This window comes from Scardinius erythrophthalmus, assembly GCF_964197995.2.
Source record: "Scardinius erythrophthalmus genome assembly, chromosome: 1".
Lineage (NCBI taxonomy): Eukaryota > Metazoa > Chordata > Actinopteri > Cypriniformes > Leuciscidae > Scardinius > Scardinius erythrophthalmus.
The window spans coordinates 66,713,459-66,785,547 of record NC_138221.1 but is presented as its reverse complement, the minus strand read 5'-3'; the positions used below and the strand labels follow the sequence as shown (position 1 = coordinate 66,785,547).

At 39.7% G+C, this 72,089-nt stretch overlaps 3 protein-coding genes across 4 annotated transcripts in view; all 3 read left to right on the top strand.

The window, feature by feature from the left end:
• Positions 1-7,721, top strand: part of LOC308688115 (NACHT, LRR and PYD domains-containing protein 3-like) — a 105,463-nt gene extending 97,742 nt beyond the window's left edge. For both annotated transcript variants that reach the window (XM_081361005.1, XM_081361006.1), the window contains exons 6-7: positions 6,863-6,909; positions 6,985-7,721. In XM_081361005.1, the coding sequence (XP_081217131.1) occupies positions 6,863-6,909; positions 6,985-7,562 (625 nt within the window). In that variant the 3' untranslated portion in view covers positions 7,563-7,721. The remainder of the gene's footprint in view (positions 1-6,862; positions 6,910-6,984) is intronic.
• A 13,783-nt stretch (positions 7,722-21,504) lies between these two features.
• LOC308687913 (uncharacterized protein) lies at positions 21,505-57,773 on the top strand. Its single transcript, XM_081360736.1, has 8 exons — positions 21,505-21,580; positions 28,911-31,168; positions 35,443-35,553; positions 36,810-38,744; positions 40,670-40,843; positions 52,880-53,053; positions 55,511-55,566; positions 55,642-57,773. Exons 2-8 carry the CDS (start codon positions 28,992-28,994, stop codon positions 56,196-56,198), a joined length of 5,184 nt encoding a protein of 1,727 aa, XP_081216862.1. The 5' UTR covers positions 21,505-21,580; positions 28,911-28,991; the 3' UTR covers positions 56,199-57,773.
• Positions 57,774-68,223: 10,450 nt separating this feature from the next.
• LOC308696463 (SCAN domain-containing protein 3-like) lies at positions 68,224-69,567 on the top strand (the record flags this gene model as incomplete). The annotated part of the gene is made up of 1 exon (XM_081375210.1): positions 68,224-69,567. One exon carries the CDS (start codon positions 68,224-68,226, stop codon positions 69,565-69,567), a length of 1,344 nt encoding a protein of 447 aa, XP_081231336.1.
• Between the last annotated feature and the right edge of the window lie 2,522 nt (positions 69,568-72,089).

Below are 72,089 nucleotides of genomic sequence, written 5' to 3'. Positions count from 1 at the left end.
AAAAACACTACATAGATGTTTTATTAAAATAAATATTTAAGAGTTGTTTTTCAAAGTTGCTTTGCAAAGTGTAAGGAAAACAGACACACACACACACACACACACACACACACACACACACACACACACAAAACTGTGCAATCACACGGTTAACAGTTTCTAAAACAGTTTGTTTCAGTAAAAGTACAAACAAAATCAAAGTAGCATGAAAATACAATAAAATGAAATCCCCCAAATGTCTCCAAACTGTTACATGCTACAATGAAACTTTGAAACAATGGAACTTTGGAACAATGAAACACACTACACTGAAAATGTTGTGCCTTGTGAGAACACTGTTAAACATGCAGGACAATAACTGTTCCAATTCAACTCTGATGTGACTGAGCTTGTTTCACATATAAAATGATCACAGTAATAAACAGTTCACATGCATTTGCTAGCTAACTATTGAAATTTACAATATGCTAAAACATTTTGGTATTCTGCTGTTGAGAACAAAAACTGCATGTTTTCATTAAAAAGGAGAACAAAATGTTGAGACATAAAACACAAGTTCTGTTTTCTGGATCAAACCTAGAAGACAGATGCCTAAAACACTGGTGTCAAAGTACTGGTGTGGACAGAATATATATAAAAAAAAAAATAAAAAAAAAAATAAAAAAAAAAAGGCATGACCTAACCTTTCACTTAAAATTACTACTTATCAACTGTAGTTCATTTACTTAACAGTTGTTTAGAGACATAGACAAAAGAACTGTGTATCTATGACTGTGCAGTGAAATGCAGAGTTTTAAGTGTAATAGTTCTAAAAGTTTGAAGTGTAATGGTTGAATAGGTAACAGAAAAAGGGCATAACTCTTCATGTTGGGTCGTTGTGTCTTGCGATCCCACAACGTAGATAGACCAGAAAGATGTACTAAAAGAAATGTCATTTGTTTAGTCTCAACCAGTGTCATGTAGAAGGACTGACATTTAATTCTCTAAATGCGGTATTTGTTCATGTTTTCATTATTCCTATGAACATGTTTGACCACGCTCAGAGAGTAGTCTTTGCAAACTGTACGAAACAAAGAAACTAAATGTAAAGTGGGTCATCGTTTAGTGGAAAAATATCCTTTTACACACTGTATCGACATAAACTTTCACAATAGACCAGGAGAGAGGAATTCTGTATTCTTTATGGCTAATTGTCTCTTTTCCTATATGCCTTACACACTTTCGTAATAAATTGACCTTGAATTTACTTTTGTACAAACATAATTCCTGTATAACAATTATGTTTGAATGTTATCTATAGTCTTTACAAGGACATGTAACGTTATAGTTCTTAATGTGTTTGCATTACAACAGTGTGGCATAGTTCCTCTAACAAATCTAACAGAAGAGCAAAAAAAAAAAAAAAAAAAAAAAAATACAAAGATTTAGATTAGCACATAGTAACTTTATTTGAGTCAAAGAAGATGGTGATAACAATTGAAAAACTATAATCTTTAATGTTAAGCGGGTTGTTGAAATAAACTATTCTGCAGACGTTAAACAACTTAATATAATATTAAGTATATAATATGAAATACTGGTTTGCCAAAAAGAGAAAGTTCAGTCATATATTTAAAAAGCCTCTTAAATGAAAGGCCTGCGTTCATCACACACGTTTTCCCATGTGTGGAATAGCATGAACTTACATCGTTTTGTCTTCACCTAAAACTGAACACAGACCAACAAACAAAGAAATGTGAACAGTGTCATCTCAACAAGATGACTAAATCTAGTGGAGTAATAAAAAGTAATTTGTGAAACCATATTTACAAACGTGTAACAAACTAACAAATTGTTCATCATTTGAGTTTTCTACATTCTGTATGCATCATATTTGTATGGCGTAACTTATTTTCTTAGTGATTTGGGGTCTTGAATTTACATGGTGAATTTCTACAAAGGTCATTTTTTTATTTTATCTGCGGGGTTTGCCAGCCCCAATCTTAAATGAATGTGCAGCTCTCAGTGCAATAGTCAGATGTGCTTCAGTTGTAACAGATTAAGTGTAAAACATCATAACTTACTTTTCGTGTTGATGCTTTGTGTAATCCGAAAGCATAGATAGCTGTAAAGTTGCACTAAAAGAAATATCAATTTAGTCAAACACTCTCAAGCAGAAAGACTTTCACTTAAATTCTTAATTTGCATTTATTCCTATAAACACTGAATGTTGACAGTTCACAAAGATGATTCCAACAAACACAATAGTGCGTCTGAATAAAGTGACTAACACTAGTGGAGTGATAAAAACATCACTTACAAAACAAAATTTACAGACTTTCACAATTGCTCTCAAATGGAATTTGTGTATTTATTATAAATGTTACTTTTCAATGTATGCTGAGTCCTCTTTTCTTACTGATTTGGTCTTTTGAATTTTACAGGTGTTTCGGACACACATACAGTAACTCCTGTATAAAGATTATGTTTGTAAGTTATTCACGAGTGTGAAACTTTGCATCACAGCGGTGTGACATACCCCTGACAAAATATGTTGCCGTGTAAAAATACACACAAAGAGTTTACTACTATTCACACACACATACACACACACACACACACACATACACACACACACACACACACAAATATCTAACTATATATTATGTTGCTTTAATAGAACCATAGAACCTTGATATCACCTGTTTTTGATGGTCATAGAAGATGGTAATAGTCAAAACATCCTAAGCTCATCTCTTTAATTTGTGCTGGATATTGAAGTGCTAGGGACTTCCATGATATTTTCTAGCATGAAGCTTTGTCTGGATCACTTAACACAAAGTTTTGTGTTCTGGCCACACAAAGATTTACCCTAAGATTAGATTTCTTGAGTATTGCATGTTTGCACTGTACACCGAAACATGGAATCAACATGTATCCCTTGTGGTTGTTACACACCTCAGGTATAATTTGAAATGTAGGTTTGTCAAAAGAAAAAAAAAAAGGTTCAGTCATACATTTAAAAAGTTTTCTTAGTGAAAATTGTGTTTTACTCATGTGAGGACACGGTTCGGCTACAGTTCTAATAAAAGATGCTGGTCACCAGTCTGTTTTAAAAACTAAAATAAAGTAAAAGTTTTTATTTAAAGACAAGAGACAACTTTCATTGCTTTTTGTGGCAAACAAATGTATAAATGTTTGAATGTTTAAAACCCCTATGCTTCTTATTTTACTCAGAATTTTGAAGTAAAAAATATGTAAGTTGTTTTGCAACACACACACACACACACACACACACACACACACACACACACACACACACACACACACTATGGGTTGGGTTAAAAACTAAAACATTTACTGTAAAAAAAAAAATACTACAATAACAAAAGTAACAAACAAATTTATATACACTAAAAATATGTTTTTGTGTGCGAGTCCAGAGAATCACCAGAAACCTTTTGATGAAGTGTCATTCTTTAAACATCTAGCCTAAGCAACTGTCGTAAAACCATTAACAAACCCATTTAGGATGCACTCTTCCCCCGCCAGTTCCACTCGTAAACACCTTCACTGTGAGTTAGATAAATGTTTTGATTCTTTGTCTTTTTAACACTGATCCTATTGGCGTCAGGAAATAGATACAGATGTTCTAGAAAAAACAACAACACCTTTTCTTATTGAGAAGAATATAGTATGGGGTGTGTGGGTATAGGACTCTTTGGCTTGATGAATGTGTCTGATTCTTTGTCTTAGGCATTAACATAAACCTATAGTTCAGGTACTACTGATCCTACTGAGGTGCTCACACACACACACACACACACACACACACACACACACACACACACACACACATAGTTGTTCTTAAAATATTGCCAGGCATATTATTTTAATGAATATAACCAGTGTGGTGTAGGTGTAATGATAATCCTGAATGTCTTGACTCAAATATTTCTGACTCAATTAACATATAGGCTACCCTATTGATCAACCAGCGAAGATTTTGACACTCAGGGTGTCAACATTGCGTAATACTTGCTTGGGTGAATTTCACCCCCAACAATCAAAGGAAAATACAATCAGCAACAGTTTACCCCCAACAGACTGGAAGGAGCCAGATACCCAGGATTCAACAAATGACCAGCCAGCTTGGCACTGTAAATCAGAGACCCTGTTTTTGACACACGGATTCCCTGTCAATCATGAGTGACAAGGGGTCATAAATCAATCAAATATTAACCCAAAAGTGACACATGGTATATGTTAATACTACTCCTGTCCAATGTAAAATCAACTGTACAATTCCAGTCACCTCCTACTATTAGAAAATCATCTACATTCACAGTACTCAAATAATCATTCAATCTTTTAAATAAAATTATTCTGTCTGCACTTCTATTTGGAGCATAAATATTAACAAATGTGAAATTATACTCATCAATTTTTGTTTTTACAACAAGAAGTCTACCTTTTTCTAATTCTGCTTTTGACAAAATATCAACATTGAGATAAGGTGAAAAAAGTATGGCTACCCCAGCACTTAAGTTTGTTCCATGGCTAAAAGAGTAACTGCCCTCCCAACACAAACCCCAATCTGCCTCATTGCTCTCATCACTATGAGTTTCTTGTAAAAATGTTACATGCGACTCTAAGTTTAAGAAACTCAGTTAATAAAGCTCGTTTTTCTCTATTCCTCACTCCATTAACGTTTAAAGAACTAACCTTTAAGATTTGCATGTTAGAGGAGAAAGAAAGAAACAAGAAAGACAGACAGAGAAAGAAAGAAAAAAAATAAGAGCAGCACCCATAACCATGTGAACCTATTTATTCTTTTTATTTCCTTTTAAACTTTTACGTACTACAGTAGCCAGTTTTTTCAACCGAAATCTTTTTTGTTTTGATATGACATCAGTACTTACACTTTTCTGAACATTCACAACTGACCTCAAAAATTTGCCAGCATCAGGAAAAAACTTCAGGACATCTACTTTCTGTCCTTTTGTATGATCCAGAAAGTCATTAATCTCGTCCACAGTATATAAATCCCCAGACGGTTGACTCTCAAACTCAGAAACGTCTGAACCACTATCACTATCACATCTTGACTCATCTACACACACGTCGTCAACATCATCATTCTCAACAACCTGTAAACCGCTTCCACTAGCCTTTTCAATTTCCATTTCATCATCACATGTACTACTCTGACCAGCTCGTTCTGAAACACTACACACTTTCGTAAAAGAAGAGTCACTCACCTCAGATCTTATCATTGGCTCCGCATCTGCCTCAGCCTGCACCTGTCCATCTGAAAGCTGCTGTATATCCTCAAGGGGAAGTGCGCGTCCACTGTTAGTTGAGCTTTTATCCTCGTTTTGTACTTTTTGTTTTTTATTTTGCGGTTGTGCGGAAGTCTCTTTTAACAGTGTGGGTCTTTTTTCAGTTTTGCTAGTTTTACTACGATCCGACTGAGTTCTATTTTCAACGTTTCCGGTCGCTTCATTTTCCTCCTCGGTTTGTTTTCTGTGAGGGCACAACAATTTCTTGTGACCTAAATCCCCACATTCAAAACAACGCATACTTTCTGTTGTTGCAAAAATCAGGTACGAGCTTTCACCGTGCTGTACGCGGAAAGAAATATCCAAAAACTTAGTCGGTGCTTGCAAAAACATAAAAACTTGCCTACGAAAAGACGTGACGTGCTTCAGTGCACTATTCTTACAGCCAAGCGGCACATCTCTAATTGCACTCGCAAACTTCCCAAAGCGACCAAGTTCTTTTAGAATCGCTTCATTTTTAATGAATGGAGGTGCGTTAGAAATGATGACGCGCGTCGCGGGTGAGCGTAAAGGTGTCACCTGCACAAATGTGTCCGACATTTCTATTCCACTCTCTACGAGCATATTCACGAATTTCTCATCTTTTAAAAACACAACTACGGCCTTATTCATTCTAGACGCCGACACAATTTTATCATGGCCAACAACTTTTCCCATAGCCATGAGTACATCCTCCACCCGGCAAATTTGATCAGGAAAACATTTGCATCCATTTCCAATAGATAAAACCGGCGTCCCCTCAGCAGAAGGTGAGGCCATGTTTACTGTCCACAAATGGACGCGAAACAAAAATAACAAACAAGTGTTTACAACTTCCCAATTATTTACTAACTAAGGTGAGAAAAAAATCCCCATAAAGAAAAAGAAAAAAGTATAAATTTAAAGTTCAATCAAACACTCCTCACAGCCCCCACTCCTCACTACACCAAACACGCACATGCGCACGAGAGAGAGAGAGAGTGTGAGAGGGAGAGAGAGTGTGTGTGAGAGAGGGAGAGAGAGTGGGGGAGAGAGAGTGTGTGTGTGTGAGAGAGAGGGAGAGTGTGTGTGTGTGAGAGAGGGAGAGAGAGTGTGTGTGTGTGTGTGTGTGTGTGTGTGTGTGTGTGTGTGCGTGTGAGTGAAAATAGATTGTCGGTTTTGAATAATATTTAGATTTGATTTAAAGTTGTTTTGGAGTTTTAGTTTATTTTCCTGAAGCCTTTGATCCTCCTTATAAAGAAGAAAATCTTTCATTATTAATATTAAACACGACTCATCGCTGTAATTAAACTTTAATTAGAGTTTTGTGGAATTATTATTTTTCAATCTCATGTTTTTGTTTTACTTCATCAATCAATTTATAATATCTAAACATTTTATTATTGAAATGTGTGTAAAAAGTTCAAAAAAGATTTACATGTGTCTTAATTATACTTATTATATATATATTATTAAAATATTGATATAGGAACTGTTGTTGTCAAGTAAGATTTGTGTGTGTGTGTGTGTGTGTGTGTGTGTGTGTGTGTGTGTGTGTGTGTGTGTGTGTGTGTGTGTTCTAGTGTGGATCACGGAGGAGAGTTCAGGATTACATCAGGACTACACAAATGTAAGTCCTCAAACACAGTTTTAGTGTGTGTTGTTGTAAATGTTGCTGTTGTAATGTGTGTGTTCTTGTGTTCAGATGCCGTTGATCTCACACTGGATCCAAACACAGCACACACTGATCTCGTTCTGTCTGAGGAGAACAGAAAGGTGACGTTAGTGGAAGAGAGTCAGTCGTATCCTGATCATCCAGAGAGATTTGATGTGTGTCTTCAAGTTCTGTGTGGAGAGAGTCTGACTGGACGCTGTTACTGGGAGGCTGAATGGAGTGGAGATTATGCTGATATATCAGTGTCATATAAAGGAATCCAGAGGAAAGGAGGGAGTGAAGACTGTAGGTTTGGATGGACTGAGAAGTCCTGGAGTCTTGAATGCTCTAATGAAGCACTCTTTGTTCTTCACAATAATAAGGACACTGATGTTTCTGATGATCCAGGATCCTGTAAGAGAGTAGGAGTGTTTGTGGACGAGTCGGCCGGCACTCTGTCCTTCTACAGCGTCTCTGACACACACACACTCACACACTTACACACACTCACACACACATTCACTGAACCCCTCTATGCTGGATTTACACTTTATGGTGTTAACTCTTCAGTGTCTCTGTGTCACATTAAACAACAAACACACACTGACCGACACACACACACACTGTAAAAAAAATTACAAAGATAGAGATAAGTGTAAATTGAACATTAATCTACTGTCACCTCCAGTATCACTGTTAATTCACATGTTTTATTACAGTTTAATCATGTTATTGTAGTTTATGGTCAATAAACGCTTGTTCCTGTTTCAGTCTGAACATGTTTCTTCAGTTGTTGATCTTTGACTGTTATTTTCATTCATGATAAACGTTTGTCACCCTGAGTTTCACTGTTTTTACACGTTTGCTTTTTAATGTCCACTTTTGACTGAATCACTTTATGAATCTTCATCAAAAGAGAGTTTGGATTGAATCTAATACAGAAGAACTGTTGAACAGGAAAGTAAATGAGTCTGGGACAAATAATCAAAGTCAAAGTAAAAAACACTTTATTTTAATGTGTAATTATATATTTAAGTACTGAGTAATATTAATTACATGTACGTACTATAGGGTTAGGGTTCATTTATAGTTATATAATATAGTATTGCATTAATTATAATTTGTTCCCTGTATTTATAAGCAGTCTACAGCAGCGGCGGAGTTATATTTGGTTACTTAGGAAACCGAGAGAGCCGGTCCACATAACAATCACGCAAGTGTATTTACCTGCCGCTGACAATGTGATGAAAGGGTAGTTTGATTTCTAACATTATTCTCTCAACAGACATTTACATCGATAGTCTGGCGTTATAATTTATTTGTTTTTGGTGTACTGTGGAGTGGGTAAAACTGTTTTAATGGCAGGCTAACGCGTGCACCGTTGACTCGCGCTAGCCTAGCACCGGCGAACTATCCAAAAGTAATAAGGACTGGATGATTTTTTTTTAAAACTGTCTCCACTGATGAATAACAACCAGGCTCACTTGAAAATGAGGTCCGATGTCAAAAATCCTGAACCACCCCTTTAACAGTGAAAACACAGAGTAAGTGTTTTAACTTATTTACAATACGTGTTTTATAATGTTATATTGTTTTATGATAATATTTGTGCCGTGCAAATATCATAAAGTAGCCTATGTATTTATCCTCAAACTATCTTTTACTCTCGTTTGCCAGCACACCTAACGTGGTATAACGTTAAAGGAGAACTCCGGTCAATTTTAACATTGAGCTCATTTTTTTGTACATTTGGAGTGCTGTCAATACAGAGAACAACGACAAAAATCTGTGTTGCCTACACCGAGTTATTCTATTTTTAAAGTTTGCACCCTGTTGACTTCAATGGGGCAAGTACTAAACCTGCTTTTAGCCTCTTAACATCCTTGATGTGTCATTACAAGTGCACAGAAAATGTGAGTGATTCCTTCTGAGTGAACACGAGTGAATCTGACTGCAGTAGATGTGAAAGATATGTATAAAAATGATGTTATTTAAGCCAGCGCACATACCTTTGTTTACATCCTGTTTTTCGGTTGAAGTCCAAAGTAGTCGATTGCCGAGTTCACGCGCGTGATCATAGGTATTAAAGCTCCAGTATGTGACTTTGGTATTTGACCACAAGAGGGCGCAGTTTCCAACAATAACAAAGGCGAAGCTTGATGACGCTATGAAGGAGGTGACGATGGGAGATGTCGTTTTTAATGCGTTTTCACCATCTAGCGATATATCTACATGGAATTAATGAATCATGATCACGGATGAGGTAATTTATTCGTTTTTGTATTACCTGTATGTCTGATCGTATTATTTTATGTCATCATAATTAATGAACTGCAAGGAACGTGAAATGTTATGCTATATTATCCCGTTACAACATACAGCTATTTGTCAAATGATTTGTTTGGTTAATGTTGTGCAGTTTTACGTTTTTATGGTTAATGCCGTGTTGTTTAACGTGTTCAAACCAATATCTAAAAGTAAATTTGAACGAACATTTGCAAGTAATGACTAAATATATTTTTTTAACATCATATCCGATTGTATTTAATTGTACTGCCATAATCTCGGTCACCACACGTGATAAAAAGCCTTACCAAAGTACAAAGAGCAATATAACTTTGTTTATAAGTGCTATTATTGACAGTTGCATGTCTTACCTGTCTACAATACACTCGCGAGAGAGTCTCTGTCAAGTCCAAGATTGTCGCGCAGCTCTCTCCATCTCGAAAACGCCTGGCCGATATTTATCCGGGTTTTATTCCTCCGTTTGTCACACAGTCCGTGACTCCGCGTGTATCCGAATATGGATGCTTTCGTTTTGTTGGCACTTCAATACTCGCCAAAGAGTTCATGATCCATAACAGCTAGTATAACCATACAGTCTATGGCTATAACGCTTTACCCACCACTTCCGCATTTGACCATGCGATATTCCGGTGTGGTGGGTCATATTTTTTATTTTATTCTTTTTTTTATTCTTTGTCAGACGTCTTTACTGTTTATTGTGATAAGAAAAAAACCTCAATAAAGTTGTTGTAAAAAAAAAAAAAAAAAATCCGGTGTGGTGGAATATCCGATCACATGGTCCACACCGGAAAACAAGGATAGAGCGGACATTGCGTCACTGAGGCGCGACATTTCTTTTCCGGGACGGCCAGTTATTTAAAATCGGAATTTCTCTGAAATAAAAAATCTTTGGAGACTTTTGAGATATTGTAAGTACACAACTGGAGGAAATATATCACACTGTGTAAGTTATTTTTGGAAATTTTATTACAAAATTCCTACATATTGGAGCTTTAAACCTATGCGTGTGAACTCTGCAATCGACTACTTTGGACTTCAACCGAAAAACAGGATGTAAACAAAGGTATTTGCGCTGGCTTAAATAACATTATTTTTATACATATCTTTCACATCTACTGCAGTCAGATTCACTCGTGTTCACTCAGAAGGAATCACTCACATTTTCTGTGCACTTGTAATGACACATCAAGGATGTTAAGAGGCTAAAAGCAGGTTTAAAACTTGCCCCATTGAAGTCAACAGGGTGCAAATTTTAAAAAGAGAATAACACGGTGTAGGCAACACCGATTTTTGTCGTTGTTCTCTGTATTGACAGCACTCCAAATGTACAAAAAAATGAGCTCAATGTTAAAATTGACCGGAGTTCTCCTTTAACTGAAAAACAGAAGAACAACTCCACAAACTGGAGACCGACAATGCACGTGAAATTGTCACTTTATTTCCTTATTTGGTGGACCAATTTTCTTAAAATTGGTAAGTAATTCTTTTAGATTAAATATGTAGCCTATGCAAAATGTATTATCAGATTTACTTTTGGTTGATGTTTGGATATGCTTTAAATGTATTGATTTTGCTATTTGTGTTTGCTAGGAGCATTTCTATGATGCACCAAGTAGCTAAGAGTAGCAGGCTGGGTGTTTAATAGTCTGTTATTGGCCTGTTTGGCTTAGCAATCCATGAAATAAACAAAACAAGCCCTGAACAGTTAATAGTTATGAATAGTTAATTGCATTTGATATTCAATAACCCATTTACAATGGGTATAAAAGGTGTTTTTATGCATGTTTGACCTGCATTTTTGTTGCATTTACACTGTCCTGACCAGTTGGAGTCACCGCCTGTGCCGCTGAAAGGGAGATACAACTCCCCCAAGATACAACTTTTGGATCCATTAGCGCCTGCAGTAAGCCATTCGACTGATATCTCTAAATAAGCTCTAACTTTAATAATGTTCGACCAGAGGGTGTGTGTGGGGGGGAGGGGGATGTCATGCACAAAGTATTTGGGGATGTCATAAACGGATGTCATGCACAAAGTATTTGCTATTTTATAAATACAAATAAACACTCTTTTGTATGTCTTTAAACATAAAACAGTAATATATTGTGAAATATTATTGTAATGTAAAACAGCTGTTTTCTATGTGAATATATAGTGAAGTGTAATTTATTCCTGTGGTCAAAGCTGAATTTTCAGCATCATCACTCCAGTCTTCAGTGTCACATGATCCTTCAGAAATCATTCTAATATGAGGATTTGATGATCAAGAAACAGTGATTATTATCAATGTTGAAAACAGTTATTTACATTTTTATTTCAGTATTATTTGATTAATAGAAAGTTCAAAAGAGCAGCATTTATCTGAAATAGAAAGCTTTTGTAAGATACCTTTTTCCGCGGACACCTTGTCTAAAGCTCTGTTAGCTTAAAGGTCCCGTTCTTCGTGATCCCATGTTTTAAACTTTAGTTAGTGTGTAATGTTGTTGTTAGAGTATAAATAATATCTGTAAAATTATAAAGCTCAAAGTTCAATGCCAAGCGAGGTATTTTATTTAACAGAAGTCGCCTATATCGAACGGCCCGTTTGGACTACACCCCTCTACAGCCTGCTTTAATGACGTCATTAAAACCGTTTTTTGACTAACCTCCGCCCACAGGAATGCTCCCTCAACTCTACCGAAATTCGTTTATGTACTTGCGCACTTCTAATAACTTACTGTGTTTACTCAGCTCTTACAGTGATTTTCTGAAGTAAAACTGACGCTTCATCTTTTGTGTGATGTACAATAAACTTTATTAAACTCATCAGTACATGTTTGATCGTCATTCAGACAGCAGACTTGTAGGCTATTAATAAATAATGGATACATACAAGCAGATGACAAATACGTTATAATAACCGTAATTAAACTACTAAACTATACCTGTTTCATCTCTATACAGCACTCTGACTATGTAGGCATTATTGTCCGACTCGAAATGAACACCGTTACTGAGAGTTTCTGATATTATCATCATTCCGTGAGATGAAATTGTCCTGAGAGACTGAGCGCGAGCTCATGAAGCTCCGCCCCCTGGGTCGTCCAGCAGCAGCAAACTTCACATATTATATATATATATATATATATATATATATATATATATATATATATATATATATATATATATATATATATATATATATATCACTGATTCTTGAGATAAGGGACAAAACATGTCCCCCATCAAAATGTTGCAATTTGCCTTAAAAAACAATAAATTATTTAATTTAAAAGGCTTTAAAAGTTGGATATGAAAGACTTGTGTATGTTTAGACCCTTAGTTTTGTATATATTTATATTATTTCATAGAATTTTATAAAATACCGGCACTGCACTATGAAAGCCCATGCAAATGAACTCGTCCTCCATAGAGGTCACAAAATCAAAATGCAAAAAAAAAGTGTTTTAAAATGCCCAAAATGCACAAATATGAATATGAGGTTAATTGGATGGCTTAATAAAATATCACAAAATACTTAAAGTGAACATTGCATTATTTTATACATTAACAATAGCCTTTCAAAATCTGTCATCAATTCATGTCAACTCCGTCAGAAATGTTTCAAATTCTAAATAAATCAGGCATATTTTGGTCAACTTAACCCTGAGGACCCCCTTTGACTTCTATCTGTTGATGAATGCAGCAGTCCAACACATGGTCTCGTAAGTTTACTTTTTTATATATATATTCAGCAAACAAGTTGAAATCCCTGTGGTCACAGCTTTTATGTGTCAACACTGTCTTCAAAGTAGGGATGATTTCAATCAAGAATTTTGAAATAAAAATTGGTAGTTTTGTTTAGTTTAATGGCAGCTGGCAACTGAGGAAAATAAAAATGGCTACCATTTATTAGACGTGATTTAGTTGAAAAAACATGTTGTTTTGTCAACTCCGTCAGATGTCAACTCTGTCAGATATTTTGTCTGACGGTGTTGACATGTAAGCTGACGGAGTGGAAAAGTGCTTCCAAGGACTCATTAAGTAATGTATAACAACTACATAACATGATAATATGATCTAAGTATACATGTTGATTGACTTAAAATATCTTAATATACCCAAATGCCACATAATAACTTTAATAAAAAAGTATTTTTAGTTAGCTCTCAGCCTATTGTGTCCTCTTGCAAATCATTTGTTAGATTTACATTTTAGTTCAAATATACACTGAACAAAATTATTAACGCAACACTTTTGTTTTTGCCCCCATTTTTCATGAGCTGAACTCAAAGATCTAAGACTTTTTCTATGTACACAAAAGGCCTATTTCTCTCAAATATTGTTCACAAATCTGTGTTAGTGAGCACTTCTCCTTTGCGGAGATAATCCATTCACCTCACAGGTGTGGCATATCAAGATGCTGATTAGACAGCACGTTTATTGCACAGGTGTGCCTTAGACTGGCCACAATAAAAGGCCACTCTAAGGCCTTGTCCACATGGACACGGGTATTTTTATAACCGTGACTTTTTTTTTTTTACGCGGTTCGGCCGTTCGTCCACACGGAAACACAGTATCAGGTCACTGAAACCGAACATTTTTGAAAACCCCTGCCGGGGTGAGGATTTTCAGAAACGCCGGTTGCAGTGTTGTGTGTAGACAGTAAAACCGGGGTTTTTGCTTCAGATTCAGGCTTCTGATTGGTCAACGTGGCTTTACGATTAGGGTTATATCGCCGCCTGCTGGTGTGGCATGCTCTTGACAGTGCTTGATAGCGTGTTTTTGCGTTTTCATTTAGGCGGACATTTCTTTTAAACAGAGTATGTGTGGACGGGATTTTTTTTTTAAAACACAGGAGGAAAAACTCCAGTTATAAAAATACCCCTGTCCGTGTGGACTAGGCCTAAAATGTGCAGTTTTATCACAAAGCACAATGCCACAGATATTGCAAGTTTTGAGGGAGCGTGCAATTGGCATGCTGACAGCAGTAATGTCCACCAGGGCTGTTGCCTGTGAATTGAATGTTCATTTCTCTACCATTAACCGTAGAGAATTATAGAGAATTTAGCAGTACATCCAACCGGCCTCACAACCGCAGACCACGTGTAACTACACCAGCCCAGGACCTCCACATCCAGCATCTTCACCTCCATGATCTTCTGAGACCGGCCACCCAGACAGCTGCTGCAACAATCGGTTTTCATAACCAAAGAATTTCTGCACAAACTGTCAGAAACCGTCTCAGGAAAGCTCATCTGTATGCTCGTTGTCCTCATCGGGGTCTCGACCTGACTGCAGTCCGCGTTGTAACCGACTTGAGTGGGCAAGAGCTCATATTCGATGGCATCTGGCACTTTGGAGAGGTGTTCTCTTCACGGGTGAATCCTGATTTTCACTGTACAGGGCAGATGGCAGACAGCATTGTATGGCATTGTGTTGGTGAGCGGTTTGCTGATGTCAACGTTGTGGATCGAGTGGCCCATGGTGGCGGTGGGTTATGGTATGGGCAGGCGTATGTTATGGACAACGAACACAGGTGCATTTTATTGATGGCATTTTGAATGCACAGAGATACCGTGACGAGATCCTGAGGCCCATTGTTATGCCATTCATCCACGACCATCACCTCATGTTGCAGCATGATAACGCACGGCCCCATGTTGCAAGGGTCTGTACACAATTCCTGGAAGCTGAAAACATCCAAGTTCTTGCATGTCCAGCATAGTTACTGGACATGTCACCCATTGAGCATGTTTGGGATGCTCTGGATCGCGTATACGACAGCGTGTTCCAGGTCCTGCCAATATCCAGCAACTTCACACAGCCATTGAAGAGGAGTGGACAAACACTCCACATGCCACAATCAACAACCTGATCAACTCTATGCGAAGGAGATGTTGCACTTCGTGAAGCAAATGGTGGTCACACCAGATACTGACTGGTTTTCAGACCCCCTCAATACAGTAAAACTGCACATTTTAGATAAATCGGGCCGATATTTGCGGGTTTGACGTGTATTGGCATCGGCCGATACGCGGCTGCTGCGTTCGCCGATAGTTTTTTCCCGGCATTATTTACAGACAGGCGTCCGTGGGCAGCTCTGTGTTGCTGGAGACGCTGCAGTTCACGCACAGCCCATGCACTGCCCCTCCCACACTAGCAGAGTGCTGGAAGCCTCTTCAAGACAATGGCAAGTTTTAAACTTTCAAAGCATCTTTTAACTGTTTGACTTAGCTGAAATATTGACATACACTTTAAAAGTGGAAACACGTTGCTCTATATGTGCGTGCAACTAAGCAAGTTTGTGGGTCCAAATGGAAAACGCGAATGCCTCATCTATAAAACTGCTTGTCATTGTATTTAGGGAGCTGCAAATAGCTAAGTTTGAGGCTATCCATATGCATACGGCAGCTGTTACGAACACTGGTCATAGGATTAAATAATGCCGACGTTGTTCCGTGATATTTGTGGGAGTTTTATTCAGCGACCACCTGGCTGAGGTTTGGACGTGTGATCATAAAAGCAGCGACGCGGTTGCGACACATCGCGCTCGTTTGTCCAGGCGCTCCTATGCCGTGGTGAGATGAAAACATCGAAACTTTTTAGGGCCTGTTCACATATCGCGTCTTTTGCGTGCTCAAGTTCGTTATTTCAAATGTAGGCGCGCGGTATGCACGCTCATTATGGAAGCGACGGGCTCGTTTTTTCCAAGCGCGTTCGCGCCGCATCGATATAAAAACATCTCAACTTTTCAGAATGCCGCAAGCGTGGTGGAATAATACGACAACATCGAAAGATCGGCCGAACAGCTGATCATAGCTGGACAGGGCGGGTTTTTATTTCTCATCTCCATAAATATATTCGTAAAGGGCAGGAAATAAATTAGTCCTTCTTCCTCCATGTCATCATGGAGAGCGCAGTTCATGGCTGCATAGCAACGACAGACGTTTATTATGCTGCTTGCTTGTTGCTACTGTGTGCAATAGTGTAATTATTTTATTCATGCTTAAATATGTATTTTCAGAATTTACTTAAAGAATTTGAATTATGCTTATTATTTATTTTCAATAATTTTAGCACTGAACTTTTTTTTACTTGTTCTACCTCACATGTTTTTAATATTTGTCAAATATTGTTTTTTTTTTAGTTCAATAAATGTTCCTTATTTTTATTTGAGACTTGTAACATTTGTTATCATCATTGTGTCATTTTTATGATTTAAATTGAGTGAGCAAAAGCAGTATCGGCTCCAAATATCGGCCCAAGAAAATCGGCACCCCGTATCGGTCATCGGCTAAGGCTGATGAAAAAAAATCGGTATCGGCACTAAAAAATCCATATCGGTTAGTGGCCTTTTATTTTGGCCAGCCTTAGGCACACCTGTGCAATAATCATGCTGTCTAATCAGCATCTTGATATGCCACACCTGTGAAGTGGATGGATTATCTCCGCAAAGGAGAAGTGCTCACTAACACAGATTTAGACAGATTTCTGAACAATATTTGAGAGAAATAGGCCTTTTGTGTACATAGAAAAAGTCTTAGATCTTTGAGTTCAGATCATGAAGAATGGGGGCAAAAACAAACGTGTTGTTCAGTATAGATGACCAACAGAGGACCTCCAGATACATTTGCTTTTTTCTTTTGATACCAGGAACATTTTGACATTTTCATGTGTGCCAAGATCCTGACACCAGGTACTCTTTGTATGAAGTTTGATACCCTTTCCCTTGATACTCTCTCCCTTTGCCATGTCAAAACTAGGTAAATATCTTTAATCAGTTTTATTCTCGATTAGTTTGTCAACACCGTCATTTGTGTGTCAACACCGTCATTTGTGTGTCAACACCGTAAGATGGAGGTTTTTCATTTTTATATAAAAAGGTATGTTTCTTTTGTTCGATTAAGTGTGTTCATACATTAAAACACCAACTTATCTACATGCATCAGTGTCTTGTGCACAAAACCACTGAATGTATATTTTAAAAATTAAAAAAATTAGTAAACTAAATGAAGGTAATTTAAAATGGCTAATTCAAAAACAATGTAAAATAATATTAAAAGTGTATACAACGCAATTTATCACTTAACCTTGCTAAGGCACACCATTTCTACACACTTAAAGACTTTACAGTGTTGTTGAATTGATCAAACACACAAAAAAAAACATTTTCATGTGTCAGACGGAGTTGACAAATGTCAGGTTACTAAGTGAGTAAATGTCAATTTTTATAAAAAGTGGTTAAATAAAAAACCTGTTCCTTTTCATAGTATGATAGATGAGACCCGTGTTTATGAAGATATCCAATTCAAATGAATGTAGTATCGATTTTTTGTTTGTCACTTTTCAAAAGTACTTTTGTCCCTTATCTCAAGAATCAGTGATATATATATATACACACAGAGGTGTCAAAAGTATTCTCATTCATTACTCAGGTAGAAGTATAGATGCTAGGGTTTAAAAAGAAGTATCAACTCAAGCTTTTTACTGAAGTTTTTACAGCGCAAATACCTGTTTACATCCTGTTTTTCGGTTGAAGTCCAAAGTAGTCGATTGCCGAGTTCACGCGCGTGATCATAGGTAACTAAACCTCGGCAATCGACTACTTTGGACTTCAACCGAAAAACAGGATGTAAACAGGTATTTGCGCTGGCTTAAATAACATTATTTTTATACATATCTTTTACTACTGCAGTCAGACTCACTCGTGTTCACTCAGAAGGAATCACTCACATTTTCTGTGCACTTGTAATGACACATCAAGGATGTTAAGAGCCTAAAAGCAGGTTTAGTACTTGCCCCATTGAAGTCAACAGGGTGCAAATTTTAAAAATAGAATAACTCGGTGTAGGCAACACCGATTTGTGTCGTTGTTCTCTGTATTGACAGCACTCCAAATGTACAAAAAAATGAGCTCAATGTTAAAATTGACCGGAGTTCTCCTTTAAGTTTCTGGGTGTGTGGTTTGATGCAAAATTAACATGGAATGAACATATTGAAAAGACTGACACTGAGTGTAAAACGATTTTAAATGTGATGAGATGTCTAAGAGGATCAGAATGGGGAGCGAGTAGAGTTGCAATGAAAAGTGTTTATATAGCACTGATAAGATCAGTGTTAGACTATGGAAGTATTGTTTATGACTCGGCAGCAGAAACTTTGTTGAAGAAGTTGGATGTGATTCAGGCTCAAGCTTTGAGACTTTGTTGTGGTGCTTTTAAAACGACTCCTGTATCTGCTCTTCAGGTGGAAGTGGGTGAAATGCCATTACAAATCAGACGAAAGCAGTTAATGATGAACTACTGGGTAAATCTTCAAGGTCATTCAGAAGACCCTCATCCAACAGTAAAGGCACTCTTTCCGTGCTGGGAAAAGGAAAGGTCTAAACGGAAGTGTTTTGCATGGAATAGTGACAAAGAAGCTTGAGAAATGATTTTAAGTCAGAAAAGATACATTCCAACAGTAGCATTATCAATAACTCCAGCTTGGTTGTTTCCTGCAGTACTCATAGATTTTGATATGCGAGAGTTAATGAAAGAATCTGGAAACATTGCAGCTGTTGTTGAAGATAGACTACAAACTGTATATCAAGCATTTGTCCCAGTATATACGGATGGATCTAAAGATCCTAATACGGGAAGAACAGGTTTTGCTTTCAATATTCCATCCTTTAACATTTCTGTTAATAGGAGAACATCAGATCATTTATCAGTATAGAGATGATGGCAATAGCAACAGCACTACAGTGGATAGAGGGATAAAAGATAATGAAAAGGTTGATAGTTTAGCAAAACAGGCTTTGGAAAATGAGGAGGTCATGAATATTTCACTTAGTAAATATGAAGCAAAAGCAGTAATTAAAGCATATACCACAAAAGAGTGGCAACATAAATGGGATACAGTAAATACAGGACGTCATCTTTATGAAATACAACGAGAAGTAGGAGTAGTGAGGATAACTAAAAGAAGCACCAAAGAGGAAAATATTTTAACAAGATTAAGGGTTGGACATACTATGCTGAATAAAACCTTAAAATAATAAATAAACCTCCAACAGGATTATGTGAGCATTGTGGAGAGGAATCAGTAGAACATGTTATTTGTGTTTGTCAAAAGTATACTAATGAACGAGAAATAATGAAAAATGAACTTAGAAAGATGGGAATGGATGAATTAAAGCTTAAAAATATAATTACTTATGGATGAGAGATGGTTTATTTCTTTATCTCAAGAGAACAGAGCTGATTAAGAGAATTTAGAGTTTTTTAAATTAATTTTTTATGAAATGGGTAAATTCTGGTCCACACTCCAATACAGTAGGTGGCGATAATGCAACTTAATGTTGGTGCTACCCGCCATAAAATCGAGGAAGAAGAAGAAGAAGAAGGAGGAGGAGCTACTGGATATTTACCCAGGGGGGTAATCGACATAGATATCTATGGTAATCGAGCTCTCGATTTCCGTACCACCCCCGGCGGCCGCCATTGGCTATCAAGCCTTCACCTGCTGTTAGCATTCCATTGACTCCCATTCATTTTGGCGTCACTTTGACAGCGAATAACTTTACATCTGAGGCGTTTAAAGACTCCATTTGTCCATTATTTATTTCTAAAGAAACACGACAATGTATAAAATGCTCCATTACCTTGTATCTTACGTTATGGCCCCGTAGAAGCAGTTTTTGTAAAAACAGGCTAACGATTGCGTCATATCCACGCGACTCTCTGGAAATTACCGTAGAGACAGGAGGAGAAGCTCGCAGTCAATCGGGGGGACGTGGAGGCATAAAGTCAAGGGAGAAGCCCATAGAGAATCATAAAGTTGCTCCTGCTCCTAGCTCATGGACAGCTACTACTCACGCTCTCCGTCTCTGCAAGATTCGGAAGGGAATGATTCAGATTTTTCTTGGCACAGCCCCTAGAAGACTTACAACTGTCAGACGGGCTGCTCACGTTACATCTACGTCGTCAAGCTCAGTTTGAGTCTGCGCAGTTCGCTCGGCAATCAGGAAATGAGTGCTTCTAATTTGCTTCACTTTTCTCCGTTGAAACCTATGGGGTCGCTGTGTCCAGTTTATATACTGTCTATGTATTTACCTGTCTCACAGTGAAATCGAAAGCAGTCGATGACTGTAAAGACGCCATTTCGGAAGATAGAAAATCAGCAATCACTTCACATGTGACAGTAAGTTATTGATGGCAAAATGAGGCTTCCTGAACCACTGAGACCTCGCAGCCCATTGCTTCAGCCAAAGGTTCATTACTCGAAGCTTCATTCAGCATTGCTTACTAGTGACACCTAGCTACTGTGCAAAGAAATAGCAGACAAATTAAAAAAAATTTTGTACTCACTGTTAATGTCTGTAACCTTTCATTTGCAATCATAAAAAGACCTGATCAGACATTTGTCCATTACCTGTGTATGATATAAAATATATCTTTCTCTGTCTGAATTTACTTGTGCAGAGTCACACACACAGTTAATTAATTATTCATAAATTGTTTGGATAGTGACAGTATGAACAACAACAGTGACACTGTGTTGAGTGCAGTGCTTATGTTGGAGGGAGTGTAATAAAGTAAACTGCATCAGAATAGTCCGGAAGGAAGGATTACAATAGATTTTTATTGAGAAACAGAATTATTTGAAGTGTGTTGGGGTTTAGACGATTCCTCTTCTCGGACAAAATCTCTCCAGCCTTGGAAAATATCCTTTCACAAGGAACAGAGGATGCAGGGGAAGTTGGGGAACATAAAAATGCCAGTGCCAGCTGGTATAAATGAGGATACTGATGCTTCTGTTGAGCCCAGACAGGGGAGGATTCCCTCTTTCTTGCTGGCTCCATTACCAGGAAAAAGGAAGAGGTCACAAAAAGCAAACAAATCCAAAAGGGCAATCCAAATCAAAAAGCTTTCCTGTCCAGATCCAAAAATCCAGAGAAATCCAAATAATCTTATCTAATTAATATAACAATACTATAATATTGCTACTATAATTAATAACAATATAGGCTACTATGACTATTCTAACCTGATAATGTAATAATATACAGCCCTAACACATATGACACAATAACGACACTGACAATAATAGTACTCTGACTCTCTGACACTACTACAACTGATTCTGCTACTCCTGCAACACCCACAAGGAGGCACGAGTTTCGAACCCCCTTTTATCCGGAAGAGACACTCGGACCGAACCGATGACGTATCCACACAAACCGAGGCCTTGTTTGTCATTAGTCACGTGATTTTCACGTTAACAACACAAGCCTTGAATCGCGGCTTTATCTGGCACGCCCATTTTTTCTCGACACAAGCTCCGACGCCTCGGTTCAAATGTCACATCACTAACAGTAAGTTCGTTAAACTTTTCATAGCTGTAATATCGATAAAGTATTTGCGTCTAAACAGACCTTATGACGAACTCAAACTCCAATACATGATAAAGGGGAAAGTTCGTTATCTAGGCCTGCTTCACGACACGTCAACTGCAATACTCATAAAATGGCTGAAAATGGTTATGTGATTAAATCCTGCGACTACACTTCCTTTCCCCAGTCTTACTGCTCCACTGAACGCATCTAGATGATAAAAATAATATTATTTGGAGTTATTTGCTGTGCCTTGTCAAATTTGTCAGAGTCCGTGGTCCCACTGGAGTAAAAAATTACAAAAACTACCAGAACATGGCATATAAACGGGTCATGGTTGGTAAAAGCAATACCCGTGTTTAATTTTTCATTTCAGTGTAAAAAGGAACAAAACCAGTAGTAGTGCACACTAATGCAATAATCGGCAAACTATGAAGTAAACTTCTGATAATAATATTCTCCTGTTAAAGGAAAAAGTATATGTTAACTGTAACATGGTTGAACTTACACTTACACAGGAGAATATCAGTTTAATGTTGAAATCTTCGGTTGACTTTAACGTATTTTTATTTTATTTTTTTATTATATATATATATATATATATATATATATATATATATATATATATAAAATGTATGTGTTATTAATATTAATGTGTTATTAATATTATAATGTATGTTCTGTGACCCATATTCTGGCAAACCGTTTGCCAATCACGTCTAGCGTTCGGCAAAGCAAACTGCTACACGCCATTTACCAACAAGCGATGGGTAACTCACAAAGCACAATGTTCCCTCCTGTTTTCCCAGCACGATACCATACGGCAGGGGTGCCCTACCCTGCTCCTGCCGATCGACTGTCCTGCAGAGTTTATCTCCAACCCTAATCAAACACACCTGAAGCAACCATACGGCATAAAGTACAGGGTTGAGAATAAGAGGCGGGGCACCAGTCTAACAATTTATAATTTAAAGTTCACGCAAATATTGATTGTTTATTGCTGAATTAGTAGAACGCAAATATATTTGGATCATTAGACTATAGCCTATTAATCTAATATATAAAGAATCCAACAATATAAGATAGTGGCACGACAAAACCATTCTTATGTAACATCTTAATAAAATATCGAATTTCTAGTTCACTCCTCCATTGTGTAATATAGTTGTAAAGTCCATTAACATATATTTTAACCTAATAGTGGTTCTCAGACTGGTTGGCCATGCCCCTGTATATGGTTAGGATCACGGTGAGATGGTGAAATTAGCAACCCTGCAGCACTTTCATAAGGTTTTAGTTCAATTCTACAAGCTTACCACAACAATTATGTTAAGAGAATTATAAGTGGTTAAATTGATCAACCACAAAGCTAAAAATTACTCATGGGGGTTTTATTTACAAATGTCTATATGGAGAAGACACAATTGGCAAAAGTATGAGGATTATTGTTAATAATATGGAAATTTGACACATAGGCCTACACACTGCTGTGATTGTTCTGTTATGTTTACATTGCTTGCTCAGTTGGTAAACAAAAGTGTCTTTATTAAATCCTAAAGTGAAGTGTTATTATTTTTTTCATAGTATCAAAAAACATTCCCAAGCCTTTCCCCCCAAAAACGATGCATTTAGTTTAGAAAATGACAAAACATGAAAATTCAAAATTCTTTTGCACGGTGGATCATGATTCAGTTTAACACAGTGGTGATATGGAGCTATTAAACTGGTCAAGTTGTGAAACGAGCAAACCTGCAGTACATTCACAAGGAAATGTATTAGTTCTATTCTACAGGCTATTTAGTTCTATTCTTTTTAGTTCTATTCTATGTTCACATTTTAATGACATTTATTTAGTGGATAAAATAATAGACCATGTATGTAGTAATTTGCACATTTACTGTAAATATCAAAGATAAAAGTAAATCATGAGAGTAGTTTATTTTTTAATAATAATAAAAAAAGAGCAACTGATTCTGTGTTGAAGTTTTATTCACAAACAAGAAGTAATGACATATATAACACATAATTAGCAAAAACACATTTATTTAAACATGGGATCCCAGAAAAATCAAAGTTTGGTCTGCTCATGCAATCCTAGTGAGACCAGCCTTTGCAACTGACACATTCAATCAAATATTCAAATAAAAAATATATAATAAAATGACGTATACAACAAACCTGTATTATTAAAACTATACACTGTCATGTTCAAAACAAAGTGAAAAAAGTGTCTGCTTTGTCTGGTGTACAGGGATATGTATTGGCACAAGTCATCTTGCTTGGAAAAGAAACAAGGTTATATTATACATTATATTTGTTTATCACATGCTTCATCATGGCACATTAAAATAATACAAATATTTAAAGTACATTAATATGTTTTCATGCTTGTGTGCAATTTTGGAAACATAGGCTAACACAAGAAATTCAAGTCTACCCAGAAGTGCTAGAAGTGCTTCTGCAAACTATGAGATTTTACTGCTGCCTTCACCACAGGAGTTTATTAATATTATTATGCTACCATACATTTCGGCAAACTTGATACGCTTTAAAGACTCTCAAGGTAAAACAGAAACATAATAATAAAGGCTGCTCAAACGCTATTGGCTTGTTTTGCAAATCATTGGCTGCAGAATATCAAACATAGCTAACAAACGACATGACATAGGCTAACACAATATACATATAAACTATAGTGCACAGAGAACAGTTAGAATATGAGCCTAACTTTGTTTAACGCCAAAACATGGGCTAATTACCCTTATGTAAGCTGAGGAGCTAATTTAATATTTTGAGGAGCGTGCACTAGGCCTAATATTTTCAGTGGTGCTTTAACACAAAACAGGAAACACGTGAATGTAAGCTCTGCCCAGTGTCACCGAAAATCTCAGACACCAAATATTTCAGAACACCGGCTTCAGTTCAGTTGTAGCAAATGTGCTTTTCCAGCGGTCATCTTTTGGGAATTAGCAAGTAATATTGGTATAATACATTCTATTGTTATAATAGCCAATATTAAACATGCTTGGGGAGAGCGGGGCACAACGTAACGCGGCTAGTTGTAACACACTTGTTTTAAATACTTCCACACATGCTAGCATGACAAAACTTGGTGTATTTACTAGTTGCCATATCAACACTGAATAGAGAAAAGATTGTGCCAAAATGTAAAAAAAAATTGAAGATATCCATAGACATTATTAAACCATAGCAAAAGTAAATTTCTTAAGTTAATTTTTCATCTCTATTTTTTGTGTTTATTTAAAATGAGACAAATCTGATATTATTTTAATCTCCAATATGTTATTTAACGGTTGATATAGTTCTTCAATGCTTCGCTAACTAGCAGAAAACACTAGCAGGGTTTAAATCCCAGTTGTGCAGGTGGGGCATGTTGTCACACTGCGTTACAATGTGCCCCTATTAGAAATATGCTATTCTACTCTATACTTTTATGAATTCTATTGAAAAAACATGAGAAAAGGGTGAATAAAGACTGAGAGTCAAAGTTCAGAAATTACTAATTATTATTATGTTTTGAACAACGTTGTATAGCTGTTTTCCTGTGTTCATTGTCAAAACTCAAAAATGAGTTTATTTTTAATTATTAAAAGATGCCATTATTTTATATGAAAAAGTTAATAATTGTATTTTATTGAGAAAATATTTTAGTTTGTCTTGTATATATATTTTTATTAGATCAGAACATTTTAAGCTGTCATATGGTCATGTTACAATGTACCCCACCTATGGGGCATGTTGTCACATTTCACTTCCATTCTTTCGGGGTATATCCAGAAAAAAGTATATACTGTATTAATAAAACAAAACCACAAAATTGTACTAGACATGTGGGAAATTAATGTGGGAAAAAAATAAATACTCTGAACTAGTGTTGTCACGATACCAAAATTATTGTTTCGATACCGATACCAAGTCAAGTATTGCGATTTCGATACTTTTTCGATACTTTTCCTGAAATTGGAGAAACACTCTCAAATATCATTGCTGTGCTTTATTTAAAAACCGGGACAACATTCTAATCATATAACACACTAATAAATAAACATATGAACAGCAGATATATTAAACATTTTAACAAAATATGAAATATCAAAATAAAAAATAAATTAGAGCAATGACATTCAAGGTAAAAAATATATAAATTTAGCAGCATTATCTCATTTATCATAAGAAACATAAGAGCTTTATCTTGATTCTGAACTTTGAATAAAAATATGAACAGCGATTATATTAAACAATGTTTAATATTGGTAACATATGATAAGCCTAATTGGTGATATATTTGACATGTGGGGAGAGATTTGTGGAAGGCCTATACTTCATGTTAAGCATAGGCTAAATATATAGCAGCAAAGACAACGTCGGCAGTGTTGACGGCAAAATAGGCTACAGAATAATTCGTTCTGTATTGAGAGGTGCAATATTTGAAAATCATATTGTATTTTATATTGTATTTGTCAAAACTTTCAAACATCAAAATGTCATTGATTAATATGTATTCGTGTCAAAATTACATAGAAACATCTTCCTGTTCAATTTTGCCTGGAAACGCTTCTAACACGCTTGCGTGCCGCGTGAAAAATAAGCGTCGGTTCTATTTCTGGCATGCACGCGCTTTCCGCGCGTCTCGAGCTGCGCCCAGACGCGTGTGTCACGCAGGCAGTTAACATGGGAGCCGAAATAAAAACGGACACGCAGCCAGTGTGTCGGCCTTACAAATCTGGAACGTGGTCATTCTTAGAAGTATCGATACTAATAAATTAAGGAATCGTGACGTTTGAAGTATCGGTGCACCGTGCAGAGCAAGGTAGGCAACGCACTTCCATATGTCACTCCTCGCGTCATCTTTTTCTATGAGTCGTGGACCACTTGTGCTCGCACATGCTGCCATCTCGCTGTAGTGTTTTGTCACATGACACTGACAGCGGCAGGTTCTTTGCTGCGTGCGTCAGGAAAAAAACACAGACGTCTATAGGGAGGCGTTTTTTTTTTTAAGTATCGATACTGATAAATTTAGGTATCGTGACGTTTTTAATTTCCGAGTATCGCGATACTTTTGTAGTATCGGTACATCGTGCAACACTACTCTGAACCCTAAGTGGATTTACACAAACTGAGAAAGTCAAAAAACATTACTTTGTTCCCCGCTCTCCCCTATATCCATACATGAAGGTTTACAATTTTTACATAAACCATTTCAAATGCACGTTTACTAATACCAAACTTTGTTTTTTTGACAGAAGACGCAACAGAATTAGAGACTTTTTCTTTTCTTTTTTTTTTACTTATAGCCAGTAGAATGTTTATTGGAGGAGCGTCACTATAAAGTGTTAGCAGATATTAAAGGAACACGCCGACTTTTGGGACTTTAGCTTATTCACCGTATCCCCCAGAGTTAGATAAGTCCATACATACCCTTTTCATCTCCGTGCGTGCCATAACTCTGTCTGACGCACCCACCACTAGCCCAGCTTAGCACAAAGACTGGAGGTAAGTGGCTCCGGCTAGCATACTGCTTAGAGCCCTGCACGGGGCAAAAAATCCAGCCCTAACTGGCGAGACCTGGCCCGTGGTGTTCAAGCCCTAATCCGGCCCCAGCCCAAAAACGTCTGCAATTTTTGCTAGACGCACACACATACACACACACGCTACTAGGTAAAATTCGACACCGACAATCATGCCCACAAATATTAATACAGACTGTCCATTACAGAGAAGCATAAGCATGCAGTAGAGAATATTTTATAGCCAAATGTGATCCAACAGTAAAAACAGATTTACGGCCTACCTTTTTTTAATGTTTAGTAATTTTACTGAAGAACAACGTTTCAAAGAACTCTTCGCCAACTGGCTAACGTTAAATAATAATAAAAATATAATAAATAAATAAAAAATCGTTGAACTGAGTAGGCTCATTCACTGTTTATTCGCGAGTGTTGTGAAGAAAAAGAATAGCATCCACTGTTGAAGGCTTCAGGCTCATTGTTTGTTGTGGTAATCAAATCAAAACGCTTTCGAAATGCAGCTTTTCCTGAAGCATTGGGAACTTTTAGTAACTCCCCACGCTCCAACTTCTCCCTGATGCTCTGCATGGTCAACTGTCACCTAATGCATTGCACGCGCGTCGCGTTACTCGCGTAATCGCATATTGTGTTGCATATTTATAATATTGTCAATATAACAATATTTCATACAGTAGCCTGCGCTCTGCACATATATTATGGGCACGATGAAAGGAGAAAAGCTAAATGAGCCCGAGGCCGACCAAAGCCCGATCTGTAAAAAAAATTAAAACAAATAAAAAATGGCTCGACTGCTCCCAATAAGTGACAAAATAACGCCAACATTTTCCTATTTACATGTTGTGATTTGTATAGTTACAGCGTGTACAAATAACACTCCGCAGAAGTAGCAGTGCTTCGCCTTCTGAGAATATAGTTCCCAGTATGTTTACGGTAAGAAGATGGTTGTGTCTCATGTGTCCTTGTTATTCGTACACGCTGTGACTATACAAATCACAACATGTAAATAGGAAAATGTTGACTGTCTACTAATACTCTAATGACTGATAGTTGACATGAAGTTGCAAAGTTACTTAGTCACAGTGAAACCGAAAGAAGTCACTGACTGTAAAGACGCCATTTTGGAAGATAGAAAATCAGCAATCGCTTCACATGTGATAGTAAGTTCGTTAAACTTTTCATAGCTGTAATATCGATAGAGTATTTGCGTCTAAACAGACATTATGACGAACTCAAACTGAAATACATGATAAAGTGGAAAATTACTTTTGTGATACTTCACATCTACTGTAACACTCATTAAATGGCCGAAAATGGTTAAACTTAGACTTATTTTTCATTTAACAGGATAATTTTAGTTTAATGTTAAATCTTTAGTTGACTTTAAACTATTTAATTATTTAAATAATCTATATTGCAATGTGTGTTCAGTGACGCAGACTGGGGAAAGGAAGTGTAGTCGCAGGATAAACACATAAACGCGTAAAAATAACATCATATTTGCTTAATGTGAGACGAAAAACGGATTGTGAAAAACACCTGCTAGAGTTCAGCAGTGTCATTAAAGTGAAGGTGAATCCAGTGTTTAAACGAGGATGCTGTGTTTGAAAGTGTGGCCGACATGTTGCTCTACAAACCAACATTTACAGTAACTGGAGGAAAAACTGTTGATGTTGATGTTAAGTTAAAGTAAAATAAATGCTATTTAAATAAAATGTGTCAAAATTCAGTTGTGTTTTGTGCATGTTTTCTGTGTCCACATACAGGTCTGGAATCAAGTCTCTCATCAAGGAGGAAGAGAAGGAGCAAACTTCCTGTAAAATGAGGAGGAGAACCGTACCTGTAAAATGAGTGTGTGTGAAGAGAGAGAGGAGGAGGCGTCTGTTCACACTCAGAGAGCAGCATCTCCAGTATCCAGCTGTGTGTCTATGAAGAGTAACAGATCTATGCATGAGCCCCCTTATCTCAGTGATGGACCATCTCCAGGATCCAGCTGTGTGTCTATGAAGAGTAACATCTCCATGCATGAGCCCCCTTATCTCAGTGATGGACCATCTCCAGTATCCAGCTGTGTGTCTATGAAGAGTAACATCTCCATGCATGAGCCCCCTTATCTCAGTGATGAACCATCTTCAGGATCCAGCTGTGTGTCTATGAAGAGTAACATCTCCATGCATGAGCCCCCTTATCTCAGTGATGAACCATCTTCAGGATCCAGCTGTGTGTCTATGAAGAGTAACATCTCCATGCGTGAGCCCCCTTATCTCAGTGATGGACCATCTTCAGGATCCAGCTGTGTCTCTATGAAGAGTAACATCTCCATGTTTGAGCCCCCTTATCTCAGTGATGAACCATCTTCAGGATCCAGCTGTGTCTCTATGAAGAGTAACAGATCCATGCCTGAGCCCCCTTATCTCAGTGATGAACCATCTTCAGGATCCAGCTGTGTCTCTATGAAGAGTAACATCTCCATGTTTGAGCCCCCTTATCTCAGTGATGAACCATCTTCAGGATCCAGCTGTGTCTCTATGAAGAGTAACAGATCCATGCCTGAGCCCCCTTATCTCAGTGATGAACCATCTTCAGGATCCAGCTGTGTCTCTATGAAGAGTAACATCTCCATGTTTGAGCCCCCTTATCTCAGTGATGGACCATCTTCAGGATCCAGCTGTGTGTCTATGAAGAGTAACAGATCCATGCGTGAGCCCCCTTATCTCAGTGATGAACCATCTTCAGGATCCAGCTGTGTGTCTATGAAGAGTAACAGATCCATGCGTGAGCCCCCTTATCTCAGTGATGAACCATCTTCAGGATCCAGCTGTGTCTCTATGAAGAGTAACAGATCCATGCGTGAGCCCCCTTATCTCAGTGATGGACCATCTTCAGGATTCAGCTGTGTGTCTATGAAGAGTAACATCTCCATGCATGAGCCCCCTTATCTCAGTGATGAACCATCTTCAGGATCCAGCTGTGTCTCTATGAAGAGTAACAGATCCATGCGTGAGCCCCCTTATCTCAGTGATGAACCATCTTCAGGATCCAGCTGTGTCTCTATGAAGAGTAACATCTCCATGCATGAGCCCCCTTATCTCAGTGATGAACCATCTTCAGGATCCAGCTGTGTCTCTATGAAGAGTAACAGATCCATGCGTGAGCCCCCTTATCTCAGTGATGAACCATCTTCAGGATCCAGCTGTGTGTCTATGAAGAGTAACATCTCCATGCATGAGCCCCCTTATCTCAGTGATGAACCATCTTCAGGATCCAGCTGTGTCTCTATGAAGAGTAACAGATCCATGCGTGAGCCCCCTTATCTCAGTGATGAACCATCTTCAGGATCCAGCTGTGTCTCTATGAAGAGTAACAGATCCATGCGTGAGCCCCCTTATCTCAGTGATGAACCATCTTCAGGATCCAGCTGTGTCTCTATGAAGAGTAACATCTCCATGCATGAGCCCCCTTATCTCAGTGATGAACCATCTTCAGGATCCAGCTGTGTCTCTATGAAGAGTAACAGATCCATGCGTGAGCCCCCTTATCTCAGTGATGAACCATCTTCAGGATCCAGCTGTGTCTCTATGAAGAGTAACATCTCCATGCATGAGCCCCCTTATCTCAGTGATGAACCATCTTCAGGATCCAGCTGTGTCTCTATGAAGAGTAACATCTCCATGTTTGAGCCCCCTTATCTCAGTGATGAACCATCTTCAGGATCCAGCTGTGTGTCTATGAAGAGTAACAGATCCATGCGTGAGCCCCCTTATCTCAGTGATGGACCATCTTCAGGATTCAGCTGTGTGTCTATGAAGAGTAACAGATCCATGCGTGAGCCCCCTTATCTCAGTGATGAACCATCTTCAGGATCCAGCTGTGTGTCTATGAAGAGTAACAGATCCATGCGTGAGCCCCCTTATCTCAGTGATGAACCATCTTCAGGATCCAGCTGTGTGTCTATGAAGAGTAACAGATCCATGCGTGAGCCACCTTATCTCAGTGATGGACCTGCTGTGACCTCTGACCCTGTGTGAGTATCATGAAGTTCAGGGCCGGTCCAGATTCTGTTGGCGCCCTAGACAAGATATTGCAATAACACACATACAGACAAACACAAGTGTGTGTATGGTTGCACAAATAGTTGTTAAAATAAAGGGTAAAAAGGTTATATAAATATGTATCCAAATTGAATATACAACGCATTCTCATCCTTGGGCGTCATATACTGACGCTTTTGATATTTCGTCGACATCGAACGCACATGGCACCCTTTAGCGTCAATATAACACGCACAGAGCTTTGTTCGGTTATGGGTAGGTTTAGGTCTGATGTAGGGTTAGGGTTAGACCGCTAGGAGGCGCCTTCTGGCCCATTTCTATCTGCGTCTCATATTGACGCTAAAGGGTGCCATGTGCGTTCGATGTCGACGAAATGTCAGAAGCGTCAATATATGACGCTCTAGGATGAGAACGGGCTGGAATATATTTATAGATGATAGTCTTGGAATCCAGATAACTAGTTAGCCTCATTAGCCTCTTGCCTGGCGACCCTATTCTTAAACATAGACAGGAAAATTACATATCCAAACTTAAATGGATGCTGAACTTAATCTGCTGCTTTACATTTGTTTTTCTTTTCTATTAATATAAAACCTGTGCCTGGTTACCCTAAAACTGCAAGTCAAAGTGGTCCAACCAAGTTGTCTTTCAAATTTATCTCAAACTATCAATATGCTCTGGGAGTTTTAGGCGCAGTAGCCAATACAGAGCTGATCAGCCCTATACGTAGGGCCCCGCAAATTACTCAAGGCCCCGCCTCCACGTCGTGTCAAAGCGCGTCAATCAAAGTTTACAACATCGATGAGAAAATTAAGCGGAACTATCATTCTGGTCACAAATAGAGAAAAAAAAAACACCATGAGAGTGAATTGCGGGAACAGCAATCAGGCAGACTTGTGTTCTCTCCTCTCCAAGTTTGATGTTAACAAAGAACAGTAAAGTTAAGTTGATGTGCATTTCTCTCTAGTCTGTCGGTCTATCTAACCCAGCTGGTCAGTGCATCTTTTAGTCTTTTGGTTTGATCAATGGCAAATGGTTTACATGGCTCATGGGTCAGGTAGGAGGGCCCCTTAACAGAATTTTACTTAGGGCCCCAGGGAGGTCAGGATCGGCTCTGAGCCAATATGGCCGCTAGGTGACATTCAAACTCCATTTGGTGATTTAAAAACTTGAAGGGTTTCAATTTCATGAATGCTTTGGACTATTGGCCTCTTTTGATAAAAGACAAAAAATAAAGTGTTACACTGAACTTGCATTAAATGTAAATAAAATTAAAAAGTTTCCACTAGTGGTCCATTCCAGTTAAAATATTCTAAAGTAGCTCCTCAAAATATCAAATAAACAATGACTCACACAAGTTGTAGTTATGATTCCTACTTATATATATATATATTTTCTGCTCTTCTTCTTTGCTCCTCTTCACCAGTGTGTCTGAGTTTATTAACTGTTTTAAAAAAGTAGACATAAATAAATAAATAAACTATAACTCACAAAAGGCATCGACATTGAAAGTCAACTTAGAACAATGAATTGACTAATTCACCGTTAATAAATGAAGTTAATTTGCAAAAACTGATAGACGGCATGTTTAAAAAAATTAACTGACTGCTGTGTTATCCTCCACATATAGCACGATCTGAATCTTAAACACGTTTTGTAAAAAAAAGCCGGTATTGTCCATTGTCAAGGCATCGCAAGTTCATATTTTACAGCAGAAACTGACAAGCATCCTTGTTGTTTGTGAACACAACCCGATAAGTATTCAGGTCAGGTGACAAGGCTGCTAGTGACTTTCTCAGCTTTTTGCTTAGAATGTTGCTTGCTTCATGAAACTTACCCACTGTAACGGGTGCGCAAGGATAAGGCCAGGGCCAATCCAAATGCTTAAACAGATTTAATAACAAAAGACAAAACATAAACAATCCAGACCCAAGATCAAGGCAAATAATCCAATTGAGAGCATAAACTAATAATCCAAACACGGAAGGGAAACCAGGAACATATGAAAACCCCAGGTAAACTACACTACCAACAACAACTCATACAAACTAACTGAGAAGCAAATGGTCTGTTCTTTCTTTTGATATATTGCATGTTCAGTTTGTTATTCATTAGAGATGCACCGATTACAATTTTCTAGGCCGTTTCCGATTTCCGATTTTTCATTGAGTTTGACCTGCCGATACCGATTTTAGCCGATTCCGATTAAATTTTTTTCTAACCACTTTACAGCACACACAAATATTTATTTTCGATCTTTTCTTTAACCCTTTCACGCGTAAGTTTAAAATATTCTAACTGACTCCCCCACCCCCAGAGTGAGTTTTTTCAAGGCGAACGTTCCCTTTAATGTTTCCATGGCGACGCGTCACGCGATACACCGCAGCCACAATAATACTGTATGACGGATGTATTTCGCTTTTCCTTTTTTATTCAAAATATTCACAAACTTGCTTACCATGTCATCAACTAGCCTATCTGATATTCCGATTCTCAAGTACATGTAAGTGAGTGTGTTTGGTCGTTTAAAAACGCCGCAATGTTGTCCTGTCAGTCGGATTTACAGCACGTGAATTCATCATTTTCTGCATTTGACCGGCATAAAATCGGCATATGTCAGACTGACCGGCCGGTCGCCGGTCATGGCCGATCACGTGAAAATCGGCCAATTCCGGTCACCAGCCAATCAATCGGTGCATCTCTATTATTCATATTACAAAATATTCTGTGGGCCATGAAATTTTTGTGAAAATGATTAAAAAACGCACCTTTTACCCCGGTGCGCCTTTAGCCCCATTTACCCTACCATTAATAAAACATGTTCCCTTACGAGAACGTTCTCTCGTACTGCGTTGAAAACGCTGTGGGAAAACTCCTTTTCTCGAGAATATTGAAGCCTGTATTTTAAAACGCATTGCTGCAGCACATGCGAGAGCTAGAAGCTCGCGTGAGCGTGCTGATTGGCTTGTGCAAAGCAACTGCACGAACCAATGGCGGAACAGCAGAGGAGCGCGAGCCAATCGGGGCGCTTGGCACTCTGCCAGAGTCAAGCGCGCGAAACTGCACGTGACAGAAGAGTGTAAATACACAGAGAATCCGCCATTTGACAGATTTTATCTCCTTCAGCTTTCGACTTACCTCGTCGCTGATTCTCTCCGAGTGAAGCCGCTCGTCGTCGAACAGCCTTCCAGCGGAACTGCTTCGCATCCCGGCGTCTGCCAAGCTGAGCGTTTCCCTGTGGCATCCGACGAGTATCCTTTTTCTAACTCAAAAGAGCATTCTAAGAGAGCAAATCGCTGTTTTCACAGCGCGCGGCGTTGTTTCAAATGCCGCTCACCGTGTGTGACTCATGCGGGGTCTCCCTGCACGCCTCTGACACACACTCTCTGTGTGTTGCCTGCCTCGGCCCTGAGCACGCCGAGGCAGCGCTCACTAAAGGCGGCTGCCTCCACTGTGACGGAATGCCTGTTGCCACGCTCCGTGCCAGATCTTCCGCCGCCTCGCTGAGTGTTCCCGCCCACCTTCCATCTTCGGCGCCCCGTGAGCCCCGTAGGAAGAAGCGGCGCGACCAGAGTATTCTGTACTTCCTGGAGCTCTCGGTGAGTCAGATTGGCCAAAGACGACAAGCACGGCGTTTTAAATAGTGTTCCCACAGCGTTTTCAACGCAGTACGAGAGAACGTTCTCGTAAGGGAACGTACTTGGTTACTTACGTAACCTCGGTTCCCTTAGAGATAAGGGAACGAGTACTGCGTTGCCTTGCCGTGCTATTGTCTCTTATGGCAGGTGTCTTTTCGCTTGCGTCGATTTAAACCTGTCAAATGGCGGATTCTCTGTGTATTTATACTCTTCTGTCACGTGCAGTTTCGCGCGCTTGACTCTGGCAGAGTGCCAAGCGCCCCGATTGGCTCGCGCTCCTCTGCTGTTCCGCCATTGGTTCGTGCAGTTGCTTTGCACAAGCCAATCAGCCACGCTCACGCGAGCTTCTAGCTCTCGCATGTGCTGCAGCAATGCGTTTTAAAATAAAGGCTTCAATATTCTCGAGAAAAGGAGTTTTCCCACAGCGTTTTCAACGCAGTACTCGTTCCCTTATCTCTAAGGGAACCGAGGTTACGTAAGTAACCAAGTACGTTTTCTCTCTAAAACTATGCATAATACACATACTGCTCTATAAATTACAGTAGTGTTGCCCAAAAAATCTACAAAGAAACAATTTAAAATATATTTTTTTTCTTTTTTTTTCTCAGTATCAACATCAGGAAGAGAAAGAGAACAGCTTCTCCAGTATCCAACTGTGTGTCCATGAAGAGGCAAGAGCCCTCAAAATTCAGCGATGGAGCAGTGACCTTTGACCCTGTGTGAGTATCATCATGTAGGGTGAGAGACACATGAACACAGAATGCACAAAGGTTCAGAACTTTAACATGTATAACAAGTAACAAGTGGAATTCAAGATGCAAAGAAAGGAATCCTTTCACTTTGTTAAAGTGTCTTAAATAGTGTTTTTTATGCTTCTCTCTGTAATTTCCCTGTTAGATCTACATTTACACAGGAATGATTTTTGTTACATGATTTGCATCAGTGTTATATTGACAGTTATCCTTTAAAGGTGCTCTCTAAGTGATGTTGGGTGACGTCACTTCTTGTTGATGTTTAAAGTATTGTCAAACAAAACGGAGGCTAGCTAGACCTTCCCTCCTCCTCATCCGCGCACTAACCCCCCAAACCCCAGCCCCAAATCCTTCTTGTCGGTTATTGGCTGGAACAGTTTGTTATGTTTCGTGGTGCGGGTTAGCCCAGTTTGTTTTGTTGTCATTTGTGGAGCCTGGGCTGTCTACAGAGACCGCGTTTTTTTACAGCGTGTTCAAGGGACAGGCAGCTAGCGGATAGTGAGGAGATGTTTGCTGTATGTGACAAATGTTTTGGCCTAAAAAATGTGTGACATCGCTTAGAGCACCTTTAAATTAGTGATGAACTGAAATGACCAATCTGAAAATCTCTGCTTATTTCAATATTTTTAATATCAATATATAAATGTAAGTTTTGTAAGGAAACTTTGATCGATCTGCCATAAATCAGCAAATAATAACTTGCTATGAATAGACTGATTATCTTCAAACTTGCCAATCATATGTTGATGACATATGCAAGACTGCTCAAACCAGACAGTGAGAGAATATGACGGAACTTTTAAAAATTGGGATTCATATCAGCTGATATGGAAAGCTAACAGGAAATCTTTGATCAGTATAAAATATGTGATTTTCTATTTCTAAAGGAAAGGTGGCAGGTTATTTAGACTTAAAATTCTCTGACTTTTCACATTCCTCACTTGTGGCAAAGGGGACTTTAATGTGCAACTAGGAAATGCAGTAACAAACTGAGTTTGCAGTCTCTTTTATAATAAATCATCTGTCATCAGTCGCCATTTACATGTAAATTAATTACATGTAATCATATCACACTACAATAGATAGAAGTTTGTCTGAAAGAGCAAACACTTATTTCTGCATGTGGTATGATTTTCATATTAAACATATTTAAATATTTTCTTTGTTCACAAAGGACTTTTCTGTTTGTTTTTGTGTCTCTGTTCATCTTAATGTGTTTTCAGTGGTGTGAGAGCTGACCAGATCAGAGATGTGTCCTGTCAGACCAGCTCATCCTCCTCCTGTCAGAAACACATCAGTCATCATGACACAGAAGCAGCCCTGCAGCTCGACTCTCACCAGCCAGTGCATGATGATCTGCAGAGAGTCAAAGACCAGCACAAAACCAGCATGAAGAACAAGTATGAGAGCTTATTTGAGGGAATCAAACTACAAGAGAATCAGTCCCTCCTGAACAGGATTTACACACAGGTGTACATCATAGAGGGAGAGAGTGAAGGAGTGAATGAAGAACATGAGGTGCTACAGATGGAGAAAACTTACAAGACCCTCCAAGACACTCCAATCAACTGCAATGACATCTTTGATCCTTCACCTGAACTAGGATATGAAGAGAAGAGAAGAGAGAAGAAAGACAAAATCAAGACTGTTCTTACTAAAGGCATCGCTGGAATTGGAAAAACCGTCTCTGTGCAGAAGTTCATTCTGGACTGGGCCGAGGGAAAAGCCAATCAGGATGTAGATTTCATGTTTGTGCTTCCATTTAGAGAGCTGAACTTGATTCGAGATCATCAGTACAGTCTTCACAGACTTCTGCTGGACTTTCATCCTGAACTTCAATATCTGGATTCAAAGATGTATGATGAATGTACAGTTGTGTTCATCTTTGATGGTCTGGATGAAAGCAGAATTACACTGATGTTTTCAGACAGTGAGAAAGTTTCTGATGTGACTGAGTCTTCATCAGTGGGTGTGTTGATGTCAAACCTCATGAAAGGAGATCTGCTTCCCTCTGCTCTCATCTGGATCACCACCAGACCAGCAGCAGCCAATCAGATCCCCTCAAAATACATAAACCGTGTAACAGAAATTCAGGGATTCAATGAGCCTCAGAAGGAGGAATATTTCAGGAAGAGAATCGGTGATGAACATCAAGCCAACAGAATCATCTCACACATCAGAAGAGGAAAAAGCCTCCACATCATGTGCCACATACCCGTCTTCTGCTGGATCTCATCCACTGTGCTTCAAAACATCCTGAAACAAGATCTAGAAATCCCTCAAACTCTGACTGAAATGTACATACACTTCCTCCTCATTCAAACTAGTATGAGGAACCAGAAGTATGAAGAGAGAGATCCAGAGAAAGTCCTGCAGTCCAACAGAGGAGTGATTGTGAAACTTGCTGAACTGGCTTTCAATCAGCTGATGAAGGGCAATGTGATGTTCTATGAGGAGGACCTGATTGAGAGCGGCATAGACGTCACTGACGCCTCAGTGTATTCTGGGATTTGCACTGAGATCTTTAGAGAGGAATTTGTGATTTATCACAGGAAGGTTTACAGATTTGTACATCTCAGCTTTCAGGAGTTTTTTGCAGCACTGTATGTGTTTTTCTGTTATTTACACAAGAACAGTGAAGTTCTGAAAATGTTCCTCACAGGAAAGTCCAGAACTCAGTGTGGAAATGTTCCTCTGGATGTGTTTCTGAAGGGAGCAATGAATAAAGCTTTGAAGAGTAAAAATGGACACCTGGATCTTTTCCTTCGATTCCTTCATGGCATCTCACTGGAGTCCAATCAGAGACTCTTACAGGATGTGCTGATTCACACAGAGAACAACCCAGAGAACATCAAGAAAATAATCCAAAACCTCAAACGAGGTCAAAAAAACAATGTCAGCCCTGAAAGATGGATGAATCTGTCGCATTGCTTGATTGAGATGAAAAATAATTCTGTTGTTGAAGAAATGCAGGCTTTTTTAAAATCTGGAACAAAAGACAAACGTCTTTCTCTTGCACAATGTTCAACTTTGGCAAACATGATCCTGATGTCAGAGGAGGTGATGGATGAGTTTGACCCTAAAAAGTACAAGATCATATCATCACAAGAAGGTCGAAGGAGACTGTTACCTGCTCTGAGGAACTGCAGAAAAGCTATGTGAGTGTGAAAATATGAACATAATATCAAATGAATTGAAATATGAACATAATACCCCCATAATAATAGATTTTCTTCTGGTAAATGCTCTGTAATGACCATAGAAGGAAAAAAAATATATATTCCTGTGCACATTAAGGGAGTGAATAGCGACCAGCATCAAGCTAAAAAAAAAAGAGACAAAAGTATCACAGAATGGTCCAATGCGATACGTGTCATATATTCCAAGTGTTCTGGGGGGTATATGACAGTATTTGGTGAAAAACAAACCAAAATTTAATTTGTTACTTAACAAAAGTGTGACTGCATTCATGAGACTTGATTAGTGCTGCTGTTCACTCCGACTCACCCAAAAAAGCAGACAAGTGAGAAATCAAGATTATAAAAAAATAAAAAAATGATTGGGGTTGGAACGACGGTGATGATAAGCTTGTTTCTTCTATTTGCTGCATGTTGAAGTTGGACGTGTGTTTGGTTCCACACTGTTTTTCTCTGTCGGTACCAGTCATTAATGGCCAGTACCTCTGAGGGATCCCTTGACCAGGGAAATAGAGGTGAAATCCCAGGACACATTGGAAAGGGGTAATGTCAGTGGAGGGTTTCTGAAGGGAATTTTGAGCATATTCAGCCCAGCGTAAGAAGCTGCTCCACTCCGACCAATTCTGTTGACAGTACAATCTAAGAAACCTTGTGAGTTCTGAGTTTAGGCTTAGGCTTTCGCTTTGACCGTTCGATTGTGAGTGATAAGCTATGTGATGGCAAGGCAAGGCACGGCAAGTTTATTTATATAGCACATTTCATACACTAATGGCAATTCAAAGTGCTTTACACAGAGAGGAATAGAAATAATCACAAAATAAAAGCAAGGAAAATTCAAACAGTTATTCAAAAGATTTACATAGAAAGGAATTATAATAATCACACTATAGCAATTCCTTAGAAAGCCTTAGAAAAACATTCAATGACTGTAGTATATTGGTGTTCCCCTGGGAGGCCAGGAGATCAGTGACAAAATCAATAGCAATATGTAATCAAGGTTGTTGAGGAATGGGTTGTGGCTGTATTATGTAAGTTTTTTTTATATGGTCTTTTTGGACTGTAAAGGTAAGAATGAAAAGGTCTCTTCTTCACTCCAATTGGCAAGTTTTCTGTTGCTGTTTAAAATGTTTCCCATCAAGCGCTGAAACAACTGTTTATACAGTTTCTGTTACTGTCCAACACTTGTGAACATGCGGCACTTGATTGGCTGTCCGTTGCTAAGCATCTAGCCGTAACATTGTAACACTCTATCGTTTCACACTGTGCAAGTTTGGCACCGCAATGCAGGATTTACAGTACAAAAGCAACTCTAATCCTGCTCCGGACCAGGGTTTCATTACTCTGTGTAAGAAGTGGTGCTAATCCCACTTCTAACTTACAAATGTGAAACGTTCCTTTACCCAGGGTTAAAAGCAGGGTTTAGAACCACTATAACCAGAGGTTAAATACAGCGTTGAAACAATGTGTATTGTGAAAATTGGAATAAAAATCAAATTGAAAAATAAATAACAGAGATTCAGGCTGATTCAAGGTCCCTTCCTGATCCTGTTCCTTTCTCTCCCATCTTTGTGTCACAGTACTATCAATAAATAAGGCAAAAAGTAAAAAAAAAAAAAAAAAAAAAAAAAAAACATTTTGAATGACACATTCAGCTAACAAGACTTTTTTTCACTATAAAGGACTGTATAAACAAAGAAATAAAACATTATACACATAATCTTCATGAAATATGAAGTCATGTTGATTTAAATTGGTGAATCTTCCTTAAAAAAGACCAGAATGTCAATCAGCATGATCTTTTATGTTGAAGTTGGTTAACCATGGAAGTCGTGCGATCTGGTGGGAACACCAGCATGCCTTTTAATCAGTGTCCTCTCTTTTTTCAGATTAACAGACTGTAATCTCAGTGATCAGCACTGTGAAGTTGTGGCTTCAGTTCTACAATCATCAAACTCCTCCCTGAGAGAGCTGGACCTGAGTAACAATGGCCTGCATGATTCCGGAGTGAAGCTGCTCTCTACTGGACTTAAGAGTCCAAACTGTCAACTCAACAAATTGAGGTATTTAAGGGGATTTCAACTGGTCTGTGCAAAATAACAGTAAGCTGTCATGTATGTATATTTGTTAATGTGTTATATTCTAATATTCTATGCAACTGACTTAAAAGGATATTTCACCAAAAAATTAATTTATAATTTACTGACCCTGCTGTTGTTCTAATGCAGTATGCCCTTCTTTTTTTGAACCATAGAAGGAGATAAAAAAAAAAAATCCCACTCACACCCATTCACATAATGCATCAAGCTAAAAAAAGAGGCAAAAGTATCACAGAATGGTCCCACGCGACACGTGTCATAAATTCCAAGTGTTCTGGGGGGTATATGACAAGTGAGAAATAAAGATTATTTTTTTTAAAAAAGTGACAAACTCATGAACCTCAAGAAATGCCATAATTATTAGTCAGTTGGAGACAATATGATATGGGAGTTATTTGTCTTAAGATTTTGAAAGGACCCACATACCTGGAGCTTAGCTTCTTGCAGGGCAGGCGTATACGAAGATCCGGAGTATAAATGCCAGGACACATTGGAAAGGGGTAATGCCAGTGGAGGGTTTCTGAAGGGAAATTTGAGCATATTCAGCCCAGTGTAAGAGGCTTTCACTTTGACCATTTGATTGTGAGTAATATCCTGAGGTGAGGCTTATATTTAAATTGAATTGGTGGAAGGCTGTCCAGACCCGAGATGTGAACCGGGAACCACAGTCTAAGACAATATCTTCAGGTAGTACATGATAGCGAAACATGTAGTGGAGGAAATGTTCTACTGTAGCTGTTTGGAGCTTAGGCTGAGATGTTAATCGACATGCCCTAGAAAAAAAATTAATGACTGTAGTATATTGGTATTACCCTGGGAGGCCAGGAGATCAGTGACAAAATCAATAGCAATATGTGACCAAGGTTGTTGAGGAATGGGTTGTGGCTGTAGAAGGCCTGCGGGGGATGTCTAGAAGATTTCGCCGTGTGCAAGTATGACTGTAGAAAAGGAGGTCAGCAGCGCCATCTGCTCGTTTTTGGTCGAAAATGAGTTATTAATATTTTTGGCACATTCAAGACCTCCTTTATCATGTGGATGAGTATCTTGAATCAATTCCGTTGTTTTTTCGAGAAAATAATGAGTTGTCTTAACAGTAACTTCCAAAAGCCCATGAGAAACCAAGGCAGAACACCGTAACACCAGTTACCGCTCTTTGGCTTTGTTTTGAAACACTCAAGTTGAGTTACGGTACTCTGCCTTTGTTTAGCAGAGCATCAATATGAAGTTACTGTGCCGGTGTTCTATCAAATAATGCTACCTACCAGATTGTACGGTTATCTGCCTTTGTTTTACTGTCCATTAAAATTAAAATTACGGTGTAGCCTGTGTACTTTGTACAGCTGCCATCAGTCCCTCTAACTTCTGATGTCCTCAGAGCTTTGTCCTGCACAGTTGCGGTCAGAACATTTAGTATGGTCTGAAACCGCTCCATCGACAGACGTGCGATATCGATCGTGAAGGATTATGCAGAGTTGACAGAAAAATGTTACACATGCCGTATCAGATGAATACAACAAAGAACTAAAGCCCTGCCTTCCCCAGTTCGGGTACCGGACCTGGTTGAAACACTAATGCATATAGCTGGCAGAGTGCCAAAACTTCGCCGGTGCCTTTAGCACCGCCCTAAACATGGTCGAGCTAATGCTGGACTAATATATCTATGGAGGTATTTTGTCATGTCAAATGTATTAATAATGCCATCAGAATGCAACCAAAGCACAGGATAGCAATAAGTAGATGGCTATAAATAATTGTAAATCATACAAAATAAATGCCATGATCACTAGATTTTATACAGGTGTTACTATAAGGATTTTGTTAATGGTGATCAGCAACCAAATATTGATAATGTGGAAGTTACTGCCTTTTACCTTGGCATTTTTCTCAGTTCCACACTCTAGCGAGTTAAGGTCTTTTGCCTTTGTAGGGCAGTATACATCCAATAAATATACAGGACAAGCCGACATAGTGATCATGCTCCAATCACGCGAACGGACAGCCAAACAAACCGCAGCATTGTCAGGTGACCATGCGCAGAACTTTTTAGTTTAGTTTTCGCTCTATCATAGAGAGATTGTTTGTGTGTTGTTTTTCCTAATTCCTGCCAGAATTGTGCGTTAATGACTAAAAGCAAGTATTTATTCATCTTGTTTATATTGCAGTTGCTGCTGATTACGATTAGTCGCTTATAGTTATCGATTAGTTGTTTATATGTAAGATAAACAGATGCGAGGAAGATCTGCTGCTCCGCACAAGCAAATGTGCGTGTAAACATAAGCGTTTTAAACCGAATAAGTATATTCAGAATCGTCTTATGTGAACATGTTAATGCCATTGTGACATATTTCTGCCTCATTCAAATGTTAGTTTATAAGTGTGATTAGTCTGTCAAATGTACACTTACTGTATATTGACCTATGCATATGCATGTGTATTCGGTTCATAACGCTAACAAGTTTAAGGATGCACATTATTTGTATATTGTATTACAGTGCTGAGTAGGGGTGCAACGGTACAGATAGCCCACGGTACGGTCCGTACCTCGGTTTTTGGGCCACGGTCTCGGTTCGGTTTCGGTACATGTTTTGTGTAGAAAGAGACTGCTATTTCATCCCAAAAATATGTTTTATTGTTCTTATGAGCATAAACAGAATGTCACAGTATAGGAAGAACATCAATGTATGGAATAAATTAACACTCAAAATATTCAAGTGGATCCCAATTCCAAACCTTGATAACTGGTATATGAAGTGATCAATGTGAAAGAAAAAGTGCATTTTTATCTTTAACAAACATAAATTAGCTTGTGCTTTGAATAAAAAAAAGCAGAGCAAAATAATATAATAAAAAAAATACTGCATTCAGGATACAAAGTGCAATGTTATTTACTCATCCACTATTGAGAGATTCTTGTGCAAAAAGATGAGTCTATCAACACTGTCTGGTGCAAGGCGAGACCGGTTGGCACTAACGATGTCCCCAGCAGAAAATTCTCAACTTTTCAGAATGCCGCAAGCAAACCGTAGGTCACGTGACAAGAACCAACCAGAGCGCAGCTGATGGTTGCTTTAGCAACGACCGACGCCTCCGGAGCGCAACCGCCCTGGCGCTTTGGAAAAAGGAAAACGCGGCGCGCCTAGCGTTTTCTACGCGTTTTTAGGCGCGATATGTGAACGGCGCCTAAAGCAAAAAATAAAAGGATCAGCGCGAACTCAATGGCAAAACCGAAGTACCGCGGGACACGAGGGTAGATTGTCCCGTGCAGGGCTGACCGAACGGTCCGGTATTTTACCGTGTACCGTTGCATCCCTAGTGCTGAGTACAGCTTTACATCTGCTATGTTATCTGATAATTTACATGTGGTAATTTTATCATGTTTATTCTAAACTCACTTAATTTGCCATTTTTTCACCTTTCCTTTGTTTAGACCACACACATAAACACACACAAAAGTAACAATCCTTACCAATGTAACCAGTGAACTTGATGGACACTAAAGTCATTTAAATGGGGTTCCTATCTCCGTATCCTTACCCGACACACCATGGCGATGACCAGATCTACCTAAGAACCAGTCCACCTTCATTACAATGACAGTTATTGATGTATGTAATTGTGTCTCTGAAGACAAGGTAGACAAAGGATGAGTGGATTGTGAGGGGAACGTATGAGGTAGAAGCATGTTTACTCTGTGTGTGGAATTCCAACTTGTAGAGCGATGTCTGTGGTGGTACTATGGATGTGACCAGTTCCCAGAGGGTGTCTATCCTAGCGCTGCCACTGCCAAGGGAGATTCACAGGGAGATTTGTTCTCCATTTTATGCTTAAATAGTCCATAAAATGGAGAACAAATGTTTGTGCAATCAGTCCAGGTATGCGAGTTCTGAGATTTGTAGTCGAAGTGCTAATACTCAGATGAGGGAGACCTACGGTGGCAGACAGGAGGATTTTCAGTGGTAGCATTCATGACAATCTAGTAGTACAGCGATCAGTTCAGGTGCAGAGATACTGACATAATCAGTTCAGGTGCGCTCCATGTTTTCACTTAAACAGATATGTGGCTATAGCGATCTGTCACATGCATTAAAGTGTCAAAATGTGTTAAAATGGTATTTATTGTTTTAATTTAAAAGTTGAGACCTTGTTCTTATCAAAATAACAAAATGCATAGCTTATTGTGATTATTGGATAGAAGTAACAGGCTATTTATTATGTTTATAAAATTATTACTTTCATCTGGGTGTGGATGGTGATGATCCCTCAGGTGCTGTAGCATTTATTTTATTTATTAGTTTATTTGTCAGGGACAATGCAGCGCACATTATTACATACATAATTATCACAGTCAAAGCCATAACAATATGTGTAGATGTGTTGGATAAAAGGTTTCTAGCCAATAGGCTAATTTGCAACCCCAGTCCCTGGTCAGGCTTTTCTAAAAAGATAATCCAAATAGAATTTTTAAAACAACTACATAATGTGAGTTACACAATCATGCAGCAAATACATTGTATACTAATATATTACATCAACATTTCACAGAATCGTGACCACATTACACAAAACAGCACATCACATAACAACACAAGCCCCAAGCACCCAGCCGCTCGCACCTGCTTACCCACCCCGATAGTGAGGGCCTGGGCCGCTACAAGTTTATGTCCCATACCCAGACCTAGGGCTGTGACGGTATGGGATTTTTTCTTAACGCGGTGAAGAAGCAACAAATCTCGCGGTTTGGTGGTTAACCGACAACCAAAAATCCAAAAATCACCTGTGGCCGCGTCACACACTGCAGACGCGATTAAGAACGCATGAAGCTTGTAAATGACAATGGAAATGAATAATTATAAAGCAGTGTTCTTTATTAACAAATAAATAAATGAACATTTATATTAAATTGTAAATATTAATAATTAACTATTAAATAGGCTAAACTTAAACAACCTTTTTTAATAATTATAAAGCAGTTTTCTTTATTATTAACAGCAAATTAACATTTAATATTAAATTGTAAATATTAATAATTAACTATTAATTAGGCTAAACATAAACAACCTTTTTTAAAGTGCAAAATAAAAGAGCGAATAGTCTGAATGATCAACGTCTTTTAAGTCCTGTATTATGGCGTCCTTCACTGACAGATACTTTTCAGGGATCGCTGTTTGAGAAAAGTACTTTCGGTCAGGAAGTACATATTGCTTATCAAATGCCTGTAGCATGGCTTTGAACGCTGGCTTCTCAACGGTACGGAATGGCACCATTTCTTCAACCAAATAACGAGTCACGCTGTCAGTAAGTGCTCACCACTGATCGCTGCCTCTTTGGTACTTCGCACCTCTCGCAAAGGCCTCGGAGACTCCCAACTGTCGCTGCTGGCCTGAGGCTGTAGGCTTAACGCTACCTAAGGCCGGCGACACACTGGCTGCGTAGCGTGAGCGTGGTGTTTCTGTTGCGTGGCAGCTGTGTGGCGTTTTCTATGTCTTTGCACACCAGAAACGTGTCTGACGCAGCGCTGCTGCTGCTAGGTGACATGATAAGCCTCATTGGTGATATATTTGACATATGGGGAGAGAGTTGTGGAAGGCTTCATGTTAAACATAAATATAGCAGCAAAGACAACGTTGGCAGTATTGACACAAAATATCCTACAGAATATTTCGTTCTGTATTGACAGGTGCAATATTTGTAAATCGATGTTATTTTTTTAATTACATTTATATCTGCATTTATGTCAAAACCTAGAGACTTTCAAACGTCAAAATGTTATTTATTAATATGTATTTGTGTCAAAATGACATATAAACATCTTTTCCTATTGTATTTGCTTGGAATTGCTTCCAACACGCTTGCGTGTCGCGTGAAAAATAGGCGTCGGTTCTATTTCTAACATGCACGCGTTTTCCGCACGGCTGAGACGCGCGTGTCACGCAGGCAGTGTGCAAGCTCTAACCTTTTAACATGGGAGCTGAAACTATATCGCTTAGCAGTCCTTCTCCGGATGCACGACACAATCTCGCCAGTCTGATTTCTCAAAACAGAGGTAATTGGCTAAATATCTGAGATTTGCCGTATTCACACGTACAAAATAACAGACACTTACATAGCCCCCTTGAATGCCACCTCAGGAACTTAATTAAATTGTTTCACTTTAGTAGAGGTCATGACCACCATAAAAGACGTTAGTCGATCAACTTACTTTTCTTAAAATGGCTTTATTTTAGTCAAGCCCGTGGTATAACCACGTACACGTATCTAAAGGAACATTTAAATGAGAACAGAGGTTATGGAACGCACCCGAATCCAGGTCGATCTAACAGCCTTTGCTGATTCTGGACGGAAATAACTCGCCCCCCTCATTCAAGTACACTTGAATCTGATAATCAAGTATTAGTCGTCACTAATGTCTAGCGCAGGCTTGTGGAAATATACGGATCCTATAATCTATAAGAGTAAAAACAATCTCAGAGTCAGTCAGAATAAAATCAAACGTTTACAATTTATTGACCAGGTAATGAAGCAATAATTCAAAATCCAATTCGCAAGAATAAAATCATCAGTTAATCATACTGTAACATAGCAACAATTCAGGAATCGAAGAATTTGTAAAGATTATTACCTGGCAACGAAAAATTGCACACATGCGGTTGTGTGGGCAGTCAACCTACAGACTCCTGGAACTTTTCTACACCTTTTCCTTATATACCCAGATAATTCAATATTCTTACCAAATGGCCGTCTATCATTATAATTAGATTTTGGTTCCCTATTCAGGGATTCACACTGGGAGATCAGAATTTGTATTTGAATAGGTTCTTGTTTTACATACAGGAGGTACAGTCTGAATGGAGGATTTGGGAGAGGGAAACACCTTTAAGGGGCACATCACTTTCTCATATTTTATAACTTCTTTTAGTTTTTTATTATGGTTGGGAGAATGAGACCATTTTACCAGACGCACTGAGACACTTTAAATGATATCAAACATGCATAGATACTTCTTGTACATACTTTACATTGCATAGGTTTTCAGTGTATTTCAGGTGAGGAGGAGGGGGGATGAAGGGGAGATAGTGTGTGTGGAGTGTGAACTGCGTCTCGAAATCCGTTACATATGCAGGAGATAGTTCGTGTTAATGTCCAGGGGGACCTTTTGTTCCATCGAGGGGTCGGCCAGACATACTGGCAGCAGCCTTACAACATTATCTGTAAACATCATAAGTACTGAAACCTAGCAGTTAATTAATAATAATCAGACACACACAAAAAATAAATCCCCCATATTTTTAATGGACTGTCCCTCCCTTGCGCAGGAAGCGTTTTTTTTTTCTCCAGAAGCCCTTGAACATAGGACTCGTGGAATACAGTAAATTATAAGCAAAGATTAAAGGGGGTGTGAAATGCTATTTCATGCATACTGAGTTTTTTTACACTGTTAAAGAGTTGGATTCCCATGCTGAACATGGACAAAGTTTCAAAAATTAAATTGTACGTTTGAAGGAGTATTTCTGTGCCAAAAATTGTCCTTCCGGTTTGTCACAAGTTTCGGAAAGTTTTTTTCGAGTATGGGTCTGCGTGACATCAGCTGGGGCGGAATTTCCTTATATGGGTCCTAAGGGCACTTGTGCCGGAAAGCCGCGGGCGCGCGAGCATCCGTAGACCAGAGCAAGAGAGCGAAAGGAGTACCTCATCCAAGCGCTCTGCTCGGCTTTAGGGAAGTCAATGTCACCAAAGAAGTGTTTTTTTGGTTGCCAGGGCAAGACAACCCTGCACAGATTCCCAAAGAACCCAGCGTTAAGGGACCAGTGGATGGAGTTTGTTTTTCCAGAGCATCAACGGAGTTGTGTAAGACTGTTTGTTCCCTGCATTTCGACGATGATTGTTTTATAAACAAAGCCCAGATCGACGGATTTGCAGATCGTCTAATGCTTAAGGATCGAGCAGTCACAATGATAAAGGTTCGCGGTCTTGCGTTGGAACCGGGCGGTGAGTAGAACTGCTTCAAATGTCTCTGTGCATTGTTAGCTCGGCGCGTTAGCACAGCTTTAGCTTCGCCCACACGGCCCGCCTCCAGCCGCTCGTTTTTTTCCGGAAAGACTCTGTACAGCCTATCTTTCTTTTATAAATATAATAAAACTAAAGACTTTTTGGAGATATGAAGGATGCAATACTACTCTATAGGTACTCAAGATTAACAGGAGATTGAGTGAAAATGAGCATTTCACCCCCCCTTTAATGTGTTTATAGTTCATATCACACACCATATACACTCATGTAACTTTCAGAAAAAAAAAAAAAGTGCGGTGATGACCTCACACCGCGGTAGGCATCTCATTACCGCGATATTGCGGTGATGCGGTTATCATCACACCCCTACCCAGACCCTGCCCCGTGGGGTGAACCTTGGCAGAAATACGCAAACAGCCAGGCATGTAGCACAGACAATACATTACAACAAAACTGACTCGGCGGCCACACGTTTTCCTTCAGCCAGTGTTTCACCTTTCTATTAAATGTTTTTAGTTCGGTTTGTGTTTTTATTTCAGTTGGTAAATCATTCGAAAAATGGGTCTCTATCACTGAAAAACATGACTGGCCGAAAGTGGTTTTGCGCCCCTCTGCTATGCAGTTGCCACCCACTGCTCTCCTAGTGGCCACTCTCCTTGTGTTTATTTTTGTCACAAAAGGACAAAGTACGGCTGGAGCTAGATTATTTGCACATTTAAAAGTCAGTTTTAGAAAAGAGAACTTAATAAAGCTATCAAAATTTAAAAGCTTGTATTTCTGTACAATCAAACAGTGATGCCACATAAAGCCCTGCATTTCAGCCCGAGCCCGACGGGCCCCGACTTTTTTACGCCCCTAAGGCCGGGCTTCGGGCCAATTTTCACGTCATAGTTCACATGCGGGCCGGGCCTCGGGCCTTTTTTGGGTTATCCTTTTTATATTTTTAGACATTAATTAAAAAAAATATGAGAAGTTGACGTCGACGATAGAAAAACAAACATAGAAAGACATTTACAGGGTTCCCACGGGTCCTTGAAATCCTTGAAAGTTTGTGAATCTGAAAAAATGTTTTCAAGGCCCTGGAAAGTTTTTGAAAATAATCATACATAGAGACAGGTCCTTGAAAGTGCTTGAATTTATTTTGCTGGTCAGATACACTTTTTCCACCGTAATGGTTCTGTTGTTGTTACCACTTGTGTCTATTCTCAAACTGTATAGTGCGGCTAATCGCGGGTCGGGCGGGCCAAGTAATACAAACATTCCATTCCAATTAATCGAGGGTGGATGACAGATAAATCATTATAATGTGTTGAGTTTAATAAAGACACGGAACTCTCATCACGGTAAAATGCAATGAACTTTCGTTTTCAACAACGTAATTCTCTTCAGGGAAAACCAATCAAGGAAAACATATCAGGGCTCGACAATAACGCTTGTCCGGGGCCATAGACTGTGTCCGGGACACGTGTATTTTTTTCTTTTTTTGAAGGGGAAAGTGAGAGAGAATTGTAGGCCTAGGCTACTTGCCCAACCAGACAAATGCCCTGATTAAAACAATTTTTAGTATAAAAATACAAAATAACTAATTCTGTTTTATTTCATTTAATGTAAGTGGCGATTGATAGCCTATAGTTGATAATAATATAGGCCTATACTGATGGTAACAATGTTGCGCTGTTGAGGCTTGCGCAGTTATTTATAACACTATAGTTAAGAAACAATATTTTGTATAGGCTATAGGCTACACACGACCAGAGAGCCATCAAGATTGAAACCGAGACTGATTTCATAACAGTTCAATAAACAAATAGTTCAAATTAAGTCACTTACATTTTGAACGCAATGACTGTTTTTGTTCTGTTTCAGCAGCGAAAATAGTTCCAAACAAAGATCACAGCAGAACCATAGCGCATCTCACAGCAACACTTGCTATACTGAATGGTTCAGCGTTTTGAGCGAATCGGTTGAGTCAAAGATTCAGTTACCCATTCATAAACTGCCTCATTCTGAATAAATCAGCCGTTTGTTCGAATCGTTTGAATGAATGACTCAATGACTCGCTCATTAAGACGGCCGCCTGCCGCCTCCTACTGGCGGTTTAGTTTCATAAAGTATCATTCTTTTCAACATTCCTTATTTGTATATTCAAAAATATTTTAAATCTAATTTAATACAGTTATACATTTTCAATGTAAATTATTTAATTTGATTGGTAACAGCATAGTGTCTTATTATTTTAATTGAATATATTGATCACATTTAAGAATTTGAAATGAAAGATGGAGCATACATTTAATAAAATTAGGGTAAAATGCCCTTTATAAAAGGTACAAAAAAATTAGTGTTTTCAAACAGTGATGTAATGAAACATTGACAATTTAAGTTTGAATGGAGAAAAGCCTCTGTTTAGGCTATTAAGGAAATGTAATTTTGCCAAAAGAAAAACTTTTATTTTAAATAAATGTTTATTTTTAATCAGCCTACTTCAGTGTGATATGTTAACATATCATGCTTAACACTGAGAATTTGGATAATTGTAATGTGATGATCAGATGCAGATATCTAAATCAAAGAATATGGGCGGTTTGCGGGTGCATTATTTATTTTTAACAGTGGATTCGGGTGACTCAGAGTGCACCAGATTAATGAATTTATCTTTAAAATGTACAAAATTTTCTTACCGGGGGGGCATGCCCCCAGACCCCCCTAGAGGTACCAACTCCACCCACAAAAATAATGTGGGAAACACATTAGGCTATATGATGATCTACAAAAAATACTCATTTAATTATCTTATTATTAAAATACATTACTAGGATTTTACCACCTCCACCTTATTTTGAGCCAGGAAAAACCTTGGATACGTTAAGTTTTTCCGCATGAGGTAGGCTACTTTGTGTTGTACATTGCCATGACGTTCACGGGCGCATGAAACTACCATGGTACCTCAACGTTTGTTGTTGGACACAACAAATGTGTCCCCGCATTAAGTCCTTGAATTTGAGGGTATTGGACCTGGAAAGTCCTTGAAAGGTCCTTGAATTTGAAGTTAACCAAGGTGTGGGAACCCTGCATTTAATAACCTCATAACTTTCATAATCTTATAATTACACTGACATATGATTGACATGACAGTCGCACGCACACACGCACGCACACACACAGAAGGTTTCCCGTCAGCGGAACCAACGATTCACCTCATGTGCAAATAATGGAAAATATTAAGAGAAAAATCGCGAGTGATAGAAGAGAGGACTGGGTTAAAATCTTCCACTGTGGATGCTATTCTTTTTCTCCACGCTGCTCTGTAAGAGACTGTTCTAACTTTTCGTTTGATTGGACTTTATTTTCGTTTAACTGTTGGAAACTACGGGAAAAAAGAATGGCCATGTTCTGTGGTGCATTTTTGAGGTAAGATAACCTGCAAGTTTGTTTAGATTGACTATTGCTCATTTCGTTTGCAAGCGCTGTTGCAAGCAGCCTGCGCCTGCCTCAGTATTTCAAAAAATGTTACTCACTGTGGTTTAATAAATAAACATTAAACTAACTGTCTGTGTGATATGCTTGAATTTGAATTTTCAAATTCAATTTGAAATAGAATTTTATTGTAGCTAAGTAAAGTATTGGCATTGATTTGAGAGGCTAAATTGATCAAACATGTTGGTAGACTGTGTACAGTTGAGACATAGGTACAGTTGAGACACCTTAAATAACTTGCGTTCGCAGCAAGCACAAGTTATGATTTTTGCTGTGCACATGCGTATTAGTGTCCTCTTTGTTTGTGGGAAATTTGAACAGTGGATGCATCTCCAATCCGAAAATATCGGGAAAAGTTATTTTTCTAAAGTAGGACATTCACTTCACCATGCACTCTCCACAATGAATAGCTTATTATCCCTATATGACTGTTAAACGTAACTGGTATCACCACAAACGTTATTTTTTTTAAACATTTTTTAAACACACTAACATGAACACTTGTTGTTGTTGTAGATTATCTGGCTGTTTGGTGACAGAAGAAGGTTGTGCTGCTCTGGCATCAGCTCTGAGTTCAAACCCTTCACACCTGAGAGAGCTGGATCTGAGCTACAATCACCCAGGAGAATCAGGACTGAAGCTGCTCTCTGAAGCAATGAACCATCCAGACTGCGCACTGGACAAACTCAAGTAAGTGGACCAGTAACAATCATCCTGTCTGGTGTGCATGTGAGACTGAGAGTTTATAATAGTTTTTGAGGTTGTCAAGAGACACTTCTTTATTAACCAGGATTCTGGAGTCAACAAACATTGGTGCACATCTGTCAAAACTTTGGTTTTTACTTTCTAAATGGTAGAATTATAATAGATTCCTGTGGACAGTTCACTTACAACTCTAGGGTCTTCGGCAGTAGATAATAATATAACAAATATAAGCCCCTCCAACTTTAGTGCATTTACCATCAAAGCTCAACCACCTTTTCTGATCACTGCCAGATCAATATCTTCATTAAAAATATGATCGTAAACCAAAAATACTAAATTAAATAACAAATAGGTTTAGGTGTTCAAATATGTCTGTCAAAATTATTGTAGCTGTTCAAACTGAAAATCAAACCCCATCATATGTCATAATGACAATTTTACCCCAGATACAATACATTTTCCTTGTCATTTGGTGTATTGACTGAATTTTTCTCTGAAAGTGTTTTTAGTTCAGATAGTTTAGTTGAGATGTTTAGTTGAGAAAATAATGTACAGACTCTGATAATATAGAACAGGGTTCCTCAAACTTGGTCCTGGAGGGCCGCTGTTCTGCAGAGTTTAGCTCCAACACTGATCAAACACACCTGAGCAAGCTAATCAATGTCTTCAGGATCACTAGAAACTCACAGCTAGGTGTGTTTGATCAGGGTTGGAGCTAAACTGTGCAGGACAGTGGCCCTCCAGGTCCGAGTTTGAGGAACCCTGCTATAGAAGCTGTAGAAACCTCACATAGACATAGAAAGTGTATCTTCCTCCTTCATTGCCCATCATACTCTTTAACCCCTTACCAGTCAGCCCCAATTTTGGCAAGTGATGCATACCCCAAATAAAAAGGTTTCTGCTCATAAGTCATTCTGAATAGACACATAACCAACATATATTTAGAAAGCCAACCCTTGAGAGTTTACAGTTCAAGACTCAAAATTAATCAGACTGTTATTAATATTGAGATATATAAGCTCAAACATAAAAACAAAAACAACAAATATTAAGAATATATTTATTAAATGTATAAAAATATTATATGAATGTAGTATTGCAACTTATAACCACAACTAAAGTGTAGCCACAATTGTGGTCATGCTTCATTTCAAATCTGAGGATAATATCTACACAAGTGACACAATCTCTGCTAATACTTCAGAGATGCGTTATGGTCGTGTCTAGCCGCAGGTCCACCATCTGATCTGGATACGGCTCGGATCCGGCTGACTACAGTAAACCTTGGAATAAACAGAAAGACTAACATTAGCGTAGATGCCATTCTTCTTATGATGTAACGAGTACATCAGGTGTTATAACAGTCACAATTGTTGTTTTGTAAAGCAGTTTTTAGACTAGTTTTTACCATCCAAGCTTTTCCCTTCATACTGTATCACTTCTCACATTTAAAGCAGTTTTATTAAAAACTTTAACAAAATATTCGTAAATAAGGGCTAATGTTGTCAAAAGAAATAAAAAAAAAATATGACCATACGATACCAGCATTTCCCTCTAGCATTTTGAGCGCTGTTGAACGAATTCTTAAACACCTCTGTGTTCATGCTCTCAATATATATGTCTCTGATTGGCCATTGTGTTCATGCTCTCAGTATATATGTCTCTGATTGGCCATTGTGTTCATGCTCTCAATATATATGTCTCTGATTGGCCATTGTGTTCATGCTCTCAGTATATATGTCTCTGATTGGCCATTGTGTTCATGCTCTCAATATATATGTCTCTGATTGGCCATTGTGTTAATGCTCTCAATATATATGTCTCTGATTGGCTACACGGGAGCGTTTGAAAGCAGGCGTCTGTCAGCGGATCCCTAATATATCCACTGATAGACAAAAGAGCTTTACAATAGTTCAGTCTGGACACAACAAGCCAGACGTGAACTGTTCATGTACAAAACAAAGAGATTGAGAGTGAGAGAGAGTGTGTGTGGGATAGAGAGAGTGAGTGAGTGTGTGTGTGTGTGTGAGAGAGAGAGAGAGAGAGAGAGAGATTGATTGTGTGTGTGTGTGTGTGTGTGTGTGTGTGAGAGAGAGTGAGTGAGTGTGTGTGTGAGAGAGATGAGAGAGAGAGAGTGATTGAGAGAGTGTGTGTGAGAGAGAGAGAGAGAGACTTTGACTTTTAAAAGCACTTTAATTTACAAAACACTAATAAATCAAACCAAGAAAAACAAATAAACAATAAAAATTCTTATTACCAATTAAATACCAGATTCCGTTTCACTTATAGTCACCAAAACCGCTCCAACATCTCCATTCAAAATAAGAGACATTACTTAAGGTTATTTTATATTTGTTAAAATATTGATATACTGTAGGAATAATATTCATTTGTCCCTCGATGCAAGCCAATGTCAACTGTGTGTGTGTATGTGTTTTCTAGTGTGGATCACGGTTCAGAAGTTAAAGAGTTCATGATGACATCAAGACTACACAGATGTAAGTCCTCAAACACAGTTTTAGTGTGTGTTGTTGTAAATGTTGCTGTTGTAATGTGTGTGTTCTTGTGTTCAGATGCCGTTGATCTCACACTGGATCCAAACACAGCACACACTGATCTCGTTCTGTCTGAGGAGAACAGAAAGGTGACGCGTGTGAGAGAGAGTCAGTCGTATCCTGATCATCCAGAGAGATTTGATGTTCATCAGGTTCTGTGTGGAGAGAGTCTGACTGGACGCTGTTACTGGGAGTCTGAATGGAGTGGAGATTATCCTGAAATATCAGTGTCATATAAAGGAATCGAGAGGAAAGGAGAGAGTCGTGACTGTGTGTTTGGATATAATGAGAAGTCCTGGAGTCTGAGCCGCTCTTATCACAGACTCACTGTCCGTCACAATAGTAACTCCACTGCTGTTTCTGCTGGTTCAGGATCCTGTAAGAGAGTAGGAGTGTTTGTGGACGTGTCGGCCGGCACTCTGTCCTTCTACAGCGTCTCTGACACACACACACTCACACACTTACACACATTCACACACACATTCACTGAACCACTTTATGCTGGATTTACACTTCCTTATTCAAACTCTTCAGTGTCTCTGTGTCACATTAAACAACAAACACACCCTGACTGACACACACACACACACACACACACACACACACACACACACACACACACACACACACACACACACACACACACACGTTGTGTTTTCATGTTTATGGGGATTTGTTTTACTGTACAAATTATATCCCCTAATCTGAAACCTACCATTACAGAAAACGTTCTGCATTTTTACGATTAAAAAAACAACAACAACAACAACAACACACATTTAGTATGATTTACAAGTTGTTTTCCTCGTGGGGACCAAAAAAATTTCCCCATAAGATCAATAATCAGGTGAGTTTGATCAAGGTTGGTGCTAAACTCTGCAGGAAAATAGTTGAGAACCCCTGCCCTACACATTGATTGCAAATGGTCTGATTCTTTATTATTGTTCGGTAATGTCACGGATCTGCCAGGCTGTCACATCAGCCATTCACACAGCACACCTTTATCAGACTAAACACTCACACCTGCACCTCATCTGATTCTGCACCATCATCAAGCCAGCTACAAAAGCACACACCTCGTCTCACATCATTGTCAGGTCTTGTTTTTATGAAGTGAACTGCTTACCTGCATAATATGATACTTGGTGAGTATCATTCTGCATACTCACCAAACACGAAGAGGTGTGTGCGTCCATCCAGCCATCCGTCCAGCTATCCATGATCTCCTGCACCTGTAAAACAAGGAAAGTCTTCATTACTAAGGTTTACTCATTATTCAAAGTCTATTTGAACTGCATACTCATCCGTATTCTCCATTCTGCTCAGTGCTGTTAATAAAGCTCACATTTCAGTGTATTTCTTTGTGGGGTAACACTTTACAATAAGGCTTTATTAGTTAATTAACTAGTTAACATAAACTGACAATGGACAATACTTCTAAAGCAGTTATTAATCTTGGTTTATGTTAATTTCAACATTTAATAACACATTATTAAATTCAATGATTTAATGGGCCTGAGCTAACATGAACAAATGATCAGTTGTATTTTTTTAAACTAATGTTATCAAAGAATAACCATGGTAACAAATGTAGCTATTGCTCATTGTTAATGCATTAACTGACTTTACCTTACTGTAAAGTGTTACCTATTGTTCTTTAAAATTCTTTATAACACTTGAATCAGTTTAAAACATTTGTTTATGCAGTTTTTGTGTGTATTACTTTATTGGATTTAAATTAGAGTTCTTTTTGTTTTAAGAAAAAAATATAAAACCTGTTATTGTTTGAAAACACTTATTTCAATATCGTGATAATACCATATATATCTATATCTATATATCTATCTATCTATAAATTACAGAAACGTCTGTCTGTCTGTCTGTGTGTGTGTCTGTTAACCACATATCTCTCGAACCGTTAGTCTGATGGATTTCAAATTTTACAGGTGTCTTGCCACGGGCACGAGTAAGTGCAGTGCCAAGTTTGACGTTGTTTGGATGAGAAATGCTAAAGATATCGTTAAATATGTCATTTTTAGAAGGTTGTGGTTTAAAAATAAACATTCTGACATAAACACTCTGTCAGCTACACTGTTTACTTCTGAATATTATAGTTTGGTTCCAGAACGTGATAAATTTATTTAAATTAATTTGAGTAAAAATGTGTTTTCTTTACCAAGAAAGTGGCAAGATGAAAACCACTATTTTCTGTTTCAAACTTTCACATAGCATCTTTAGGTTCTCTTACGAGAGGTCTCTCGTACTGCGTAAGATATCTTACGCTAGGGGGAAAATCCTTTTTCCGCGAGATATTGAAGCCAAAAATTATCCTTAATTTTGTAATAATGCAAAACGCGTTGCGGCAGCATACAGACATAGGTGAGGCAGCTCGCGCGCCTATTGGCTGTTCTGCGGCAACTGCGGCAGCCTATCGAGCGAGGCCTGGCGTGACGCCAGACCCAATGAGGGTGCTTCGCGCCCGCTGCGTCACATCCCGCCGAAACGGGCGTGGTCTAGGCCTATAAATACCGCTCGCAGGCAGCTATTATCTGGTTTTTCATCCTTCAAGCGAAGCTGGAGCTGGAGAGAAGCCGCGCCGTCTGAGAAAGAGCACCTTCAGCGGGACGAGTCACTGAAGTCGCTGGCCGCGCCGCCTTCCTTGCCTTCCTGCTGCCCTATCTGGCGTTTTATCCTTTCTCTGCTACTGTGTTTATGTATGTGTGTGTGCTCGCCGCCGCGACACACACTCTCATTGCACTAAAAGAGCCGGGCGTCTTTTTGAAGACGCCTCTTTCCTGAGGATCACGCAGCTCTCGCGCTCGCTGACGGCGACTGCCCTCACTGCAAGCTAGTTACTGCCTATGGTGACTCTTAGGACTCACCTGGCATCCTTCTCCGAGACTGCTCCTCCGCCCCCCGCCCCCCCCCCCCCCAACCCGCAAAGCTCGCCGGTTCGCCCGATTGCCTTGCCTGCTTGGGGGACGATACCTGTTCTCCCTCTGTTCAAGCCGCGCAAACCGCGCCGCTCACAGGGGATGTCAGGAGCGGACGGTCACGGGGCTAGCTTTCTCTCTCCCTCTGTTCAAGCCGCGCAAACTGCGCCGTTCACAAAGGAGGCTGGAAGCGGACGGTCGGCGTTAGTTTTTCTTTACGTTATAAGAAAGCTACCCTGCCTCTGCGCCCCATTCATGCGTCACTCACCGGCGAAAGGAGTGTTTTTAGTCCCGCCGAGGATGGACTGACCTCAATTTCTCATACATTTCTCAGTTCCCTGATCAGGCGACTGGAAATATCAATATTGCAGCAAACAAGCTTGTTTTAATACAAGCACGCCTGCAAGCAAACGCCGAAGAAAACATGCTGACGCTCTCTTGAAAGCCTTTGTGTTCCCCCCCTGTGGCTCAGTGGCGGAATCTTAGGTTTTCCGCAGCCAACGAGCGCGTTGTACAACCCGCTCGCCTGCACCCAAACACCGTTTCTATGGTTTTCCGTGCGTCACTGGCGTAAGGAGAAAAGAGAGTGTTCCTGGTCCCACTGCGGACGGACCGACCTCCATTTCTCATACATTTCTCATTCCCCTCTGAAATTCAGGCGACTGGAAATGTCAATATTGCAGTGAACGAGCCTGTTGTAATGCACGCAGGCCTGCAAATAAACGCCAGCATGTTGACGCTCTCTGTTTCTATGGCAACTTCTTGCTCGTTCAGTTCCAGTAAATGTGACTGTTCCAGTGTATTCTGCAGTGAACAAGTCGCAGCATGCTTGCCTGCACACAAACGCTACTTTTACGGCTACCCAGATAAATCCCATAAGAGTGAATTTTCTGGTGTCCCGGCCACAGCCGATGGTGTTTTGTGTAGAAAGAATGCCCACTGCCCAGTGCCCATCTCTATACACAAGCACAGCCCGTCACACAGGGCTCGCGCACATAAAATCGACTCAGATCGATTGCGCATCAAACGTGGTAAATGTGCCCACTACCCAGTGCCCACAAACACTACATTATGCATGTCTCACGGTTTCTGTAAAAACGAAACCAACGTGCATTCGCTTCACTAAAGCGAACAATTCTTTCGGTGTGGTAAATGTGCCCGCTATCCCGCGCCCACATCCACGCACAGACATGACAGTTCCTACGGGACTCGCCCAGCCCTCCCCCTCTCGGTTGACCGCCGCAGAGGATTGGGTTGGGTTGACCCCGCTGTTATCAGCGCGCCCCTGCCTCAAATGTCACAAGCGCGACGCTTTTGTTACAGCACACCGAAGCCTCTCCATCGCTGAGCGAACGGAGCACGCTTCGTATTCAACCCCTAGCTATTCATGCAGATGCATGGGCAAAGCTGCCTGGGGTTTCGAAGTGGGTGCTAAACATTATAAAAAGAGGCTATTCGCTGCAGTTTCGCCGACGCCCTCGCCGCTATACGGCGCGCGTCGAGACTACGGTAAAAACAGAAGTAGCACATTTACTTCGAGCTGAAGTGGTGAAACTATTGAACGAAGGGGCCATAGAGCCTCTCTCTCCAGGGTTATTATAGTTTTGCATTTTTCATTAGTTTTTATTTTTATTTCGTTTTGACTTTTTGTTTTCAAATTCAGTTTAGTTTTAATTAGTTTTTAAAGTGGGTTTGCTAGTTTAGTTTTTATTTTTTGAAAATGCTTAGTTTTAGTTTAGTTTTTATTAGTTTTAGTGTTAGTTTTAGTATTTTTTTGTAATTTGGGTTATTTGTCAGGGGCAAGATTAAAAAAAGTCAGAAAAAGTATTGTGTAATAATAAAAAAATAATACAATTTTAGAAAAAAATTCACACCCCATTGAAATTCCTTTACCTCTTACAAAATCCACACGCTGTACCAAAAATCTACACATCTTCTATACAGAATTCACACCCTATACAAATACCACAGCTGTACAATTTTCACACCCTATACTAAATTTACCCTATGGGGAGAGTGGGGTGATTTGTGCCAGGGGGGAAGTAGTTCCACCCCTTGTTTCTGGAAAACCATAGAAGAAATTGGTCATGTGACCACATAATTTTGAAAAGCAATTACTTTTACTCATCCTCCAAAGAAGAGCGACACATGGCATGAGAGTTAAGCACATTTTAGTGCAAAAAAACAGTTTTTTCCCTTTCAAAGTAAAATTTCTATGATTAAGGTTTTTTGATTGTAGTGTCTGAACAATTATAGACAAGTTTGAAAACATTTCACACATGTTTTAGTGCTTTAGTAGGCTACAGTTAGCATGATGTTAGCTCTTAACTGCTGGATCATGCTAGTTTTTCAAACTTGTGGGTCTGGGGTGATTTGTGCCAAAGGGCCTGGGTTAAGTTGTGCCAGATCCAGACCACCTAGACCTACATACTCACAGGGGATAATCTTGAGAAGTGAGGAGATGGGCATGCCTCATCATTGTTTGACTTAGGCCTGCCTGCTATTTGTTTAATTTAGCTAACACTGATTTCAGTTTTGAGTTTGCACTATGTTATTAAAGAGAAGTTTTATACCATTTTTAAGTGGCCTATGTCACAATAGTATGTTTAGAAATTGACCATAGTAGGAAAAACGCATGCTATGGTATTCCAGGGTGACAATATCTAAATAAACCTTAAATGAGTAATTTTGTATTGAATTTGTCTTGCTTTCATTAGCATTACAGTTCATAACATTAAAATGTTCTGTTTTACTTCAGAAATCACTGGCACAATTTACCCCAATGTATTCCCCTAAAGGCACAACTTCCCCCGCACCAGGGGCAAGTTGTGCCATGAGACCACTTTTTCCCCAAAAGCTATAGCCTATTTCTGAAACAATTTATTTCAGATCCAAAGTTATTGTTCTCAGGGATGCACCACATCCTGAAATATATGTACATATTAAGTTGAAGGAATTACTGCCATGGCCTCACTTTAAAGTCACTTTGAGTAAAAACTGGCACAACTCACCCCACTTTCCCTACAGTCAATAGCCTCATCTGGATTGAAGCAGCAAACATTAAGTGTAAAAGTAAAAAAATGACATAACATTATTTAATATTTGTATCAAAGCTTATATAGTGTTTTGACATCGACAACCACAACCAAAAAGTGCATTTTACCTCAAACTTGCGACTAGTTAACTTTCTAAAAAAAGGCGCAATCGCTTCTCGGGTCGACATTAACACACTGACAAAATTATATTCAGAATTTAAAATATTTTGATATTACTTTTTAATGTGTGATTGTAAGGTGTTCACGAGATAGAGATACTAACCTTTAGCGAACTTGCTTTCAACGTCGAACGAACACTCGTTCTCATGGAGACGCGGTGTGCACGGAGGGGAGGGGCTGTGTGTGTGTGTGTGTGTGCGCGCGCGCATGTGAGAGACGCATGAGTGACAGAGACGGAGGGAGAGCAGGGAAAGGAAATGCAGCTGAACGAATACGCTGCGTGTTTTAAATAGCGTTAAAAAATGAAAGACCTTGACAAAGACGAAAACTAAGGACATTTACTCTATAATTTTATTTTATTTAATTAGTTTTGCCAAACACACATTACAGTTTTAGTTAGTTATCGTTTTTTTGAAATGCCTCGTTTTTATTTTTATTTCAGTTAACGACAATGTTTTTTCCCTCCTAGTTTTCGTTTTTTCGTTAGTTTTCGTTAACGATTATAACCATGTCTCTCTCAAGTTCAGAGCGAAGGAGGGCTATACAGCAGATACTTCCTGGTACCAAAAAAGACGGGGGTCTCAGACCCATACTAGATCTAAGGCAACTGAACAGAGTGCTTGTGAATCGACAGTTCAGGATGCTCACGACCAGAAAAATACTGAACTATTTGGACGAATGGCTGATTTTAGCGCAATCTCGCTCAGTGCTCATAGAGCACACGACCATTTTACTCGATCACCTCGAGAATTTGTGTCTCAGAGTCAATTGGGCGAAGAGCTCTCTGTCCCCCAGTCAGACGATATCTTTCCTGGGCACAGAGCTGGACTCGCTGTCCATGATAGCGCGACTATCACCACAGCGCGCGGTAGACATTCAGCGTGCAGCAAACTCTTTCCGCTGCTGCGCATCTGTCCCGCTCAAGAATGCGCCCACTGCAGTTCTGGCTGAAAGCGCGAGTCCCACGCCGAGCGTGGACATCCGGTCTGCTTCGTCTCAAGGTCAATCAGAAGTGCGTCACAGCTCTGAAACCTTGGAAAGCGGACGACTGGTACCAATCAGGTGTAAGCCTGGGGACTTCCTCGAGGGTGAGGGTGGTGTCTACGGACGCATCCACCTCGGGATGGGGAGCGCTGCTCGAGGGCAGACCGTTCTTCGGCCAGTGGTCAGAACGGGAGAAGCTTCTGCACATAAACTGCCTTGAAATGTTGGCGGTAGACAATGCGCTGACGCGTTTTTGTCCCCAATTAAAAGGACGCCACGTCCTGGTCCGCTCGGATAACATGTCTGTGGTGTCCTACATAAATCGCCAGGGTGGCCTCAGGTCCAGGAACCTGCACAGGCTAGCAGAACGCCTCCTGGTATGGGCTCAGCGCAACCTGCGCTCGCTGAGAGCAGCGCACGTGCCAGGGCTCCTAAACATAGGACCAGACAGACTTTCCAGGAACAATGTTCCAGCAGGTGAATGGTCTCTACACCCACAGACAGTCCAACTGCTGTGGAAGAAATTTGGCAGAGCGGAAGTAGACCTGTTCGCGTCTCAAGAAAACGCTCACTGTCCGGAATTTTTCTCCAAGAGCAGGGACGCGCTGGCTCATGTATGGCCCCGCCGCCCGCTCTATGCTTTTCCCCCTGTCTCTCTCCTGCCTCAGGTGATAGAGCGGATCAGGGAAGAAGGATGCTCAGTACTGCTTGTAGCACCGTTCTGGGAAAACCAACCTTGGTTCCCAGTTGTGATGCAGCTAGTGAGCACTGCCCCGTGGCCAGTGCCAGTGAGGAGAGACCTCCTCTCTCAGGCCCACGGCTCGATCTGGCATCCTCACCCGGAATTGTGGTCCCTTCATGTCTGGGCCATCAACGGGTACATGTTGAACTCCCTAAAGGAGTGTTAAACACGATCACGCAGGCTAGATCTCCGTCTACGAGACGTCTCTACTCCTCGAAATGGTCAGTGTTTTCGGGCTGGTGCACAGCCCGTGGCGTGTCACCCACAGACTGTGGAGTGATGGAGGTGCTTTCCTTCCTACAAGAGCTGTTGGATAAGGGCAGGACCCCTTCCACGCTCAAAGTTTATGTGGCGGCTATAGCAGCGTTCTCGAGAACAACGCTTGGTCAGTCAATAGAAAGGAACGATTTAGTCATCCGCTTCCTTAGAGGGGCTAAGAGACTGAATCCTCCCAGACCTCCCTCAGTCCCCGTATGGGACCTTTCTACGGTGCTGGAAGCCATGAAAGGTGGACCATTCGAGTCTTTACAGACGATTGATCTGAAACATCTGTCTTTCAAGACAGAAAGCTGGTTTCTGTTTCTGCTGTTGTTTCTGCTGGCTCTCGCTTCAGTGAAGCGCATAGGGGACTTACACGCGCTCTCTGTGAGCGCAACGTGCATGGAATTTGGGCCTAACGACTCAAAGGTTATACTCAAACCTAAGCACGGTTATGTTCCAAAATCCCTCAACACACCGTTTAGGGCGCAGGTTATCTCCCTGTCAGCCCTACCGGTCCCTGGTGAGGAAAGAGACGCGAGCCTCCTTTGCCCAGTCAGGGCATTACGAGCTTATGTGTCTCGCTCGTCTGTTTTCAGACAGACAGAGCAGCTCTTTGTTTCGTTCAGCGGGCGTTCTAAGGGACTAGCCGCGTCGAAACAGAGCCTATCCAGATGGATAGTTGATGCTATAGCGCTAGCATACGCCTCCAAGGGCATGCAGTGCCCGTTGGGTGTCAGAGCGCACTCCACGAGAGGCATGGCCTCTTCGTGGGCCTGGTCGAGTGGGATTGCCTTGCAAGATATTTGTATGGCGGCGGGCTGGGCCTCCCCGTCTACATTTATAAGATTTTACAACCTAGAGGTTCCCGCCCTGCAGGCCAGGCTGTTGTCGGTCTAGTTAACCAGTATTATCTGACCTGATGCTATCAGCTCAGAATGCTGCGTCTACTGAGCACAGCTCAATGATCGACAGTGAAAAGCAGTAGCACAAAGATGTGCCTGGGCAAACTGTGTAAGATCCACATTTCCCCATCAGTTCAGGCCGTACCCCACCCTGTCTGTATGATGAAATTCGCGTCTAAGCGACGCTGCCATATGTGGAAGAGTGCGGCTTTGCCCCTCCCTCTTCCCGGACTCCCTGTGAGTTCCCTGGGTGATTGTGCACTTACTGCACTATATGAACCCCGGGCTTTCGCCCTTGTGTCTTTGGTGTCAGATCCCAGCATGCACGGCGTTTTGCATTGGGTCCCCTAGCATAAGATATCTTACGCAGTACGAGAGACCTCTCGTAAGAGAACGTACTCGGTTACTAACGTAACCTCGGTTCTCTCTAGAAGAGGGAACGAGTACTGCGTATCTTGCCGTGCATGCACACGCTCTGGTTGCTTCGATGATGAAAAACCAGATAATAGCTGCCTGCGAGCGGTATTTATAGGACTAGACCACGCCCGTTTCGGCGGGATGTGACGCAGCGGGCGCGAAGCACCCTCATTGGGTCTGGCGTCACGCCAGGCCTCGCTCGATAGGCTGCTGCAGTTGCCGCAGAACAGCCAATAGGCGCACGAGCTGCATCGCCTATGTCTGTATGCTGCCGCAACACGTTTTGCATTATTACAAAATTAAGGATAATTTTTGGCTTCAATATCTCGCGGAAAAAGGATTTTCCCCGAGCGTAAGATATCTTACGCAGTACGAGAGACCTCTTCTAGAGAGAACCGAGGTTACGTTAGTAACCGAGTACGTTATAATATCATAAAAAAAAAAAAATTCAAATCCACATTTTGATTTTCAAAGATTTATTATAAAAACGGATTATTTTTTCCCAAAAATGCAATAAATTCATGACACTTTTTTTTTTTCAAAATGCAATTAATCCATTGAATCAATATAAAGGTTTTTTTTTTATCATATTGAAACTGTTGAAATCAGCCATTGCTAAGAAATATCTCCTGAACTTTTCTGACTGATTTTGCACGGGCACTTTGCACTGCTCCCTGAATCGACGCGCTTATTCATTTGTGCGATTCATTATCGCTACTGTGTAATAGTAGCCTATGCTATTCACCAACTATACTATTCAATGCGTCCCAAGTCTATTTCACGGGCATCATTTGTAGTAACCTATTCACAAACTGTTTGCTCATAGCGTTTTCTCTGAGTTCATTTTGTGCTTTTTACCATGCACAAATAAAAATGCCAAGTTTGACGTTGTTTGTATGACAAATGCAAAAGATATTGTTAAATATATTTTTAGAAGGTTGTGGTTTAAAAATAAACATTCTGACATTAGAGGGTTGTATCGGTCAAAGAAGCCCCAAGAAGGTTGTGGTTTAAAAATAAACACTCTGTCAGCTACACTGTTTACTTCTGAATATTATAGTTTGGTTCCAGAAAGTGATAAATCCATCTATCTATAAATTACAGGAACGTCTGTCTGTCTGTGTGTCTGGATGTCTGTCTGTGTGTCTGTGTGTCTGTTAACCGCATATCTCTTGAACCGTTAGTCCGATGGATTTCAAATTTGACAGGTGTCTTGCCACGGGCACGAGTAAGTGCAGTGCCAAGTTTGACGTTGTTTGGATGAGAAATGCTAAAGATATCGTTAAATATATGAAGAGTTCAGATGCAAAAGCCTCTAAGTGCCATCTGAAATTTTCCCTTTGAATGATCATTTTTATCAAGCTCGTATATTTAAGTTCAATAATTTCACTTAAATAACAATGAAAATCACCTATTAATTGTCATTTAAGTGAAACTACTGAACTTAAATATACAAGCTTGATAAAAATGATCATTCTAAAAGAAAATTTCAGATGGCACTTAGAGGCTTTTGCATCTGAACTCTTCATATCATTTTTAAAAGGTTGTGGTTTAAAAATAAACATTCTGACATTAGAGGGGTTGTATCGGTCAAAGAAGCACCAAGAAGGTTGTGGTTTAAAAATAAACATTCTGACATTAGAGGGGTTGTATAGGTTGTTTTCACATGACGTCACGCTGCTGCATTGCGAGAGCGCGAAACTCAGATGGAGGGCAGGAAGTGAAATAGCTGAATCTGCTGTCTAGAAAAATGCCAGTGTATTGTGTAGTTTACGGCTGCTCCAATCGTTCTAATCGAGAAAAGGGAAAGGGATTTTATAGAGTACCTAAGATTGTCACTCATAAAGGTGAGAAATGTAAAAAGCTCACAGAACAATGCCGTAAAAAGTGGATTTTTAACGCAAGTTACATCTGCGGTCGGGAGGAGCAGAGTCTGTTAATGCTTGAGTCTGCAACGATCACTTCGTCGGAGGTATGTTAGCTAGCCAATGTGTTTTTTGTGTCTGTGTTTATATAGCATTAGGTTGTCGTTAAATGCTCATTTACCTCGTTTACACTGTCAGTGAAATGTGATCCAATTCCGATTTTTTGCTCTTATGTGAGACAGATCGGATGTGTTTTATGACAGTGTAAACAGGGGAAAAAAAACGCATGCATTCGGATATTTCAAGATCGGTTTCAGGCCTCATTCATATGTGGAAATAAATCGGATATTTGCCACTGCGACTGTCATGTAAACAGGCAGATCGCGAGGCATTACGTACTCAATAGGCGGATCGCGGTCCGGATCCGGACCCAGACGCAATACAATTTGGACCGAAGCCAAAATCAACATTATAATTTAGTCATGATCCAAGCGAGTTTTCATTGCGTGATTTCACGCCTATATTGTTTTCCTACTAACGTTAGATGTGGTTTATCTATCTTCTGTGTCCAATCCAAAGACACAATCAGGACTCAGCGCTGTAACTGAAATCACCATGACAACTCACTCACTCAACGCTGGCCGCAGCGTCTGTGGATCACGCAGGTTGTGTGTGTCATTCACAACAACGCAAGCGCTAATCCATCTGCTAACGGTAGCCTGTTAACCTGTTTTATTGCTAGTGAAAATCATGGCGTGCTCAAAACCTGACAAGAAGAGAAAAGTCGATTCTGAAAATCGCGAATTTAAGACAGAGTGGACTGACAGTTATGCATTTGTGCTGCCGGTGGGGAGCACAAAACCAATGTGTTTAATTTGCAACGAGACGGTCGCCGTTGTCAAGAGTGGTAACGTGAAACGTCATTATGACTCAAAGCATGGACACTTTGACCACAATTACCCCCAAAAATCTGAGGTAAGGGCCAGAAAAATCAAACAACTGCAATCATCATACCAAGCAACATGCAGTGTAATAGTTAGATCAGCCACCCAACAAGAGCGTGCAACTGAAGCCTCATTAAGAGTGGCATGGGTCTTAGGAAAGCACAAGAAACCATTCTCTGACTCGGAGATTGTGAAGGAATGCATGAATGAAATAGCAATTGCCCTGTTTGAGGGAACTCAAAAAGATGAAATAATACAAAAAATAAACCAAATATCTTTGTCTGACTCCACTGCTGTAAAGCGAACTGAAGTCCTTGCTGATGATTTGCTTGACCAAATGAAGTCTGCAATAAAAAAGGCTAAATGCATTTCAGTGGCTTTGGATGAATCCACAGACAACACAGACAACGCACAACTTCTGGTGTTTGTCAGATTTTTTGATGAAGAGAAGGGAGAATTCTGTGAAGATGTGTTAGGCCTCACAGCCCTCCATGGACACACAAGAGGGGATGATATTTATAAAGCACTGATGCAGATGTTGACAGACAGAGAGATAGATCTGAAGCAAGTTATTTCCATTGCTACTGATGGAGCTCCATGTATGACTGGAAGAGAGAGGGGATTAGTGGCACGCTTGAGAGCTCATCACCCTGACCTCATTGCATATCATTGCATAATCCATCAGATGGTTTTGTGTGCCAGTCTTGGAGAAAAGTATGCAGAGGTCATGACAACAGTAATGAGACTTGTGAACTTTTTGAGGGCATCATCTGCTCTGCAGCATCGCTTGTTGCGCTCATTCCTAACAGAGGTGAATGCCGAATTTGATTATTTGCTCCTCCACAACAATGTCCGGTGGCTTAGTAAAGGCAAGGTACTGGAGCGCTTTTGGACATTACGGAAAGATTTGGAAACCTTTCTGTTGGATCAGAAGAGTGCAAAAGCAAAACAATTTGTGGAATTCATGAAGAATGAAGAAAAAATGGAAATTGTTGCATTTCTATCTGACATCACCTCCCATCTCAATGATCTGAACATGAAGCTCCAGGGCAAAAATAACACAGTGTGTAACCTCACATCAGCTGTCTGTGCCTTTCAGAAGAAACTGGAGCTGTTCAAGTGTGACTTACAGCAGGACCTGCTTCACTTCCCAAAGCTTTTGAATCAAACAGCAGGAAAACATCATCATCACAATCATGCTGAATTCCTGGACAAGCTGATTGAAAATTTCCAAACTCGCTTTGGAGATTTCCCTGTGGGAAAACAAGTCTTACTATGCATGGAAAATCCATTCCTTGTTAAAAACATTGCAGAATTTTCAACTGAAGCCCTGAAAATCTGCCCATGGGCTAGTGCTGCTTCTCTTCAATCAGAGCTAATTGAGCTTCAGGAAAACCTTGCACTGCAGGAGTCTCTCTGTGACCCTACCACCTTCTGGACTAAGATGGTCGCTGCAGCAGGTGTTCCTTCCTTGAAGAAGATGGCCCTTCAAATTCTCACCATGTTTCCCTCAACATACTGTTGTGAGTCTGCCTTTTCAACCATGAATATGGTGAAAAACAAATACAGAAGCACCCTCAGTAATGAACACTTACATCAGTGCCTCCGCTTGGCCCTCACACCTTTTATGCCCAAGTTTAAAGAACTGGTGGCACAAAAAAGGTGTCACTTTTCACACTAATAAGGCCAGACCACATCACCTTTTGTACATAGTTTGAACGTTTTGGGGGATTTACCACCTTTTTTGTAGGAGTTCTGTTTTTGGATTTTGAACCATCACTGTTCCGGACCCTGGACGTAAGGAAAATTTGGTAAGTGGACCTTTTAGGTTTCTAATTGAGTACCCCTGCGTTAGACAATGTCTCCGCGGTTAAAGCCAATATTTAAACACAGTATGCTCCCACCAGTCCTGAGATCTCTTTCACACATAATAACTGAAGCATATGTGCAATGATGGCACTTTTCGTCCTCCTTCGCCTCATAATCATGAAGATGTTTGGCGAACTTCGCATATATCGCAGAGCATCCAGCATATCTGTGTCCGCCCATCTGTGCAAGAGAATTTAACCGTTTAAGCATGCGCGATGTTTCAGATAGTATGGCAAGTGTAAACACATGAATCGGATATGGGTTAACGTTAGAGTTGAAAGAACGTGTAAACGGACGGTCAAAAAAATCGGATAAATGTACATTACAGACACTCCGCAACGGTTTCCTCCATAGACGTATTCTCCATGTTTACTTCCTGCCCTCCATCTGAGATCGCCCCGCCTTCGCGCGTCATAATAATCACGTGACTGAAACCCAGCTATTGGTCAAAGAAGCACCAAGAAGGTTGTGGTTTAAAAATAAACATTCTGACATAAACACTCAGTCAGCTACACTGTTTACTTCTGAATATTATAAATTGGTTCATGTGTAATTGTAACAATGAGCATTTAAACACACCAAACCAAAAATTATTAAAAACACACTCAGAAACTGATTTTGCACGGGCACTTTGCCATCATTTGTAGTAACCTATTCATACACTGTTTGCTCAAGCGTAGCGTTTTCTTTGAGTTCACTGTGTAGCCTGCTCCCTGAATCATTGCACTTATTCATTTGTGGATGTTAACTGAATCTGTAAGTCAGCTATGCTGTTTACTTCTGAATATTATATTTCATTCTGGTGCGCTTAACGTTATCGCTACTGTGTAATAGTAACTTATGCTATTAACCAACAAAACAAGATGGATTGACAAGGTTGACAAGATGGCGCCGGTGTGCTTGGCTGGCCGTCTGCTCTCTGTCCTGGCTTTGTTTTTTATTTTTATTCCTAAAGTTTTTACATTGATTACGTATGACCGTCAATTGCTTTTAAACATAAGAGACTCTATTGAGGCTGTATCAAACACTGATTTGAGATCTGAGAATTTTAACAGCCCACCCCCTCCCTTCTTGACGAATGTCCCGGCCTTTCGAAGCCAGCTGCCATGGAGCTTTCCTGAAAAGAAGCGCCGCAGAAGAAGGGGGAAAAGAGGGGGTATTGCGGTCAAATTAAAGTTGCATCTAACAAGCCTACATCCATCATGCCATGGCTTGGGTCGCTTTGAGTTGGGATGTGGCCGATTTGCATCATGGCGCTCGCTCGAAGTGGCGTATTATTGGATTTTACCTGTGACTCAGGGCAAGTATTCCAGCTCTCCTCGTCTCCGGACACCACGTCTTCGCCGCGGGGGTGTAAATCTCAACAATCTTCGCTCGCTGTGCTGTGCTACACAGACGAACTGCGATTCGGTACAGGTAAAGATGGCTTTGGTAAATTCAAGATCGTTGATCAACAAGACATTCATCTTGCGAGATTTCTTTACCTCAAATAAATTGGATTTTCTGTTAATCACTGAGACTTGGCTGACTGCGGGGGATACAAGCCCCTTTTCCGAACTTGTGCCAACAAACTGCTCGTTTTTAAACTGCCCTAGAACTTCTGGCAGGGGCGGTGGGCTTGCGTCGGTGTTCAAAAGCCGATTTTGTTGTCATGCCCTAAAGACTGAATCCTACTCAAGCTTTGAAATGCTACTCTTTCAGCTAAATAAACATCAGTTATCGATTGCAGTGGTTTATCGTCCTCCGAAACCAAACAAGGACTTTTTAAAGGAGTTTTCAAACTTTTTGAGCGAAGCTGTTCTTAAATATGATAGGCTTTTAGTTGTGGGGGATTTTAATATTCATGTTTGTTGCGAGTCAAATTCCCTAGCTAAAGATTTTCTTAGTCTGGTTGACTCTCTGGACTTCATTCAAGTGGTAAATGGTCCCACTCACAAACAAGGCCATACCTTAGATCTTGTATTATTGCATGGTATTCCAGTTTGCAAACTTGAAACTTTTGAATTGAGTTTTTCAGATCATATGCCTATTATGTTCACTTGCTCTCTTCCAAATGGTAAAACTATGAAATCTAAGAGGTTATCACAGCAAACTCGGCTTTTTAATCCTTCATCTAATGATGATTTTGCTGTTTATTTTAAGGAGGCCTGTTTGATGTACAACCTTGATTCCTCCTTAAATAATTCAAATGTAGATGAACATCTTTCATTGTTTAATTCCATTTCAAATGATATTTTAAATTCTGTGGCTCCTGTGCGAGAAAAACGACTAAAATCTAAACCTGAACCCTGGTTAAACAGTATCACACAAGAACATAGACGAGTTTGTCGTAGA

Excerpts from the sequence above, each read along its gene's own strand:
- LOC308687913 (XM_081360736.1), top strand. The coding sequence starts at position 28,992 with ATGAGTGTGTGTGAAGAGAGAGAGGAGGAGGCGTCTGTTCACACTCAG. Across the intron at positions 31,169-35,442 it reads GCTGTGACCTCTGACCCTGT|TATCAACATCAGGAAGAGAA; the intron begins GTGAGTATCATG and ends TTTTTTTCTCAG. Across the intron at positions 38,745-40,669 it reads AGGAACTGCAGAAAAGCTAT|ATTAACAGACTGTAATCTCA; the intron begins GTGAGTGTGAAA and ends CTCTTTTTTCAG.